Source organism: Aegilops tauschii, chromosome 6, assembly GCF_002575655.3.
Source record: "Aegilops tauschii subsp. strangulata cultivar AL8/78 chromosome 6, Aet v6.0, whole genome shotgun sequence".
Lineage (NCBI taxonomy): Eukaryota > Viridiplantae > Streptophyta > Magnoliopsida > Poales > Poaceae > Aegilops > Aegilops tauschii.
Window position 1 is genome coordinate 17,180,969 of NC_053040.3, and position 72,089 is coordinate 17,253,057.

The window sequence follows — 72,089 nt, forward strand, 5'->3', positions numbered from 1 at the left end:
CGTCAAGTTTAACCTGAGTATTTTGCGTGTGCAAAAACTGGCTTGCACCCGTTGTAGATGGACGTAGAGCTTATCACACTCGATCATCACGTGGTGTCTGGGCATGACGAACTTTGGCAACAGTGCATACTCAGGGAGAACACTTTTATCTTGAAATTTAGGGAGAGATCATCTTATAATGCTATCGTCAATCAAAGCAAGATAAGATGCAGAAAAGATAAACATCACATGCAATCAATATAAGTGATATGATATGGCCATCATCATCTTGTGCGTGTGATCTCCATCTCCGAAGCACCGTCATGATCACCATCATCACCGGCGCGACACCTTGATCTCCATCGTAGCATCGTTGTCGTCTCGCCAACTATTGCTTCTACGACTATCGCTACCGCTTAGTGATAAAGTAAAGCAATTACAGGGCGATTGCATTGCATACAATAAAGCGACAACCATATGGCTCCTGCCAGTTGCCGATAACTCGGTTACAAAACATGATCATCTCATACAATAAAATATAGCATCATGCCTTGACCACATCACATCACAACATGCCCTGCAAAAACAAGTTAGATGTCCTCTACTTTGTTGTTGCAAGTTTTACGTGGCTGCTACGGGCTGAGCAAGAACCATTCTTACCTACGCATCAAAACCACAACGATAGTTCGTCAAGTTAGTGCTGTTTTAACCTTCTCAAGGACCGGGCGTAGCCACACTCGGTTCAACTAAAGTTGGAGAAACTGACACCCGCCAGCCACCTATGTGCAAAGCACGTCAGTAGAACCAGTCTCGCGTAAGCGTACGCGTAATGTCGGTCCGGGCTGCTTCATCCAACAATACCGCCGAACCAAAGTATGACATGCTGGTAAGCAGTATGACTTGTATCGCCCACAACTCACTTGTGTTCTACTCGTGCATATAAAATCTACGCATAAAACCTGGCTCGGATACCACTGCTGGGGAACGTAGTAATTTCAAAAAAATTCCTACGCACACACAGGATCATGGTGATGCATAGCAACGAGAGGGGAGAGTGTGTCCACGTACCCTCGTAGGCTGAAAGCGGAAGCGTTAGCACAACGCGGTTGATGTAGTCGTACGTCTTCACGATCCGACCGATCCAAGTACCAAACGTACAACACCTCCCAGTTCAGCACACGTTCAGCTCGATGACGTCCCACGAACTCCGATCCAGCCGAGCTTCGAGGGAGAGTTCCGTCAGCACGACGGCGTGATGACAGTGATGATGTTGCTACCGACGCCGGGCTTCACCTAAGCACCGCTACGATATTATCGAGGTGGATTATGGTGGAGGGGGCACCGCATATGACTAAGAGATCAAGAGATCAATTGTTGTGTCTATGGGGTGCCCCGTTCCCCCGTATATAAAGGAGTGGAGGAGGGGGAGGGCCGGCCCTCTCTATGGCGCGCCCTGGAGGAGTCCTACTCCCACTGGGAGTAGGATTCCCCCTTTTCCAAGTAGTAGGAGTAGGAGTCAAGGAAAAGGAAAACAGAAGAGAAGGAAGGAGGGGGCGCCGCCCCTCCCCCTAGTCCAATTCGGACTAGGCCTTGGGGGGCGCGCAGCCTCCCCTCTCTCTTTCCCTTAAAGCCCAATAAGGCCCATATACTCCCCGGCGAGTTCTCGTAAGTCTCCGGTACTCTGATAAATACCCGAATCACTCAGAACCTTTAAGATGTCCGAATATAGTCGTCCAATATATCGATCTTTACGTCTCGACCATTTCGAGACTCCTCGTCATGTCCCCGATCTCATACGGGACTCCGAACTACCTTCGGTACATCAAAACACATAACTCATAATGTAAATCGTCACCGAACTTTAAGCATGCAGACCCTACGGGTTCGAGAACTATGTAGACATGACCGAGACACGTCTCCGGTCAATAACCAATAGCGGAACCTGGATGCTCATATTGGCTCCCACATATTCTACGAAGATCTTTATCGGTCAAACCGCATAACAACATACGTTGTTCCCTTTGTCATCGGTATGTTACTTGCCCGAGATTCGATCGTCGGTATCTCAATACCTAGTTCAATCTCATTACCGGCAAGTCTCTTTACTCGTTCTGTAATACATCATCCTGCAACTAACTCATTAGTTACAATGCTTGCAGGGCTTATAGTGATGTGCATTATTGAGTGGGCCGAGAGATACCTCTCCGACAATCGGAGTGACAAATCCTAATATCGAAATATGCCAACCCAACAAGTACCTTCGGAGACACCTGTAGAGCACCTTTATAATAACCCAGTTACGTTGTGACGTTTGGTAGCACATAAAGTGTTCCTCCGGTAAACGGGAGTTGCATAATCTCATAGTCATAGGAACATGTATAAGTCATGAAGAAAGCAATAGCAACATACTAAATGATCAAGTGCTAAGCTAACGGAATGGGTCAAGTCAATCACATCATTCTCCTAATGATGTGATCCCGTTAATCAAATGACAACTCTTTGTCTATGGCTAGGAAACATAACCATCTTTGATCAACGAGCTAGTCAAGTAGAGGCATACTAGTGACACTCTTTTTGTCTATGTATTCACACATGTATCGTGTTTCCGGTTAATACAATTCTAGCATGAATAATAAACATTTATCATGATATAAGGAAATAAATAATAACTTTATTATTGCCTCTAGGGCATATTTCCTTCAAGAGCGTGGGCATATCTTTTGTAGAAAGAATTAAACTCTCTTGCTTCACTTATATCTATTTAGAGAGATGACAGGAATTGGTCATTCACATGGTTAGTCATAAAATCCTACATAAACTTGTAGATCGCTGAATATGATATGTTTGATTCCTTGCAATAGTTTTGCGATATAAAGGTGGTGATATTAGAGTCATGCTAGTGGGTGACCGTGGATTAGTAGAAATACTTGTGTTGAGGTTTGTGATTCCCGTAGCATGCACGTATGGTGAACCGTTATGTAACGAAGTTGGAGCATTAGATATTTTTTGATTGTCATCCTTTGTGTGGAGGTCGGGGGCGCGCGATGGTTAACTCCTACCAACCTCCCCCCTAGGAGCATGCGTAGTAGTACTTTGCTTCGAGGGCTAATAAACTTTTGCAATAAGTATATGAGTTCTTTATGACTAATGTGAGTCCATGGATTATACGCACTCTAACCCTTCCATCATTGCTAGCCTCTTCGGTACCGTGCATTTCCCTTTCTCACCTCGAGAGTTGGTGCAAACATCGCAGGTGCATCCAAACCCCATGATACGGTATGATCTATCACACATAAGCCTCATATCTTCCTCAAAACAGCCACCATACCTACCTATCATGGCATTTCGATAGCCATCCCGAGATATATTGCCAGGCAACTTCCATCATCATCATATACATGACTTGAGCATTCATTGGCATATTGCTTTGCATGATCGTAAGATAGCTAGCATGATGTTTTCATGGCTTGTCCATTTTTTGATGTCATTGCTACGCTAGATCATTGCACATCCCGGTACACCGCCGGAGGCATTCATATAGAGTCATATCTTTGTTCTAGATATCGAGTTGTAATATTGAGTTGTAAGTAAATAAAAGTGTGATGATCATCATTATTAGAGCATTGCCCCAGTGAGGAAAGGACGATGGAGACTATGATTCCCCCACAAGTCGGGATGAGACTTCGGACTTTATGAAAAATAGAAGAGGCCAAAGAAGCCCAAATAAAAAAAAGAGGCCAAAGAAGCCCACCAAAAAAATAAAAAAAAGAAGAGAAAAAAATGAGAGAAAAAGAGAGAAGGGGCAATGTTACTATCCTTTTACCACACTTGTGCTTCAAAGTAGCACCATGTTCTTCATATAGAGAGTCTCTTGAGTTATCACTTTCATATACTAGTGGGAATTTCATTATAGAACTTGGCTTGTATATTCCAATGATGGGCTTCCTCAAATGCCCGAGGTCTTCATGAGCAAGCAAGTTGGATGCACACCCACTTAGTTTTCAGTTTGAGCTTTCATACACTTATAGCTCTAGTGCATCTGTTGCATGCAATCCCTACTCCTCGCATTAACATCAATTGATGGGCATCTCCATAGCCCGTTGATTAGCCGCGTCGATGTGAGACTTTCTCCTTTTTTGTCTTCTCCACATAACCCCACCATCATATTCTATTCCACCTATAGTGCTATATCGATGGCTCACACTCATGTATTGCATGAAGGTTGAAAAAGTTTGAGAATACTAAAGTATGAAACAATTGCTTGGCTAAAACCGGGGTTGTGCATGATTTGAATATTTTGTGTGATGAAGATGGAGCATAGCCAGACTATACGATTTTGTAGGGATAACTTTCTTTGGCCGTGTTGTTTTGAAAAGACATGATTGCTTTATTAGTACGCTCGAAGTATTATCGTTTTTAAGTCAAATGATAGACTATTGCTTTGAATCACCCGTGTCTTAATATTCATGCCATGATTAGATTACATGATCAAGATTATGCTAGGTAGCATTCCACATCAAAAATTATCTTTTTTATCATTTACCTACTCGAGGACAAGCAGGAATTAAGCTTGGGGATGTTGATACGTCTCCGTCGTATCTATAATTTTTGATTGTTCCGTGCCAATATTATTCAACTTTCATATACTTTTGGCAACTTTTTATACTATTTTTGGGACTAACATATTGATCTAGTGCCAGTTCCTGTTTGTTGCATGCTTTATGTTTCACAGAAACCCCATATCAAACGGAGTCCAAACGGGATAAAAACGGACGGAGAATATTTTTGGATTATTTATGATTTTTGGGAAGAAAAACCAACGCGAGACGGTGCCCGAGGGGGCCACGATGCAGGGGGGGCGCCCCTGACCCTCGTGTGCACCCTGTAGGGAGGTTGGTGCTCTTCTTTTTCCGCAAGAAAGCTAATTTTCGGAGAAAAATCTGGGCCAAGGTTTCAATCCAATCGGAGTTACGGATATCCGGATATATAAGAAACGGAACGCAGAAATAGAGAGAGACAGAGAGACAGATCCAATATCGGAGGGGCTCTCGCCCTCCCACGCCATGGAGACCATGGACCAGAGGGGAAACCCTTCTCCCATCTAGGGAGAAGGTCAAGGAAGAAGAAGAAGAAGGGGGGCTCTCTCCCCCTTGCTTCCGGTGGCGCCGGAACGCTGCCAGGGGCCATCATCATCACCACGATCTACACCAACACCTCCGCCATCTTCACCAACATCTCCATCACCTTCCCCCATCTATATTCAGCGGTCCACTCTCCCGCAACCCACTATACCCTCTACATGAACATGGTGCTTTATGCTTCATATTATTATCCAATGATGTGTTGCCATCCTATGATGTCTGAGTAGATTTTCGTTGTTCTACCAGTGATTGGTGAATTGCTATGATTGGTTTAATTTGCTTGTGGTTATGTTTCTGTCCTATTGTACCCTCCGTGTCGCGCAAGCGTGAGGGATTCCCGCTTAGTATGTTGCAATACGTTCATGATTCGCTTATAGTGGGTTGCTTGAGTGACGGAAGCATAAACCCGAGTAAGGGGGTTGTGGCGTATGGGATAAAGGGGACTTGATGCTTTAATGCTATGGTTGGGTTTTACCTTAATGATCTTTAGTAGTTGCGGATGCTTGCTAGAGTTCCAATCATAAGTACATATGATCCAAGAAGAGAAAGTATGTTAGCTTATGCCTCTCCCACATAAAACTTGCTATCGGTCTAGTAACGTAGTCAATTGCTTAGGGACAATTTCACAACTCCTACCACCACTTTTCCACACTCGCTATATTTACTTTATTGTGTCTTCTTCTAAACAGCCCCTACTTTTTATTTATGTGCTCTTTATATTCTTGCAAACCTATCCAACTACACCTACAAAGTCCTTCTAGTTTCATACTTGTTCTAGGTAAAGCGAACGTCAAGCGTGCGTAGAGTTGTATCGGTGGTCGATAGAACTTGAGGGAATATTTGTTCTACCTTTAGCTCCTCGTTGGGTTCGATACTCTGACTTATCGAAAGAGGCAACAATTGATCCCTGTAATTGTGGGTTATCAAGACCTTATTCTGGCGCCGTTGCCGGGGAGTCATAGCGTGGGGTGAATATTCTCGTGTGTGCTTGTTTGCTTTATCACTAAGTAATTTTTATTTGCTGTTCTGAGTTGTTCTCTATCTTTAGTTATGGATATGGAACACGAAATACCAAAAAAATTAGGTGTACTTGCTACTCATGGAGATGGGGAACCTCCTAAAACCCTCGATGATGGTTATGTGAAAAATATTATGTACTACTTTAATAATCCTGAGAAAACCCCATTCAATTATGTAATGGGAGACACGTTGGATCAACGTGAATACTTTAGGGATTACCGCTTGACTCAAAAAGGGAAACTATTATGGGATCAAATTCATATGTTGCATTGGTATGCTCGGGAACTATGCTTGAGATATGATTATACTTGTTGCTCTAGGATGAAGGCTCCACACCTTCCCTTTTCATGCAAATTCAATGATGATAAAACCTTGGCTTCTTATGCTAATGGTATATATGATTACTATGATGTGGAACAAATAGAAGAATTCGTTGCTTTTATGGGTGCTTATGAAATTAAATCTTTGTTTAAAGAGTGTGAAAATCTTGATGATGCTATTTACAGACCTGAAAATTTTGCTATACTTAAATATTGCTATGAGAATTATGAATTCAATTCTGATATTGATGAATTTATTGAGGAAGTCTCCGCTGTCAAAGAATAGACTAATATTTTGCAGGAGTCTATGGAAGAAGGAATTGATGAAACTGTTGGCTCATTGGATGAAAAAGATGATGAGGAGAGCGAAGAACAAAAGGAGGAAGAGCGGATTAGCTACCCGTGCCCACCTTCTAATGAGATTAACTCTTCAACTCATACATTGTTTAATTCCCCTTCGTGCTTACTGAAGGATGATTGCTATGATGATTGCTATGATCCCGTTGATTCTCTTGAAATATCCATTTTTGATGATGCTTGCTATGTTTGTGGCCAAGATGCCAATATGAATGATGCTTATGGAGATGAACTTGCTATAGTTCCTTATGTTAAACATGAAATTGTTGCTATTGCACCCACGCATTATAGTCCTATTATCTTTTTGAATTCTCCAAACTACACTATATCTACTGTATTCCAACTTCTCTATGGTTCATACCCTCCGATACTACTCATAGATTCATCAAAATAAGCAAACAACACATAGAAAACAGAATCTGTCAAAAAGAGAACAGTCGGTAGTAATCGGTAACTCTCTTCTGTAACTCCAAAAATTCTGAAATAAATTGTTGGACGTGAGGAATTTGTCTATTAATCTTCTGCAAAAAACATCAACTCAAAATCACTCTTCTGTAAAAAATGACAGCTAATCTCGTGAGCGCAAAGTTTCTGTTTTTTTACAGCAAGATCACATAAACTTTCACCCAAGTCTTCCCAAAGGTTCTACTTGGCACTTTATTGAAACAAAAGCTATAAAACATGATTACTACAGTATCTTAATCATGTGGACACACAAAAGCAGTAGGGGTAAATGTTGGGTCGCTACCAACAAGCGCTTTTCTTTAATGCCTTTTTAGCTAGGCATGGTGATTTCAATGTTGCTCATATAAAAGATAAGAATTGAAACACAAAGAGAGCATCATGAAGAATATGACTAGCAATTTTAAGTGCAACCCACTTCCTATGCATAGGGATTTTGTGAGCAAACAACTTATGGGAACAACAATCAACTATCATAGGAAAGCAAAACAAGCGTAACTTCAAGATTTTCAACACATAGAGAGGAAACTTGATATTATTGCAATTCCTACAAGCATATACTCCTCCCTCATAATAATTTTCAGTAGCATCATGAATGAATTCAACAATATAACTATCACATAAAGCATTCTTTTCATGATCTACAAGCATAGAAATTTTACTACTCTCCACATAACCAAATTTCTTGTCATGAATAGTAGTGGGAGCAAACTCAACAAAATAACTATCATGTGAGGCATAATCCAATTGAAAACTAAAATCATGATGACAAGTTTCATGGTTATCATTATTCCTTATAGCATACATGTCATCACAATAATCATCATAGATAGCAACTTTGTTCTCATAGTCAATTGGAACCTCTTCCGAAATAGTGGATTCATCACTAAATAAAGTCATGACCTCTCCAAATCCACTTTCATAATTATCACAATAAGATTCAACACCCTCCAAAATAGTGGCATCATTACTTCCTAAAGTTGACAATATTCCAAACCCACTTTCATCAATATAATCATCATAAATAGGAGGCATGCTATCATCAAAATAAATTTGCTCATCAAAACCTGGGGGACTAAAAGTTTCATCTTCATAAAACATAGCATCCCCAAGCTTGTGGCTTTTCATATCATTAGCATCATGGATATTCAAGGAATTCATACTAACAACATTGCAATCATGCTCATCATTCAAATATTGAGTGCCAAACATTTTAATGCATTCTTCTTCTAGCACTTGGGAACAATTTTCCTTTCCATCATTTTCACGAAAGATATTAAAAAGATGAAGCATATGAGGCACCCTCAATTCCATTTTTTTGTAGTTTTCTTTTATAAACTAAACTAGTGGTAAAACAAGAAACTAAAAGATTCGATTGCAGGATCTAAAGATATACCTTCAAGCACTAACGTCCCCGGCAACGGCGCCAGAAAAGAGCTTGATGTCTATTACGAAACCTTCTTATTGTAGACATTGTTGGGCCTCCAAGTGCAGAGGTTTGTAGGACAATAGCAAATTTCCCTCAAGTGGATGACCTAAGGTTTATCAATCCGTGGGAGGCGTAGGATGAAGATGGTCTCTCTCAAACAACCCTGCAACCAAATAACAAAGAGTCTGTTGTGTCCCCAACAAACCCAATAAAATGGTAAATTGTATAGGTGCACTACTTTGGCGAAGAGATGGTGATACAAGTGCAATATGGATGGTAGATATAGATTTTTGTAATCTGAAAATATAAAATCAGCAAGGTAACAAGTAACAAAAGTGAGCGTCAACGCTATTGCAATGCTTCGAAACAAGGCCTAGGGTTCATACTTTCACTAGTGCAAGTTCTCTCAACAATAATAACATAATTGGATCAAATAACTATCCCTCAACATGCAACAAAGAGTCACTCCAAAGTCACTAATAGCGGAGAACAAACAAAGAGATTATTGTAGGGTACGAAACCACCTCAAAGTTATTCTTTGCGATCAATCCATTGGGCTATTCCTATAAGTGTCACAAACAGCCCTAGAGTTCATAGTAAAATAACACCTTAAGACACACATCAACCAAAACCCTAATGTCACCTAGATACTCTAATGTCACCTCAAGTATCCGTGGGTATGATTATATGATATGCATCACACAATCTTAGATTCATCTATTCAAACCAACACAAAGAACTTCATAGAGTGCCCCAAAGTTTCTACCGGAGAGTCAAGACGAAAACGTGTGCCAACCCCTATGCATAGTTTCCCAAGGTCACGGAACCCGCAAGTTGATCACCAAAACATACATCAAGTGAATCAATAGAATACCCCATTGTCACCATGGGTATCCCACGCAAGACATACATCAAGTGCTCTCAAATCCTTAAAGAATCAATCCGATAAGATAACTTCAAAGGGAAAACTCAATCCATTACAAGAAAGTAGAGGGGGAGAAACATCATAAGATCCAACTATGATAGGAAAGCTCGCGGTACATCAAGATCATGCCACATCAAGAACACGAGAGGGAGAGATCAAACACAGAGCTACTGGTACATACCCTCAGCCCCGAGGGTGAACTACTCCCTCCTCGTCATGGAGAGCGCCGGAATGATGAAGATGGCCACCGGTGATGGACCCCCCCTCCGGCAGGGTGCCGGAACAGGGTCCCGATTGGTTTTTGGTGGCTACAGAGGTTTGCGGCGGCGGAACTCCCGAACTAGGTTATGTTCTGGAGGTTTGGGGATTTATAGGAGAGGTTGGCGTCAAGAACAAGTTAGGGGGCCCCACGGAGAGTCCACGAGGCACAGGGGCGTGCCCCACAGGGGTGGGGGCGCCCTCCACCCTCGTGGGGCCCACGGGACTCCCCTTCGGTAACTTTTTGTTCCAGTATTTTTTTATATTTTCCAAAAAAAATCTCCGTTGATTTTCAGCGCATTCTGAGAACTTTTATTTCTACACAAAAAACAACACCACGGTAGTTCTGCTGAAAACAGCGTCAGTCCGGGTTAGTTCTAACCAAATCATGTAAAAATATTATAAACATGGCATGAATACATCAAAAATTATAGATACGTTGGAGACGTATCACTTCCCCTAGGCCCAATTCATGGTGAAGTGTCATGTAGTCGACGTTCACAGAACACCACTAGAGGAAAGACAACATACGTCTCATCAAAATATAGAACGAATACCAAATTCACATGATTACTTATAATAAGACTTCTCCCATGTCCCCAAGAACAAACGTAACTACTCACAAAGCATGTTCATGTTCATAATCAGAGGAGTATTAATTATCATGAAGGATCTGAACATATGATCTTCCACCGAATAAACCAACTAGCATCAACTACAAGGAGTAATCAACACTACTAGCAACCCACAAGTACCAATCTGAGGTTTTGAGACAAAGATCGGATACAAGAGATGAACTAAGGTTTAAGAGGAGATGGTGCCGGTGAAGATGTTGATGGAGATTGACCCCCTATTGATGAGAGGATCGATGGTGATGATTTCCCCCTCCTGGAGGGATGTTTCCCCGGTAGAACAGCTCTGCCAGAGCCCTAGATTAGTTCTGCCCATGTTCCGCCTCAAGAAGGCGGCACTTCCTCTCGAAAGCTTCCTTCTGATTTTTTCCAGGTCAAAACACACCATATAGCAGAAGATGGGAATCGGGGACCTGCCAAGGGGCCCACAATACCGGAGGGCGCGCCTAGGGGGTAGGGCGCGCCCTCCACCCTTGTGGATGGCAGGTGGCCCCCCTCTGGTGCTTTCTTCCCCCAATATTTTTTATATATTCCAAAAATATTCTCCATGAAGTTTCAGGATTTTTGGAGTTGTGCAAAATAGGTCTCTAATATTTCTCCTTTTCCAGTCTAGAATTCCAGCTGCCGACATTCTCCCTCTTCATGTAAACCTTCTAAAATGAGAGAGAGTAGGCATAAGTATTGTGATATAACGTGTAATAACAGCCCATAATGCAATAAATATCAATATGAAAGCATGATGCAAAATGGACGTATCAACGAGGCACACCAGGCTCCGTTCTGTGGTTGCATGGGTTCCCCGGTAGTGGTGGTTACAGAAGCCGAGAGATAAAGAGGAAAGTGGAAGCGAGCGAAATGCAGAAGCTCAATGCAAGAATAGAAAAGCTAGAGGAACTTGTGAGCCAGTGAGCTACCGGCAAACCATCTCAGCGGCACGAAGATCCTTGCTTCAACGCTGCCCCAGAAGCTACCCCACCATCTTAGCAGAGAAGCAGCGTGGCTTCCACGGAGCTCGTTCAGCCTGATTTCATGGCTCCTCGCTACCCCGTGGATAGTATCACAGAGGCTGAAAATTGCGAGCTAATGACGAAATGCCAGAACCTGACGTTCAAGGCGGCGATCAGCTCTGTTATACCTCCACAAGCTGAGGGAACTTTTCATTGCCGTCCGATTCCACATGCCTATGCTATTGTGACGGTGGATTAAATAATGGAGGGTTTTGAGGAGCTGGAGCTTGACTTCCCTACAGGTGAAGGGGATATTCATCTGGGAGCTGCTTTAAGGAATACCTGTCTATGGAGGAAGGAGTACATCAAGCTTCCAAACTGGACGCCTCCTCCTCGTCCATTGATAACCCACAAGTGTAGGGGATCGCAACAGTTTTCTAGGGTAGAGTATTCAACCCAAATTTATTGGTTCGACATAAGGGGAGTCAAATAATATTCTCAAGTATTATTAACTGAGTTGTCAATTCAAATATATCTGCAGTGCAAAGTAGTATGGAAGTAACGTTTACGGTGGCAAAAGTAACAGTAGCAGTTTTGTAGCAATCGTAACCGTGGCAACGGAAAACCAACTTAGCAAAGATCGATTTGAAAAGAGCTCACACTATAGGAATCAGGAACTTTGCCGTCAGCCATGGCTGACGGCAAAGGCACACGACGGACGGCAAAGGCCTTTACCGTCAGCCGGCAGACGGGAACACGTCCGGCTGAACAGGCTACGGCAAAGGCTTCTTTGTCGTCTGCTGGCGGATGGCAAAGATGCAAAGGTCTTTGTCATCCACCAGCAGACGGCAAAGAGCCTGGACGACACACGTGTCAGCTTAGGTACATTAAGGGGTTAACAGCGTGCTTTGCCGTCCGCCAGCCGCGGACGGCAAAGACCTTTGCGTATTTGCTTGCTTTGCCGTCTGCCAGCGGACGGCATAGCGTGCCATGTGGCAGCACCTGGGGGCCTGGCGTATTTGGTTGCTTGGCCGTCCGCTGGCAGACGGCAAAGATGCAATGGTCTTTGCCGTCTGCCAGCAGACAGCAAAGCATCCAAATAGCCAGCTTACTGCCCCAGGTTTCATAGGTAGCTGACACGTGGCATATTTTCCGTCTGCTAGCTGATGGCAAAGCTCTTTGCCATCCGCCAGCAGACGGCAAAGAACCTGTATAGCCCCTGTTTTTTTGGTTTTTTCTTAAATTCATTCAATTTCACAGAATTTCACATATATATATACACACATGAAAATACTTTCGACAAGCATGCCAACACATATACATACCAAATCATATCCCTGCCATATGGATATGATCATCCAGCACATATACATAGCAAAGGGTTTCATCCAACACATATACATAGCCAACATATCGAACAACAAGCATACGATGGTTTCATCCATACATACATATATAGGTAGCAAGTTTGACATTGTTCATCCTACAAAATCAAAACAAGAAGGAAGCATAAAGAGAAGAGCAGACTCCATCAACGCAAGCTTCCTCATCTAAAGAAAATCTGCAAATTGGGAAAGAAGCAAGTTAGAATAATAATAATAATAATAATAATAATAATAATAATAAGACTAGCTAGAAAATAATAATAATAATAATAATAATAAGAATAAGAAGAAGAAGAAGAAGAAGAAGAAGAAGAAAAGGAAGAAGAATATTTTCTTCTCTTTCTTTTTCTCCTCTTCTCTTTTTTATCCGTTTCTTCTTCTAACTAAGGTAGGTAAAAATGCCATTTTATTGCTAAGCTAGGTAAAAATGCTAAGTGTAGGTCATTTTAGAGCTAAGCTAGGTAAATAGGTCATTTTGGAGCTTACTAAGGTTATTATGCCATTTTTAAGGAAAGTAAGGTAAGTCTATATCATTTTGGAGGTAACAAAGATTATCATGACATTTTTGAGGAAAGTAAGCTAAGTATAGCTCATTTAAGGAAAGTAAGGTAAGTCTATATCATTTTTGTCTAACTTAGGTAGTTATGCCATTTAGGAGGAAAGTAAGCTAATTATGCATTTGTTAAGCAAAACACTAGAGAAAACTTAACCTCATCACAAGAAATGCGATGAAGATCACAACTAAGGTAACAATTGATCGAACGGCATAATGATACCAAGCCTCATTATCAATGGCATATTTTCTTTCTTAATCTTCAAGCGCATTGTATCCATCTTCAAGCGCATTGCATTCATCTTCATCTTGTGATCATCGACCACATCGGCAACATACAACTCCAATTTCATCTTCTCTTCTTCAATTCTTTTAATTTTTTCTTTAAAATACTCATTTTCTTTTTGAACTAAATTTAACTTCTCGACAAGAGGGTCGGTTGCAAATCCCGGTTCACATATCTCCTAGATTAAAATATCTCTATGTCAACTTGATGGCCATAATTTTCATAAATGTGAAATGCAACAAATAGTTATAAAAGAGGATTTTCCATATCTGAATCATAAAGCATGCGAGGGCCGACGGGGACGGATATCAAGACCATGGCACTATGTGTAAAAAACAATCATACAAAGTAAGAAAATTATACAAGTAACTATATAGATCATACAATCATAGATGTAACTATATAAATCAAGTACAACATTAAAAAATTAATACCTAGTAATAATCTGGATTGTCGGGTTCAATAAATGCTTCGGAATCAATAAATGCATCATCATCATCAGTATCAGTAATGACGTGCTCATCATCATCATCATTAATAAAGGCATCATCATGTGGAAGGCCACCTCTACGTAATCAGTCAAGCATTGACAGGTCATCCGCAATAGTAACCTCTTCTAGTTCAGGCTCTTCTTGTTCTGACTGAGGGGTGAAGTCGGGTTCACTGTCGCTGTCTACTTCAATGTTCTGGGGTGAAGTAGAGCAGTTCTTGAAACGTTTTTTGGAAAGACGTGTTTCTTGGAAGAATTCTCCTTCATATGTGTCTGGGTTAATGTAAGGTTCATAATCATCTTTAATGGGGGGAGGTTGTCTAACATTTGGTTGCACTTCATAAACGACATCCCAACCATTGAGATTAGGATCACTTTGACAGGCCCACGGTAGATAGAAAACTTGGGTTGCTTGTTGAGCCATAATATAGACATCGGGAACATCCAAATGGGTGCTTTGTTTGATTTCCACTAGCCCTATATGTTCATGAGTCCTTCTAGTCTCCTTCGGTTGGAACCAATAAAATTTGAAGACTACGAGGTTTGGTGGGTTTGCACCATAGAATTGAAGTTCACAAATTGCTTCAACTCTTCCATAATACTCGGTATCTCCTTCGTCGATAGCAGAGATACAACAATTTGTAGACTTTCGGTCGGCCATAGATAGCTCTTTACCATAGGTATGAAAGCGATACCCGTTGATGTCGTATTTGTCACATGAACGGACCTTATAGTCAAACCATTAGCGACTTGTCTCAATTCGGCGGCCATAAGCTTCGAATTAGCCTACAAGTTTAATATGAAAGGGATTGTTGCATTAGCCACAAATTATACGAACAAATGAAATGGTCTAATGGAAATTACCATTTGTTTGAACCAATAGATGAAACCGGGATAGCCGCCTCCATGCTTTGCCAGAAGCTCATACTCTTCGACGGAATCCTTTTGGATCACTGCTCCATATGAGAATTTGGCGACATATCGACTGTATCAAATTTATCCGGGAATAAGAGCAGTTCAAAGGTATTAGAAGTTGCGAAACAATGTACCGAGAACTTACTCGATGTACGACCGCACTTCTATTAGGTTGTTGAAGATATACAACCAAATGGTCTGCCATTCTTTGAAATCCAATGTTAAGGATTTAGAAGCACTGGCTGGTGCCAGATCCCCTTTGAATAGGCTGAGGTTGGATCGACCCTTTTTAGGGTCGCCAGCATTGTACCGAGGCTTCGGATTATGCAAATGATGATTTTTGGCTTCGTAGTGTGCTGTCCCGAAGTTTGTCACCTCCTCAGTAATGAATGCCTCGGCCATCGATGCTTCAATTCTACATTTACTTTTACATTTTGCTCGAAGCGTGTTCTACATCCTCTCAGTTGCGTAGCACCAATGATTCTGCACAGGCCCCCCAATCTTGCCTCGGTTGGGAGATCCAAAATCAAGTGCTGCATTGGATTAAAGAAGCCCGGTGGAAATATCTTCATGTATATATTCATCAGTTAATGGAGTTTGTCACTTTTATTACATCCATGCAACCTAGACGCTAATAGGTAAAGATAGGTACTAATCCCACTCGAGTATGTGCAGATTGGGTTCGTTTTCCCATGCTCTGCTCCGGATCCGACGCAAAATTTCGGCAGAACCTCCCCGCTGTTCACCTGATATACGTCTCAGCAATAAGCAGAGAGGATGTGTACCCGGAGAACAACAGGAAGACTCTGACGAAATTATGCATCGGATCCGGAGGAGAGCATATGGGAAACGAACCCAATCTACACATACTAGGGCTGTCCATGGATAACGTTGGACAATTCAAAAGAATCACGCTTATAAATATGCAAATGCATGCATATTTATAGATGTAAACCTTTCGAACGGGAGATGCATAGTGGTCACGCATACTGATGATTGAAGACACCTATAGCTAGCAAGTTTCATCGGCACGAAGACCAGAACAGAGCAAATCAAGGGGAGAGGAGGAGATGTCATTTGTGCTAACCCACGAACGCAGGGGCGGAGCTCCTCGAACACTAGATCCTCGCAGCGATGAAAAAACTGCACATTTAAATCGAAAGATGAGTTTCATAGCAATATTGTTTTTTCCATCAACCTAACTAAATATTTACAACAGGACGCACGAATTAGGGGTTACTCGGCATCGATAGAACCCTAAATAGCAAGTATCATCGGTGCAAGATACATGAGGCGCTCGACGGTGAACACTAGATCCACGTCCCAGAACTGACGCCGGCGCCCGGTATCCCGCAACAATAGTTCTGTTGGCCGATGATGGTCGAACACCTTGGCAAATTTTTCTGGCAGTCTCTGCAATGAGGATTAAAGCCAAGTTTGAAAGTTCAAACAACCAAACCGACTTGAGTCAGTTTGGGTGTTTCAAGTTTCAACACTTGGCTTCTAATCATCATCTCAGAGGCTGCCAGACAAATTCGCAATGGTGTTCGACCGCCATCGACGCCGAGAACTGTTGCTGCGGGACGCAGGACGCCTGTGTCACTTGTGGGATGTGGATGTAGTGTTCGACACCGACAGCCACATGTATCTCGCACTGACAATACTTGCTATTTAGGGTTCCATCACCACCGAGGAACCCCCTAACCCGCTCGTCCCCGGGCGCCCTAAATTAGCATGCATTCAATAAGAAAAATTACATCATCTCTTGGGTCCGTACATCATCAAATATTATCAGTAATACATCTTGAATAGTATCATACATATAACATCGCTAATATAGCTAGAACCCTAGCAAACGACGGGCATCGCCGCGAGCGGTGGACACCCAAAGAGAAGGAACCATCACAGGATCATAGCTCCAGTGAGATCCCTGAAGAACCTGCCAGGTATTGTCGAACCTGCCCTCGAACGCAACCATGTAGTGACGGACATGCTCATCCTCCTCGCTGACACGGTGACGTACCACCTCCACGGTGTCCGAAAGCCTCGGCATCATACTGGCCCATGCGACCGCCACCAAAGAAGGTTTGGGTCAACGACGAGCTGGCTCCTCATTAAGCTGCGCCCCTCGGAAGGTAGCACCTCCCAGTACCAGCCCGGCGGAGCCCAGTCTCGGACATGGCCCCTCTGATCAAGCAGGACTCCTCCGCCGAGTCGACGACGAGGATGCGGGATAGGCATCGTCGATGTCGATGCGGGAATAAATGCTTTAACTAGAAAAATAACAACAAATTTGACATGTTCAAAATAAACCAGAACTTAACCTAAACTTTCTTCTTTCTTTTTTCTTCATTCTTCTTAACCTAAACTAAACCTAAACTAAACCTAAACTTAACCTAAACTAAACTAAATCTAAACCTAAACCTAAAAAACAGAAACAAAACCTAAACTAAAACTAAACTAAATTATACTAAACCTAATTAAACTAAATCTAAAAAACAGAAAAAAAGAAGAAGAAGAAGAGGGATAGATGTCTCACCTTCAGGCGGCCGGGGCGGTGAGGCGGGGCGGCCGTGGCGGGGCGGGGCGGCGCGTCCGGGCCGGCCCGGCATGTTGGGGCGGCGAGGCGGGCCGGGCCCGCGCGGCGGGGCGGTGGCGCGGGTAGTGATGAGGGGAGGGTGAGAGAGGGGAGAGAGAGCGGTAGGGCAAGGGAGTTTTGTTACATAGTGCACAGCTCTTTGCCGTCCGCTAGCAGACGACAAAGAGCCTAGGTAACAGACGTTAGTTTGACCACTTTCTTTACCGTCTGCTGGTGGACGGCAAAGTTTTTTTGGCATCAGCTAGCAGACGGCAAAGAAAGTGGTCGTTAGGTGGCTCTCGCTAGTGGGACACCCTCCCTCTTTTCCGTCGACTAGCCGACGACAAAGATTCTACGCCGTCAGCTAGTTGACGGCAAAGAAGCAGCTGACGGCAAACACTATCTTTGTCGTCAGCTCCTTCTTTGCCGTCAGTTTTCTGCAAGCTGATCGCAAAGAACTGGTTGACGGCGAAGATCCTGATTCCAGTCGTGTAATAGGCAATGGATCAATGATGGATAATTATGTCGGATGGCATTCATCATGCAACATTTATAACCTAGGGTGACACAGAACTAGCTCCAATTCATAAATATAATGTAGGCATGTATTCCAAATATAGTCATACGTGCTTATGGAACGTCTTTTGTCCTACCCTCCAGTGGAAGCGGAGTCCTATAGGAAACTAAGGGATATTAAGGCCTCCTTTTAATAGAGAACTGGACCAAAGCATTAGCACTTAGTGAATACATGAACTCCTCAAACTACAGTCATCACCAGGAAGTGTCCCGACTATTGTCACTCCGGGGTTGCCGGTTCATAACACATAGTAGCTAGGTGACTATAACTTCCAAGATAGAATCAAGAACTCACATATATTCTTGAAAACATAATAGGTTCAGATCTGAAATCATGGCACTCAGGCCCTAGTGACAAGAATTAAGCATAGCAAAGTCATAGCAACATCAATCTTAGAACATAATGGATACTAGGGATCGAACCCTAACAAAACTATCATGATTAGTCCAGCAAGCCTAGATGAAATTACTCACGCACGATGGTGAGCATCATGAAATTGGTGATGGAGGATGGTTGATGATGACGAGGACGGCGATTTCCCCACTCCGAAGCCCAATACGGACTCCAGATTTGCCCTCCCGAGGAAGAACAGGAGGCGGTAGCTCTGAATCGTAAAACGCGATGAATCCTTCTCTCTGATTGTTTTTCTCCCCGAACGTGAATATATGGATTTGGAGTTGAGGTCGGTGGAGCTTCATGGGACCCACAAGACCAGAGGACGCGCCCCAAGGGGGTGGGCGCGCCCTCCACCCTTATGGACAGGGTGTGGGTCCCCTCTGGTTGATTCTTTCGCCAATATTTTTTATTTATTCCAAAAATAATCTCCTTGAAGTTTCAGGTCATTCCGAGAACTTTTATTTCTGAAAAAATAACACCATGGCAATTCTGCTGAAAACAGCGTCAGTCTGGGTTAGTTCCATTCGAATCATGCAAATTAGAGTCCAAAACAAGGGCAAAAGAGTTTGGAAAAGTAGATACAATGGAGACGTATCAACTCCCCCAAGCTTAACCAATTGCTTGGCCTCAAGCAATTCAGTTGACAAACTAAAAGTGATACAGAAAAAAATTTGCAAACTCTGTTTGATCTTGTTGTTGCAAATATGTAAAGCCATCATTCAAGTTTTCAGCAAAGATTGTGAACTAGCCATATTCACAATAACATTTAGTTCTCACATTTACTCATATCAATGGCATAATCAACTAGCTAGTAATAATAATAAATCTCGGATGACAACACTTTCTCAAAACAATCATGATATGATATAACAAGATGGTATCTCGCTAGCCCTTTCTAAGACCGCAAAACATAAATGCAAAGCACCCCTGAAGATCAAGGACTGACTAGACATTGTAATTCATGGCAAAAGAGATCCAGTCAGAGTCATACTCAATATCAATTAATAACAACGCATGCAAATGACAATGGCGCTCTCTAACTGGTGCTTTTTATAAGAGGATGATAACTCAATATAAAAGTAAATAGATAGGCCCTTCGCAGAGGGAAGCAGGGATTTACAGAGGTGCCAGAGCTCGAGTTTTTGAAATAGAGATAAATAATATTTTGAGGGACATGCTTTCATTTTCAACATAACAACCAAGAGATCTCCGTATCATCCGTGCTACATACATTATAGGCGGTTCCCAAACAAAATAGTAAAGTTTATACTGCCCCACCACCAACAAGCACACTCCACGGCTGGTCTGAAACAACGGGTACCATCCAACTAACAACAATCCCAGGGGAGTTTTGTTTGCAATTATTTTGATTTGAATTGAGCATGAGGATAACCCACCTAGCATGGAAGATATAGACAACCCTAGTTGCTACACGAGCGATCTGAGCATAAAAAACAGAATTTCATTTGAAGGTTTAGAGTTTGGCACATGCAAATTTACTTGGAACGACAGGTAAATACCGCATATAGGTAGGTATGGTGGACTCATATGGAACAACTTTGAGTTTATGGAAGTGGATGCACAGGCAGTATTCCTGCTTAGTACAAGTGAAGGCTAGAAAAAGACTGGGGAGCGACCAACTAGAGAGCGACAGTAGTCATAAACATGCATTAAGATTAACCAACACTGAGTGCAAGCATGAGTAGGATATAAATGACCATGAACATATATATCGTGGAGGCTATGTTGATTTTGCTTCAACTACATGCGTAAACATGTGCCAAGTCAAGCCACTCGAATCATTCAAAGGAGGATACCATCCTATCATAATACATCACAACCATTTTAATAGCATGTTGCAAGGCAAACCATTATAAACTCCTAGATAACTAAGCATGGCATGAGTAACTATAATCTCTAATTGTCATTGCGAACATATTTCATTCATAATAGGCTGAATCAGGAACGATGAACTAATCATATTTACAAAAACAAGATAGGTCGAGTTCATACCAGCTTTTCCTCATCTCAATCATTTCATCATATATCGTCATTATTGCCTTTCACTTGCACGACCGAACGGTGTGGATAATAATAATAGTGCACGTGCATTGGACTAAGCTGGAATCTGCAAACATTTATTCAAAGGAGAAGAGACAAGGTAATATGGGCTCTTTGTTAGATTAACAATAAAGCATATGAGAGACACTGATCATTTTCATCGTGGTCTTCTCCTCTCGACCCCCAAAGAAAAGAAAAGAATTTCAAAGAAACACACTGAAATGTTTTTGGAGTTTTTGTTTTTCTGAAGGAAGTAAAACAAGACCAAGAAAAACTATCTACACGGGAAAGCTCCCAACAAGCAAAATAAGAACGAGAAATCTTTTTGGGTTTTCCTTTTAATACTACCACTAAGTGAACATGGAAAGTAAGCTAGCTAGAAGCAACAACTAATTATTTTTTGGTTTTTCTCAAAGTTTTTTTTTCAAACACATAAGAAGAAAGCGGGCAAAAGAAAATAAACTAGCACATGGATAATACAATGAAAAAGTATAAACACCGACAACTAGAATGACTGTGTGAACATGAATGTAATGTCGGTGAGAAATACGTACTCCCCCAAGCTTAGGCTTCCTCCTCAGTAGCATAGATAGGTGAAGTAGCAAACTTAGGATCATATTGCATTCTAGCATTCAAAGATCTTTCTTTCAACTTAGCTAACTGTTTCATAAGATCATCCCTATCATTGCAAGCAATAAAGTCTCTAGCAGTTTCTTCATCCATAATATAACCCTCAGGTACAACTCGCAATTCATATCTAAGGGGAGAATCATAGTCTTCAGGTTCAATAATATCATCAGTTTCAGTAATTTCATTCTCTCTAACCCTAGCAGGTTGTTCATCAAGAAATTCACCTACTTCACGGTATTATCAAGCAAAGAAGTAGTATCATCATAAGCATCATGCATAGCAGAAGTGGCATCATCAATAACATGTGACATATCAAAATCAATAGCAGGTGTAGGTGTCGCAAGTTTACTGAAAACAGAAGTTTACAGATTCCTCATAGTGATCAACAGATATAAATCCCAAGTGACTCGGAGAATAGAGCTATGCTCCCCAGCAACGGCGCCAGAAAAAGGTCTTGATAACCCACAAGTATAGGGTATCGCAGTAGTTTTCGAGGGTAGAGTATTCAACCCAAATTTATTGATTCAACACAAGGGGAGCCAAAGAATATTCTCAAGTATTAGCAGCTGAGTTGTCATTTCAACCACACCTGAAAGACTTAATATCTGCAGCAAAGTACTTAGTAGCAAAGTAGTATGGAAGTAACGGTGACAGTGGCAAAAGTAATAGTAGCAGTTTTTTAGCAATCGTAACAGTGGCAACGGAAAAGTAACTTAGCAAAGATCAATATGAAAAGAGCTCGTAGACAATGTTTCAATGATGGATAATTATGTCGGGTGGCATTCATCATGCAATAGTTATAACCTAGGGTGACACAGAACTAGCTCCAATTCATCAATATAATGTAGGCATGTATTCCGAATATAGTCATACGTGCTTATGGAAAAGAACTTGCATGCCATCTTTTGTCCTACCCTCCCGTGGCAGCGGGGTCCTATTGGAAACTAAGGGATATTAAGGCCTCCTTTTAATAGAGAACCAGACCAAAGCATTAGCACTTAGTGAATATATGAAATCCTCAAACTACGGTCATCACCGGGAAGTGTCCCGACTATTGTCACTCTGGGGTTGCTGGTTCATAACACGTAGTAGGTGACTATAACTTGCAAGATAGACTCAAGAACTCAAATATATTCATGAAAACATAATAGGTTCATATCTGAAATCATGGCACTCGGGCCCTAGTGATAAGCATTAAGCATAGCAAAGTCATAGCAACATCAATCTTAGAACGTAACGGATACTAGGGATCGAACCCTAACAAAACTAACTCGATTACATGGTAAATCTCATCCAACCCATCACCGTCCAGCAAGCCTACGATGGAATTACTCACGCACGGCGGCGAGCATCATGAAATTGGTGATGGAGGATGGTTGATGATGATGATGGCGATGATTTCCCCTCTCCGTAGCCCAAAACGGACTCCAGATCTGCCCTCCCGAGGAAGAACAGGAAGCGGCATCGGCTCCATATTGTAAAACATGATGAATCTTTCTCTCTGATTTTTTCCTCCTCAAACGTGAATATATGGAGTTGGAGTTGAGGTCGGTGGAGCTTCCTGGGACCCACAAGACCAAAGGGCATGCCCCAGGGGGTGGGCGCGCACTCCACCCTTCTGACAGGGTGTGGGTCCCCTCTGGTTGATTCTTTTGCCAGTATTTTTTTGTTTATTCCAAAAATAATATCCGTAAAGTTTCAGGTCATTCCGAGAACTTTTATTTTTGCACAAAAATAACACCCTGGCAATTCTGCTGAAAACAACATTAGTCCGGGTTAGTTCCATTCAAATCATGCAAATTAGAGTCCAAAACAAGGGCAAAAGAGTTTGGAAATGTAGATACAATGGAGACATATCACCCTCCTCCTCCGGCGAGTGATCAGGGCACTCCGCCTCCTCCGGCGCGTCGGAGCCCTCCACCTCCTCCTCCGCCTCCTCCGGCACGTTAGAGCACTCCGCCTCTGCTACTTCTTGAGCTTGTGTTGGGTTTTCCCTTGAAGAGGAAAGGGTGATGCAGCAAAGTAGAGATAAGTATTTCCCTCGGTTTGAAAACCAAGGTATCAATCCAATAGGAGACAATGCACAAATCACCAAATACCTGCACAAACAATCAAACAAACTTGCACCCAACGCGATAAAGGGGTTGTCAACCCCTTCACGATTACTTGCAAAAGTGAGATCTAATAGAGATAGATGAACGATAAAGTAAATATTTTTGGTATTTTTGGTTTATATATCGAAAAGTAAAAGATTGCAAGAATAGTAGATCGGAAACTAATATTGTAGATCAGAAACTTGTATGATGGAAATAGACCCGGGGGCCATAGGTTTCATTAGAGGCTTATCTCAACATACTAAATAATACGGTGGGTGAACAAATTACTGCCGAGCAATTGATAGAAAAGCGCAAAGCTATGACGATATCTAATGCAATGATCATGACTATAGGCATCACGTCCGTGTCAAGTAGACCGAAACGATTCTGCATCTACTACTATTACTCCACACATCGACCGCTATCCAGCATGCATCTAGAGTATTAAGTTCATAAAGAACGGAGTAATGCATCATGTAATATGACATGATGTAGAGGAATTAACTCAAGCAATATGATGAAAACCCCACCTTTTTATCCTCGATGGAAACAATACAATACGTGCCTTGCTGCCCCTACTGTCACTGGGAAAGGACACCGCAAGATTGAACCCAAGGCTAAAAACTTCGCCCATTGCAAGAAAAACCAATCTAGTTGGCCAAACCAAACCGATAGTTCGAAGAGAATTCCAAAGATATCAAATCATGCATATAAGAATTCAGAGAAGATTCAAATAATATTCATAGATAAGCTGATCATAAATCCACAATTCATCGGATCTCAGCAAACACACCGCAAAAAAAGTATTACATAAAATAGATCTCCAGGAACATCGAGAGAACATGGTATTGAGAATCAAAGAGAGAGAGAGAAGAAGCCATATAGCTACTACCCATGGACCCATAGGTCTGTGGTAAACTACTCATGCTTCATCGGAAGGGCAATAGAGTCGATATAGAACCCCTCCGTGATCGAACCCCCCTCCGGCAGGACACCGAAAAAGGCCCTAATACGTCTCCATCGTATCTACTTTTCCAAACACTTTTGCCCTTGTTTTGGACTCTAACTTGCATGATTTGAATGGAACTAACCCGGACTGATGCTGTTTTCAGCAGAACTGCCATGGTGTTATTTTTGTGCAGAAATAAAAGTTCTCGGAATGACCTGAAAATCCACGGAGCAACTTTTTGGAATTAATAAAAAAATACTAGTGAAAGAATCAAACCAGGGGGCCCACACCTTGTCCACGAGGGTGGGGCGCGCGCCCTACCCCCTGGTCACGCCCCCTACCTCTTGGGCCCCTGGTGCTCCACAGACCTCAACTCCAACTCCATATATTCATGTTCGGGGAGAAAAAATTCAGAGAAGGATTCATCGCGTTTTACGATACGGAGCCGCCGCCAAGCCCTAAACTCTCTCGGGAGGGCTGATCTGGGGAATCCGTCGCCGTCGTCATCATCAACCATCCTTCATCACCAACTTCATGATGCTCACTGCCGTGCGTGAGTAATTCCATCATAGGCTTGCTGGACGGTGATGGGTTGGATGAGATTTACGATGTAATCGAGTTAGTTTTGTTAGGGTTTGATCCCTAGTATCCACTATGTTCTGAGATTGATGTTGCTATGACTTTGCTATGCTGAATGCTTGTCCCTAGGGCCCGAGTGCCATGATTTCAGATCTAAACCTATTATGTTTTCATGAATATATGTGAGTTCTTGATCCTATCTTGCAAGTCTATAGTCACCTATTATGTGCTATGATCCGACAACCCCGAAGTGACAACAATCGGGACCACTCTCGGTGATGAGCATAGGTTGAGGAGTTCATGTATTCACCAAGTGTTAATGCTTTGGTCCGGTACTCTATTAAAAGGAGGCCTTAATATCCCTTAGTTTCCAATAGGACCCCGCTACCACGGGAGGGTAGGACAAAAGATGTCATGCAAGTTCTTTTCCATAAGCACGTATGACTATATTCGGAATACATGCCTACATTACATTGATGAACTGGAGCTAGTTCTGTGCCACCCTATGTTATAACTATTACATGAGGAATCGCATCTGACATAGTTATCCATCACTGATCCAATGCCTACGAGCTTTTCACATATTGCTCTTTGCTTCGTTACTGTACCGTTGCCATGGTTACAATTACTACACAACTTCTACTATTACTTTTGCTACTGTTACCGTTACTTCCATACTACTTTGCTACTAAATACTTTGCTGTAGATATTAAGTTATCCAGGTGTGGTTGAATTGACAACTCAACTGCTAATACTTGAGAATATTCTTTGGCTCCCCTTGTGTCGAATCAATAAATTTGGGTTGAATACTCTACCCTTGAAAACTGTTGTGATCCCCTATACTTGTGGGTTATCAAGACTATTTTCTGGCGCCGTTGCTGGGGAGCATAGCTCTATTCTTTGAGTCACTTGCGATTTATATCTGCTGATCACTATGAGGAACTTGAAAGACGAAAGAACTAAGATCTTTCCCTCAACTACGAGGGGAGGTAAGGAACTGCCATCCAGCTCTGCACTTAATTCTCCTTCTGTTTTGAGTAAACTTGCGACACCTAAACCCGCTTCTGCTATTAATTCTGATATGTCGCATGTTATTGATGATGCCACTTCTGCTATGCATGATGCTTATGATGAAACTACTTCTATCCTTGATACTACTGTGCCATTAGGTGAATTTCTTGATGAACAACTTGCTAGGGCTAGAGAAAATGAAATTATTGAAACTGATAATATTGATGAAAGTGATGATGAAGATTCTCCCCCTAGATATGAATTGCCTATTGTTCCTGAGGGTTATGTTATGGATGAAGAAACTGCTAGAGATTTTCTCGCTTGCAATGATAGATCTGATCTTAAGAAATTATTAGTTAAGCTAAAAGAAAAGTCTCTGAATGCTAGAATGAAATATGACCCTACTTTTGCTACTTCACCTATCTGTGTTACTGATAAGGATTATGATTTCTCTGTTGATCCTGAGATAATTACTTTGGTTGAATCTGATCCTTTTTATGGCTATGAATCTGAAACTGTTGTGGCACATCTTACTAAATTGAATGATATAGCCACCCTATTCACTAATGATGAGAAGACTCGTTACTATTATATCCTTAAGCTATTTCCGTTCTCATTAAAGGGTGATGCTAAAACTTGGTTTAATTCTCTTGATCCTGGTTGTGTGCGTAGTCCCCAGGATATGATTTACTACTTCTCTGCTAAATATTTCCCTGCTCATAAGAAACAAGCTACCTTAAGGGAAATATATACTTTTGTGCAAATTGAAGAAGAGAGTCCCCCACAAGCTTGGGGGAGGCTTGTCCAATTACTTAATGCTTTGCCTGATCATCTTCTCAAGAAAATGAAATACTTGATATCTTTTATAATGGACTTACCGATGCTTCCAGAGACCACTTGGATAGTTGTGCTGGTTGTGTTTTCAGGGAAAGAACAGTTGATCAAGCTGAATTGCTATTGAATAATATGTTGACTAATGAGAACAATTGGACACTTCCTGAACCAACTCCTAAGCCAACTCTGAAGAAAAGAGGTGTTCTATTTCTCAGTCCTGAAGATATGCAAGAGGCAAAGAAATCTATGAAAGAAAAAGGTATTAAAGCTGAAGATGTCAAGAATTTACCTCCTGTTGAAGAAATATATGGCCTTAATATACCACCTATTGAAGAAATACATGGTCTTGATAACCCGACAGAGGTAGTAAAGGTAAATTATCTCTATAGATATGATAAAGTTGAAATCCCGTCTACTAAGTTTGCTAGCCAATGCTTGGATGAGTTTGATGACTTTATGGCTAAACAAGAAAACTTCAACGCTGATGTTGGTAGACAATTGAAAAGTAATGCTTATATGATTGGACACTTGAGTGATTATATGGCTAGAGTTAAAGGTGAACTTAAACTTATTAGTAAACATGCTTCCATGGTTACCACTCAAGTAGAACAAGTGCTTAAGGCTCAAAATGATTTGCTCAATGAATTAAATAATAAGAAAAATGATAATGTTGTTAGAGTTATGACTAGAGGTGGTAAAATGACTCAGGAACCTTTGTATCCTGAGGGCCACCCTAAGAGAATTGAGCAAGATTCTCAGAGAAATAATGTTGATGCACCTAGTCCTCCTAAGAGGAAGAAAAAGAAAAATGATAGGACTTTGCATGCTTCTAGTGAACCTGTTGTAGACACACCTGACAATCCCAATGATATTTCTATTTCTGATGCTGAAACACAATCTGGTGATGAACATGAACCTAGTGATAATGTTAATGATGATGTTCATGTTGATGCTCAACCTAGCAATAATAATGATGTAGAGATTGAACCTATTGTTGATCTTGATAACACACAATCAAAGAATCAACGTTATGATAAGAGAGACTTCATTGCTAGGAAGCACGATAAAGAAAGAGAACCATGGGTTCAGAAACCCATGCCTTTTCCTCCTAAACCATCCAAGAAAAAGGATGATGAGGATTTTGAGCGCTTTGCTGAAATGATTAGACCTATCTTTTTGCGCATGCGTTTGACTGATATGCTTAAAATGAATCCTTATGCTAAGTACATGAAAGATATTGTTACAAATAAAAGGAAGATACCGGAAGCTGAAATTTCCACCATGCTTGCTAATTATACTTTTAAGGGTGGAATACCAAAGAAACTTGGTGACCCAGGAGTACCAACTATACCATGCTCCATTAAAAGAAACTATGTTAAAACTGCATTATGTGATCTTGGAGCCGGTGTTAGTGTCATGCCTCTCTCTTTATATCGTAGACTTGATTTGAATAAGTTGACACCTACTGAAATATCTTTGCAAATGGCCGATAAATCAACTGCTATACATGTCGGTATTTGTGAGGATGTGCCTGTTGTGGTTGCAAACGTTACTATCTTAATGGATTTTGTTATTCTTGATATTCCTGAGGACGATAGTATGTCGATTATCCTTGGTAGACCCTTTTTGAATACTGCAGGGGTGTTTATTGATTGCAACAAAGGCAATGTCACTTTTCATGTTAATGGTAATGAGCATATGGTACATTTTCCGAGGAAACAACCTCAAGTTCACAGTATAAATTCTATTGGAAGAATTCCAACTATTATTATTGGAGGTTTTGAATTCCCTCTTCCTACTATCAGGAAGAAACATGATATTCTTATTATTGGGAACTAGAAAAGTGGCCCGCTCGATGCGCGGGCTAGAATTTTATGAAGTTAAATGTTCAGAATATAATATTTGTTTTTTCCAAAGGAAAATTGAAACGAAATGTGGTGATAGATTTTATGCATGCCAAACAAACTTTAGTATTATGATCAATAAGATTCTTAAAATTATATTTGTATTTTTGTGCTGACATTTTTATCATGTTGCTTAGTTTTCCTGTTCATATAGTCATTGGTTAATTTTCTACCGGTAGGCCAGGTTGGCATATTTATTTAGTAATCTTGTACTGGTATTAATTTAGTTTATGTAGATAGTATATACATTTCCATAAAAACTTTGTTGGTAGGTATTTGGTTCCATAGACTTGGACCCGTCAGAACCAAGGGTGGCTATATGTTGACTTCAGTTTTTTGTCTGTTTTTTTACATAGTTTTCAGCAGTACCAAAGGAGGAGAGTGAGAGAGTAAACCTTTTTCTTACTACCAACTAACCCTTGATATATTTGGCATAATGTGTACTCAAGTTACCAAGGTGCATTTAGAAAACATCATTTGTTTGATGGATCCCATCAGTATGATTCTTTACTTTCCCATTATGTAGTCTATAGTTTGATTGCATTGTACATGTGGAATATGACAATGTATTGACCCTCTCAGTATTGGTTTGCATTAAATAATAATCTTGTAGAATCAAGAATCACATACTATAGATTGTTGATGTTTGGTAGTAATGATTTATTTCCACCAATTGATGCATGTTTGAAATACTTTGGCACGGTAGTACACCATATTCTACCTGCCATATCATGTGAGAATAGGAAAGTAAGATAGGAAGTGGCCTCCTTTAGTGAAAGAAACATCACGCTGAAATCATGTTATTCGTTCATTCCATTAGAATATTTTTGTATACACTATATTCTTGACCACATCATCCTCATCACTACTTTCATCATTTACCATTACCCATAGTCTATCCCTTTTTCTTACTCTTGAGAAAGCTACACATAACTATCCACGTCTAAGAACTTGTTCATGTAGAAATAGTCCTACAATGTTTAGAGATTGTCCCGTGCTTTTGTTGATAGTCATAGCAAAGCAAACTAATCTATGGTATTTTCTCCTTTTAGAACAAATGGCAATGTTGATTTAGTTGGTGAGATGACTATGCTTGCAATATATGACTTTCTACCACATGTGTTTCAGTTATTATCTGTGTGCTTCGATGAATCTTGTGCCAAGTTGACAATCGTCATCGTTGTACAATTGCATAACCCAGCACTTTGGTTGATATACAATACCTAAGTGCCACTGGGTGGAGGATGTTGCACCGAAGTGTTGTTTGCTAGAGGAAGATGACGTAGATCTGGTATTATAAAATCTTGCACAATTGAAACAGAGGATTTTTTTCACAATGGAGAGATATTTTGTTTGGAGAGATTGAAGCCCCATATATTATCAGTGTGAGTTTGGATTTTTTTTTTGAGAGAGATTGCATCTATATTTATCGGTGAGAATTTATATTTGTTTGGAGAGATAGGTGTAGAAGTCGTACACTAAGATATTGCATGATGGAAAGAGATGTTTTTAGGTGCCGAAGGGTTTTATACACATGTATGACACCGTGAGATTGGTCGTGTAGAGAGATAATCTATTTGGAGTGGTCGAATCTTTATAAATGAGTTCATCGCAAAAAAAGAATCTTTCTAATGAGAAACACTCAGTTCTTCTGGGGGGATAGCTGATCGCTCATTATTTTCGGTCATTTTTTGCGGTGGGGTCTCTCAGATTTATTTGGAGAGGTAGCATCAATGTACATGATAGTGTATTTATTTGGAAAGCACATGGAGACCTTCGTCATGTTTGCTTGCCGAGAGATTTTACCCTGTACGGGTAAGCTTTTTTATTTTGGATGGTCCAATTGCTTGTGGGATGGTACAACCTGTGCGACTATATTTTTATTTTTTTAGATGTCCTAAGCGCTTAGTTTTTTTTGGATATTCTGGTTGCTTATATTTTTTTGGGATGGTCTGATCGCCCATTTTTCTATTGCTAAGTCTTTACATGTACGCCTACGTTTTTTATTTTTGGAATGGCTTAGTCGCTCAGTTTCTTTTGAATAGTCTGGTCACTTATTTTTTTTAGAGGGGTCAGTTTTTTTGTGTTAGACTGATCGCTCTTTTTTTGTAGATGGTGGCCTGGTGGGATGGTCCAACCTTTTGTGAACATGAATATATATATATATATATATATATATATATATATATATATATATATATATATATATATATATATATATATATATACACCACTTGATAGAGGCGGGGGTGTTCCGATCTTTCGATGAGATGATAACTATCGATTTGGTGGAGACGACTTTGACGATCCGACTACAAACGTGCACGACGTTGCGCCTTAGCAATCGCTAAACCAACTCCGAGAGGTTATTGACCACGCCGGAGCACGATCAACCTGACCACGAAGGTGTTTTCCTGCAAGCAATCGAAGAACAAGTAAGAATATGATAAACAATCTGAATATTGCGAATATATATGAAGTATTGATAATGGTGGAGATCCGTAAGCGGTCTTGGTCTGGTCGTTGGACACAAACGAAGTACACGAAGTTGCAATGGCAAAGTTTTAACTAAACAAATCCCAAGGAAAAAGCTACTAGATGATCTACTTATATAGGAGTAAGGGGTGGCGGCTAAGGAGGCGGGACGACGTTCCAAGGCAGCCTAAAACCAACCCTAGGTCGTACAAGGCTCATGGGCCCAAGTGGAGGTGATGTAACACCTTTGGACTTGTTGTCTGACTCGGATTCTGCTCCAGCGTCAGATTGTTTCGTCCATATCTCAGTGCTCCGGACGAATTTGAAGGTGAGTCTAATTGGGTTGGAAAGAGCACGGAATCTACTTTCCAACAAAAAAAGAATCACCCAATTCGGAGTCCGTATGAAAAAGTTGTTGGCGTTTTGAGTCAGGTATGTCTGTGCAGTCCGAATCTGAATCCAGAACGTAAGAGACTTGGACTCTATCTTCTCTTGGCCCAAAAGTGACGTGAGAGGGCTTTTTGAACAGAACCTAAACTTCTCCTTTTCCCTTATCTTCATATGTGGATTGTACAAATGTCCCATACACCTGTAATTAGAAAAACACAAAAGCGTGTGAAGTATGTTTGTTCTGGATAACATAAATAGATTATTGAATAGTTTGCACTAGAAATCACCTGACAAATATGCATGTATGCAATATTTTTGGTCGTATCCAAGGTGGTCATGTCCTCATCATCCTCCCCTTCTTGAAAACAAAGCCGTCCTCGGCGTTGCTTACTCTGAAATGTGGCTAACAAAAGAGACAAGGTGTACATGTTGTATATGTATATGTCATCCATTTTTACTTCTGTTGATTTTTGCACATATGACACATGTATACATGAGTAAATTTCATAAATCATAAAATATAAAGTCAAAATATTATCATAAGTAGAAGGCATGAAAATATTACAACTCAGTTTGCACATATAAGTGAAGCTCTTATTCATATCAAAAGATTTATAATATTCATCATTAAACTATCCCAACATTGGTGAATAAACCTTACGTGCATCAAATTTACATGCTACAACATGCTTAAATAAGAAAACATGCAATAAATCATTTGACACAGAATCGTCACCAAGATTAGAGGTCATATCAAAATGATTAAACATAGGCACAATTATTTTAAAATGTATTTGATCCAAATCTGATTTATTTCCTGATTCACATGGTTCTTTGACATCAACAGTTAATTCAATGGACGCACTCAAAATTGATGGTATTTTTGTTGTTTGATCACATGATGCATTCATGATAGTAACATGATTCTCTAAAATAGGTGGCGTGCTCAAATCAACAGGTAACTCAACACATGATGTATTTAAGTTAATTAGGCATGCAACATTCTCATGTGAAGTTATATCATCAATACCCTTACTGTTACCTTGTCGTAAAGACGTAGCTGATGTAGGTATGGACAATGACAATGTATCATACACTTGAGATGATGTCGCACTCACGATCTGAGGTGTGGCTGCTCTAGTAGGTGCAACGGTGGAGGAATCAACCGATGGTAGTGAGCATGAATTGGAATAGTAGTTGTTGTAGTCAGCCAATGCATCCTCCTGTAGCTGTCTCTCAAAGGTACAAGCACGAACATGCATACCAGTAATGCAACGAGGAATATACTGAAATCTTTCCTGAATATCATGGTTCAAACCACCAAAAAATCTATTAATTGTATCATCCTCAGATTCTTCTATGTCACAATCATGCATATAAGATTTGAACTCTTGGTAGTAAGCATGAACAGTGTCGTTTCCTTGTTTAAATTGTTCAAATTTGTGAAGCAATTCATGACGATAGTAAGGAGGGAATTTTTTTTGTCTCATTACATCTTTAAAATCTTTCTAAGTTGTAGGTTGGTGATCAATGTTTTTCTTACAATGCACACTCCACCAAACAGAAGCAAAACCAGTAAATGCTCTGGTGGCAGTTCGTACTCACTCAAGTTCAGAAAAGTCATGGTGACTAAAAACTTGTTATACTTGAAGCTCCCAAGCTAGATAAATAGCAGGATTAAATCTACCCTCAAATGACGATAAGAGATAACCTGACCATGTGCTTGTTTGTGCTGTCCCAACTCTCGTGATGGTGAAGATGTGTCCGTCGTCCAAGAACTTCTATCTCTGGAACCTGTCATGATTAGTAGAAACAAGAAACAAAATTCGAGAATAATGTTCCGATGAACTACTAGGATGTGGTTGTAAAGTGCTCACAGTAAAGCAAATATCAATATCTTACAAGTTCTTACCATGCAGCAGGTGTTGATAGGCAACCAGCGGTATCAAATAACTCCGAAGATTGTGTAAAGCGATTGCCAGGGGAACGTACGTATACACGGTGTAGAAATATGTGGAGCTGGGTTGGCTATATATGGTAGCAAAATATTAGCAATAATCAATTCAGAGATGCAATGTTGAATAAACGCTCAACGACGTTACTGTGCTGCTCCTAGGCTAGACCGGACTAGAGACGCGAGCCTAGAACACTAATGAGGTCACGGCGTAGCACAACTAGCATCAATGAAGGATACCAAGTAGCTCTGGATAGCAAGATATAAGTGAAGATCACAACGGCAGTAAAGATAATGATGAAAAACAACTGCCAAGCAGGATATACAGCAACTTTCTCTCCAACTTTCCTCTGGAAAAGTTTGTGCCAATTTTTCTGATAATTTTCCTCAAGAAAGGTACTGACTCAAGCTTTCAAACGCAACAGGAATCACTCAATTCCAAGTTGATATGAGGAGTCAAAAAAATTCTAAAACTGACCTGAAAAACTAGAATAAGCTGTATTCGCGAACTTCGGAGGGCAAAATGACCTACTTAGAAGCTGATTTTGAGGTGCCAAATATTGAATTTGGTTCAGCTTTCATTTGAGTACTCACGGAGCCAAAACGGACTTCGTATGAGGAAGTTATGCCTGTTTTACTGAACAATGTGCAAAACATATTCCAATCCGAATTCAACTACGAGATTGAGTATAGATAGATCCGAATTTTGTTTTTTTCTTCTCTCTTTTTTTCCTCACACTTTTTTCTTTCCCTCTTTTTTTGCTTTGACTTCTTTTTTTCTCTCTTTTTTTTCTCTTTTTTTCTCTCTCCCTATTTCCAAAACAAACTAGATAAGAAGCAGATTGGATCAAGCGAAGATGTGAACACTCTCAACTATGATTATGACAATGAACTGTGGGTAGCACGTGGTGGAAATTGATGGATGGGTGGTGGACAGCGAAAGGGATAACGATGCAGCGGCGGCGTGACTAATGTGAACAGAACTCGAAACTCTAAGGGAAACTGGACGCTAAGACCAGCAACTTGACACGACGATGCAACTGCAAATTCAACAAAGCAAAATACTGAAAAGACTATGCAAAGGCTCAGACTGGTTCGGATATAATGAACTAACCCTAAATTTTTTTGGCTTTTTCGTGGACTATAGGTATGAAGAACAGAATCAATCTAACTGCGAGCTACTTCATATCCTTTATTGATTCTAGTTGTGCTACGACGTGACCTCAGTAGTGTTGGCTCGCGTCTCTAGTTCCGGTCTAGCCTAGGACCAGCACAGTACCGTCGTCGAGCGTTTATTCAACATTGCATCTCTGAATGGATTATTGCTAATATTTTGCTACCATATATAGCCAACCCAGCTCCATATATTTCTACACCGTGTATACGTACGTTTCCCTGGCAATCGCTTTACACAATCTCCGGAGTTATTTGACACCGCTGGTTGCCTGTCACCACCGGCCGCATGGTAAGAACTTGTAAGATATTGATATTTTCTTTACTGTGAGCACTTTACAACCAGATCCTAGTAGTTCATTGGAAAATTATTCTCGAATTTTGTTTCTTGTTTCTACTAATCATGATAGGTTCCGGAGATAGAAGTTCTTGGACGACGGACACATCTTCACCATCACGAGAGTTGGGACAACACACACAAGCACATGGTCAAGTTATCTCTTTACCGTCATTTGAGGGTAGATTTAATCATGCTATTTATCTTGCTTGGGAGCTTGAAGTAGAACAAGTTTTTAGTCACCATGACTTTTCTGAACTTGAGCGAGTACGAGCTGCCACTAGAGTATTTACTGGTTTTGCTTCTGTTTGGTGGACTGTGCATTGTAAGAAAAACATTGATAACCAACCCACAATTTGGAAAGATTTGAAAGATGTAATGAGACAACAATTTTTCCCTCCTTACTGTCGTCGTGAATTGCTTCACAAATTTGAACAATTTAAACAAGGCAACAACACTGTTCATGCTTACTACCAAGAGTTCAAATCTTATATGCATCATTGTGACATAGAAGAATCTGAGGATGATACAATGAATAGATTTTTTGGTGGTTTGAATCATGATATTCAGGCATGATTTCAGTATATTCCTCGTTGCATTACTGGGATGTATGTTCGTGCTTGTACCTTTGAGAGACAGTTACAGGAGGATGCATTGGGTGACTACAACAACTACTATGCCAATTCATGCTCACTACCATCGGTTGATTCCTCCACCGTTGCACCTACTAGAGCAGCCACACCTCAGATTGTGAGTGCGACATCATCTCAAGTGCATGGTACATTGTCATTATGCATACCTACATCAGCTACGTCTTTATGACAAGGTAACAGTAAAGGTATTGATGATATAACTTCACATGAGAATGATGCATGCCTAATTAACTTAAATACATCATGTGTTGAGTTACCTGTTGATTTGAGCACGCCACCTATTTTAGAGAATCATGTTACTATCATGAATGCATCATGTGATCAAACAACTGAAATACGTACAATTTTGAGTGCGCCCATTGAATTAACCATTGATGTCAAAGAACCATGTGAATCAGGAAATAAATCAGATTTGAATCTAATACATTTCAAAATAATTGTGCCAATGTTTAATCATTTTGATATGACCTCTAATCTTGGTAATCATTCTGTGTCAAATGACTTATTGTATGTTTTCTTATTTAAGCATGTTGTAGCAATTAAATTTGATGCACGTAAGGTTTATTCAGCAATGTTGGGATGGTTTAATGATGAGTATTGTAAATCTTTTGATATGAATAATAGCTTCACATATATGTGCAAACTGAGTTGCAATATTTTAATGCCTTCTACTTATGATAATATTTTGGCTTTATATTTTATGATCTATGAAAGTTACTCATGTATACATGTGTAATATGTGCAAAAATCAAGGGGAGTAAAAATGGATGACATATACATATACAACATGTACACCTTGTCTCTTTTGTTAGCCACATTTTAGATTAAGCAACGCCAAGGACGGCTTTGTTTTCAAGAAGGGGAGGATGATGAGGACATGAATACCTTGCATATTTGTCAGGTGATTTCTAGTTAAAACTATTCAATAATTTATTTATGTTATCCAGAACAAAAATACTTGACACACTTTTGTGTTTTGTCTAATTACAGGTGTATGGGCCATTTGTACAATCCACATATGAAGATAAGGAAAAAGGAGAAGTTTAGGTTCTGTTCAAAAAGTCCTCTCACGTCACTTTTGGGCCAAGAGAAGATAGAGTCCGAGTCTCTCACGTTGTGCATTCAGATTTGGACTTCACAGACATACCTGACTCAAAATGTCAACAACTTTTTCATACGGACTCCGAATTGGGTGATTATTTTTTTGTTGGAAAGTAGATTTCGTCCTCTTTCCAACCCAATTGGATTCACCTTTAAATTCGTCCAGAGCGTTGAGATATTGACGAAACAATCTGACGCTGCAGCAGAATCCGAGTCAAACAACAAGTCCAAAGGTGTTGCATCACCTCCACTTGGGCCCATAAGCCTTGTACGACCTAGGGTTAGTTTTAGGCTGCCTTGGGACGTCCTTCCACCTCCTTGGCCGCCACCCCTTGCTTCTATATAAGTAGATCCATCTAGTAGCTTTTTGCTTGGGATTTGTTTAGTTAAAAGTTAGCCATGGCAACTTTGTGTACTTCGTTTGTGTCCAACAACCAGACCAAGACCGCTTCCGGATCCCCACCTTTATCAATACTTCATATATATTCGCAATATGCAGATTGCTTTATCATATTCTTGCTTGTTCTTCGGTTGCTTGCAGGAATAGACCTTCGTGGTCAGGTTGATCGTGCTCCGGCATGGACAATAACCTCTCGAAGTTGATTTAGTGATTGCTAAGGCGCAACGTCGTGCATGTTTGTAGTCGGATCGTCAAAGTCATCTCCACCAAATCGATAGTTATCATCTCATGGAAAGATCGGGACACCCCGCCTCTATCCAAAAAATTGGCGCAAACTTTTCCAGAGGAAAGTTGGAGAGAAAGTTGTTGTATATCCTGTTTGGCAGTTGTTTTTCATCATTATCTTTACTGCCGTTGTGATCTTCACTTATATCTTGCTGTCCAGAGCTACTTAGTATCCTTCATTGATGCTAGTTGTGCTACGCCGTGATCTCTTTAGTGTTCTAGGCTCGCGTCTCTAGTCCGGTCTAGCCTAGGACCAGCATAGTACTGTCGTTGAGCGTTTATTCAACATGGCATCTCTGAATTGATTATTGCTAATCTTTTGCTACCATATATAGCCAACCCACCTCCACATATTTCTACACCGTGTATACATATGCTCCCTTGGCAATTGCTTTACACATTCTTCGGAGTTATTTGACACCGCTGGTTGCCTGTCACCACCTGCCGCATGATAAGAACTTGTAAGATATTGATATTTGCTTTACTGTGAGCACTTTACAACCACATCCTAGTAGTTCATAGGAACATTATTCTCGAATTTTGTTTCTTGTTTCTACTAATCATGACAGGTCCGGAGATAGAAGTTCTTGGACGACGGACACATCTTCACCATCACTAGAGTTGGGACAACACACACAAGCACATGGTCAGGTTATCTCTTTACCGTCATTTGAGGGTAGATTTATTCCTGATGTTTATCTAGCTTGGGAGCTTGAAGTAGAACAAGTTTTTAGTTACCATGACTTTTCTGAACTTGAGCGAGTACGAGCTGCCACTAGAGAATTTACTGGTTTTGCTTCTGTTTGGTGGAGTGTGCATTGTAAGAAAAACATTGATAACCAACCCACAACTTGGAAAGATTTGAAATATGTAATGAGACAACAATTTTTCCCTCCTTAATATCGTCGTGAATTGCTCCGCAAATTTGAACAATGTAAATAAGGCAACAACACTGTTCATGCTTACTACCAAGAGTTCAAATCTTATATGCATCATCGTGACATAGAAGAATCTGAGGATGAAACAATGAATAGATTTTTGGTGGTTTGAACCATGATATTCAGGCAAGATTTCAGTATATTCCTCGTTGCATTACTGGTATGTATGTTCGTGCTTGTACCCTTGAGAGACAGCTACAGGGGGATTCATTGGGTGACTACAACAACTACTATTCCAATTCATGCTCACTGCCATCGGTTGATTCCTCCACCGTTGCACCTACTAGAGCCGCCACACCTCAGATCGTGAGTGCGACATCATCTCAAGTGTATGGTACATTGTCATTGTCCATACCTACATCAGCTACATCTTTGCGACAAGGTAACAGTAAAGGTATTGATGATATAACTTCACATGAGAATTATGCATGCCTAGTTAACTTGAATGCATCATGTGTTGAGTTACCTATTGATTTGAGCACACCACCTATTTTAAAGAATCTTGTTACTATCATGAATGTGTCATGTGATCAAACAACTGAAATATCAACAATTTTGAGTGCACCCATTGAATTAACTGCTGACGCGAAAGAACCAATGTTTAATCATTTTGATATGACCTCTAATCTTGGTGATGATTCTGTGTCCAATGACTTATTGTATGTTTGCTTATTTAAGCATGTTGTAGCATATAAATTTGATGCAAGTAAGGTTTATTCACCAATGTTGGGATGGTTTAATGATGAACATTGTCAATCTTTTGAAATGAATAAGAGCTTCACTTATATGTGCAAACTGAGTTGCAATATTTTAATGCCTTCTACTTCTTGTGATAATTTTTTGGCTTTAGATTTTATGAACTATGAAAGTTACTCATGTATACATGTGTCATACATGCAAAAATCAAGGGAAGTAAAAATGGATGACATATACATATACAACATGTGCACCTTGTCTCTTTTGTTAGCCACATTTCAGATTAAGCAACGCCGAGGATGGCTTTGTTTTCAAGAAGGGGAGGATGATGAGGACATGACTACCTTGGATACGACCAAAAATATTGCATACATATATATTTGTGAGGTGATTTCTAATGCAAACTATGCAATAATTTACTTATGTCATCCAGGACAAAAATACTTCGCAGACTTTTGTGCCATGTCTAATTGCAGGTGTATGGGACATTTGTGCAATTCACATATGAAGATAAGGGAAAAAAGAAGTTTATGTGATGTTCACAAAGTTCTCCCACGTCACTTTTGGGCCAAGAGAACATAGAGTCCAAGTCTCTCACGTTCTGGATTCAGATTCGGACTGCACAGATATACCTGATTCAAAACGCCAATAACTCTTTCATACGGACTCCGAATTGGGTGATTCTTTTTTTTGGAAAGTAGATTTCATGCACTTTCCAACACAATTGGATTCACCTTCAAATTCGTCCGGAGCGTTGATTTATGGACAAACCAATCTGACTTGCACCAGAATCCGAATCAAACTACAAGTCCAAAGGTGTTGCATCACCTCCACTTGGGCCCATAAGCCTTGTACGACCTAGGGTAGGTTTTAGGCTGCCTTGGGACGTTCTCCCACCTCCTTGGCCGCCACCCCTTGCTCCTATATAAATAGATCCATCTAGTAGCTTTTCGCTTGGGATTTGTTTAGTTAAAAGTTAGCGATTGCAACTTCGTGTATTTCGTTTGTGTCCAACGACCAGACCAAGACCGCTTTCGGATCCCCACCTTTATCAATACTTCATATTTATTCACAATATTCAGATTGCTTTGTCATATTCTTGCTTGTTCTTTGATTGCTTGCAGGAATAGACCTTCGTGGTCAGGCTGATCGTGCTTCCAGCATCGTCAGTAACCTCGGGAGATTAGTTTAGCGATTGCTAAGGCGCAATGTCGTGCGCGTTTGTAGTCGGATCGTCAAAGTCGTCTCCACCAAATCGATAGTTATCATCTTATTGAAAGATCGGGACACCCTCGCCTCTATCAAGTGGTATCAGTTTTCAGGTTGCAAGGTGAGAATTTCCAGTTGTTCCTAGATTAGATTTATTTTCTTACCTATTGTCCAAGAAAAAGCCACAAAAAAAAAGTTAGATCTATTCATCCTTTGTCCAAGCCAGTCTAAGCCTTTGCAATATTCTTTTCATTGCTTGCATAGTTGAATTATCGGTTGCATCATCGTGTCGAGTTGCTGGTCTTAGTGTGTGTGTGTGTCTATATATATATATATATATATATATATATATATATATATATATATATATATATATATATATATATATATATATGTATATATAATATGGGCGGATTGTTTAGTCCATGTACGGGCGTCCAACTCATCCATTATATGGAGGTATACAGATTCTCGTCCATGTATGGATGAGCACCAAGGGAAAAGTTTATATCTCAAATCTAGCTCCTTAATGGTTGGATACATACATGATGCAAGTATGAAAAGTAGTGGCCTTAATGTGTGGATATAGACACTCAAGCTTGGTCGGCCGGCCGTGTATTTGTTTTTTCCAAGCATCCATACAAGAGAAGAATGCATATCCACGCACCTAAAAAAATATCGGCCCATGCCACGCTAGCATTTTCAAGGAGTCCTAGTCATGCAAGGAAAGAGTCGTAGTCTAGCAAGGAAAAACATAAACCCACGCCTCTCTATTTTTTTAGGAAAATCCTAGCTAGCTTCGTTTATCTAAGGATAGCTGCAGTTTTTTTTAGAGGTCTTAGATCTAATCCGTTAATTATGTGTTTTAAGTTACGGGTCCACCAAATCAACGACCAGATGTTTTTCATTTTTGTGGTAATTTCTAACTTATTTATCTTATTTCTGATTAACCCGTCAAGCACTTTTTATATATAATATGATATGATGTACATATCCCCGTTGAGGTAACCTAGTGTTATTCGAAATTTCTCCGGTTGCATGTTATTCGGAATGAGTTTGTTAACAAGACTTGATCAACCTTGTTAGTGGATTCCTTTTGATGAGCATGAGATGGATGAAGTTAGAAAGCACAACCTTCTGTACCCTCCTTTTACTTTCTGTTATTTAGATTAAATAAAGCAAAAAAGTATTTTCTGTCTGTTTTCTGATTTATCCATGCAATAAAAAATACCCTGAAAATAAAATTTCTCCAAATGCCCTGAAAATGCAATATGATTTTTTTCTAGAATATTTGAGAATATCTGGCACTGAGAACACACCAGAGGGGGCAAGGACCTGGCCACGAGGGTCCAGGGCACGCCCACCCCCCTGGGGCGCGCCCCCTTCCTCGTGGGCCCCTGGTGGCCCCCCTTCACTTATTCCTACACCCATACACTTCTTATTCCTCCCAAAAAAATCATCAACCAGCTCAAGCACGAGTTCTAGCTCATCTTGCTGCCATTTTCGATCTCCTTGCTCAAAGCTCCACTCACAGAACTGCTTTGGGGGATTGTTCTTTGGTATGTGACTCCTCCAATGGTCCAATTAGTTTTTGTTCTAGTGCTTTATTCATTGCAAATTTTTGCTGCTAAGGTGACCCTGTTCTTGATCCTGCATGTAAAATTTATTTGGTTCCAAGTAGTTCTAATGCATGATATAGTCTCTAGGCACTTATGGGAGTAGTTGCAATCAATTTTGTTGAGTTTGGTTCACTTTTATTTTGAGTTACCAGAAATTTCAGAAAATTTCAGAAAATGATGAAGAGATTTTTGAGGGGCTCTTCGAGCCGAAGCTCGAAGGATAAGGAAAGTGAAGAGAACAAAATGCCCAAATTTAATCTCCTCCTCACCACGGAGGTTCGGCCGTGTGAATGGCCTTGTGATGAGTTCTTGAGAGGAGCCGGGATTCATGATGATTTTTATCATTTGGCTGAGATTGCAGGCCTCACCGACTTCCTCCACGACCAGCTCGATCAGTATCTCCTACTCACTAATACTTTCGTGCAAAAAATTTACTTTCATGCTAAGAAATCACCACCTTCAGTGGAGTTTCATTTATATGATGAGGTTAAGGAGATGACAGTATGTGATTTTTGTACGGTTTGCAAGATACCCTTCGAGGGCAACATAGAGGAACCACATCATAGATGTGGACGGATTTATTAATATGATTGTTGTAGGGGAAACGAGGAAGGTTTCCGATGCAAGAATTACTAGCATACACTTTCCTGTTCTACGCTACTTTGCAATATTTACTAGTAGATGCTTAATTGGTCGCGGGAACTGTGGAAACCTTAGTGCCCCTGATATTGTTATTTTGTGCCATGCTTCATTTCGCGATAACATTGTTACTTTAGGCGCTATTATTGCTAAACGATTAAGTCTGAATCATACAAAGGGCCCCATCTTTGGAGGCATCTTTGCTTCACGCCTTGCTAAACACTTTAGGATACCTATTAGGCATTATGAGAAAGAGGAAAAGTTGCTGCCCCCTATTTTTCTGGATTATAAGAGTATGGTAGCACATGAATTTATTGTAAAAAATAATGAGATGATGCTTAAGTATAATTTGAGATTTAATAAAACTCAAAGTGAGACTATTATCTTGCCTGCACCCTCTTTGTTTGACATATCTGCAGGCACGTCCCTCATCTTGCCAGAGGCCATTCACGCATACCAGAGCCAGACACCAGCTCCAGAGCCTGAGCCGGAACCACCACTTGACCCTTATCGACAGTCCTTCTATTAGTGGGATTCGGAGGAGATCGCCAGCCAGTGGCACTCGGATGACACTCCTGAGTACACCGGAGAGAGTAGCTCTAATCCATGGGCATAGACCAACTTAGGCCAAAAGCGTAAGCTTGGGGGAGTACGTATTTCTCACCGACGTTACATTCATGTTCACACACTCATTCTAGTTGCCGGTGCTCATACTTTTTCATTGTACTATCCATGCTAGTTTATTTTCTTTTTCTCGCTTTCTTCTTGTGTGTTTGAATAACCTTAAGAAAAACAAAAAAAATTAGTTGTAGCTTTTAGCTAGTTTACTTTCCATTCCTGTAGTAGTAGTAACTAAAAGAAAACTCAAAAAGATTTCTCGTTCTTCTTTTGCTTGTTAGGAGCTTTCTCGTGTAAATAGTTTTATTTCTTTTCTTTTCTTTGGGGGTCGAGAGGAGAAGACCATGATGAAAATGTTGAGTGGCTCTCATATGCATTATTGTTGATTTAACCAAGAGCCCATATTACCTTGTCTTCTCCCTTGAATTGAATGCTTGCAGATTCCAGCTTAGTCCAATGCACGCGCACTATTATTATTATATACACCGTTTGGTCGTGCAAGTGAAAGGCAATAATGACGATATATGATGAAATGATTGAGATGAGAGAAGCTGGTATGAACTCGACCTATCCTGTTTTTGTAAATACGATTAGTTCATCGTTCCTGATTCAGCCTATTATGAATGAAACATGTTTGCAATGACAATTAGGGATTATAGTTGCTTATGCCATGCTTAATTAGCTAGGAGTTTATAATGGTTTACCTTGTGTACCAACATGCTATTAAAATGGTTGTGATGTGGTATGATAGGGTGGTATCCTCCTTTGAATGATTCGAGTGACTTGACTTGGCACATGTTCACGCATGTAGTTGAAACAAAATCAACATAGCCTCCACGATATTTATGTTCATGGTGGATTATATCCTACTCATGCTTTCACTCAATGTCTATTAATTTTAATGCATGTTCATGACTGTTGTCGTTCTCTAGTTGGTCGCTTCCCAGTCTCTTTCTAGCCTTCACTTGTACTAACGGGAATACTACTTGTGCATCCACTTCCATAAACCCCAAAGTTATTCCATATGAGTCCACCATACCTTCCTATATGCGGCATCTACCTGTTGTTCCAAGTAAATTTGTATGTGCCAAACTCTAAACCTTCAAATGAAATTCTGTTTTGTATGCTCGAACAGCTCATGTATCAACTAGGGTTGTCTATATCTTCCATGCTAGGTGGGTTATTCTCACGAGGAGTGGACTCCGCTCCTCACTCACGAGAAAATGGCCGGTAACAGGGATGCCCAGTCCCATGCTCAAATCAAATCAAAATAATTGCAAACAAAACTCCCCCAGGATTTCTGTTAGTTGGAGGCACCCGTTGTTTCGGGCAAGCCATTGGTTGATGATTGTTGGTGGTGGGGGAGTATAAACTTTACCATTCTGTTTGGGAACCGCCTATAATGTGTGTGGCATGGAAGATATCGAGATCTCTTGGTTGTTATGTTGACAATGAAAGTATACCGCTCAAAATATTATTTATCTCTATTTCAAAATTGAGCTCTCGCACCTCTACAAATCCCTGCTTCCCTCTACGAAGGGCCTATCTGTTTACTTTTATGTTGAGTCATTATCCTCTTATTAAAAAGCACCAGCTGGAGAGCACCACTGTCATTTGCATGCATTACTATTAACTTATATCGAGTATGACTATGACTGGATCTCTTTTACCATGAATTACAATGTTTAGTCAGTCCTTGATCTTCAGGGGTGCTCTGCATTTATGTTTTGCGGTCTCAGAAGGGGCTAGCGAGATACCATCTTGTCATATCATATTATGATTGTTTTGAGAAAGTGTTGTCATCCGAGATTTATTATTATTGCTCGCTAGTTGATTATGCCATTGATATGAGTAAACATGAGACCTAAGTGTTATTGTGAATATGGTTAGTTCATAATGTTTGCTGAAAACTTGAATGTTGGTTTTACATATTTACAACAACAAGAGCAAACAGAGTTTGTAAAAGGTTTTCTTTATCACTTTCAGTTTGTCAACTGAATTGCTTGAGGACAAGCAATGGTTTAAGCTTGGGGGAGTTGATACGTCTCCACCGTATCTACTTTTCCAAACACTTTTGCCCTTGTTTTGGACTCTAACTTGCATGATTTGAATGGAACTAACCCGGACTGACGTTGTTTTCAGTAGAACTGCCATGGTGTTATTTTTGTGCAGAAATAAAAGTTCTCGGAATGACCTGAAAATCCACGGAGCAACTTTTTGGAATTAATAAAAAAATACTAGCGAAAGAATCAAGACCAGGGGGCCCACACCCTGTCCACGAGGTTGGGGGCGCGCCCTACCCCCTGGGCGCGCCCCTGCCTCGTGGGCCCCCTGGTGCTCCACCGACCTCAACTCCAACTCCATATATTCACGTTCGGGGAGAAAAAAAATCAAAGAGAAGGATTCATCGCGTTTTACGATACGGAGCCGCAGCCCTAAACTCTCTCGGGAGGGCTGATCTGGAGTCCGTTTGGGGCTCCAGAGAGGGGAATCCGTCGCCGTCATCGTCATCAACCATCCTCCATCACCAATTTCATGATGCTCACTTCCATGCATGAGTAATTCGACGGTGATGGGTTGGATGAGATTTACCATGTAATCGAGTTAGTTTTGTTAGGGTTTGATCCCTAGTATCCATTATGTTCTAAGATTGATGTTGCTATGACTTTGCTATGCTTAATGCTTGTCACTAGGGCCCGAGTGCCATGATTTCATATCTGAACCTATTGTGTTTTCATGAATATATGTGAGTTCTAGATCCTATCTTGCAAGTCTATAGTCACCTATTATGTGTCATGATCCGGCAACCCCGAAGTGACAACAATCGGGACCACTCTCGGTGATGACCATAGTTTGAGGAGTTCATGTATTCACTAAGTGTTAATGCTTTGGTCCGGTACTCTATTAAAAGGAGGCCTTAATATCCCATAGTTTCCAATAGGACCCCGCTGCCACGGGAGGGTAGGACAAAAGATGTCATGCAAGTTCTTTTCCATAAGCAGGTATGACTATATGCTGAATACATGTCTACATTACATTGATGAACTGGAGCTAGTTCTGTGTCACCCTATGTTATAACTATTACATGAGGAATCACATCCGACATAATTATCCATCACTGATCCAATGCCTACGAGCTTTTCACATATTGCTCTTTGCTTAGTTACTTTACCGTTGCCATGGTTACAATTACTACACAACTTCTACTATTACTTTTGCTACTGTTACCGTTACTTCCATACTACTTTGCTACTAAATATTTTGCTGCAGATATTAAGTTATCCACGTGTGGTTGGATTGACAACTCAACTACTAATACTTGAGAATATTCTTTGGCGCCCCTTGTGTTGAATCAATAAATTTGGGTTGAATACTCTACCCTCAAAAACTGTTGTGATCCCCTATACTTGTGGGTTATCAGGCCCCTAGATGGGATGTCACGGGTACAGAAGGTTGCCCCGGTGGAAAAGTGTTTTCGTGGATGCCCCTGTTGGTTTGGGGATATATGGGAATATATAGGCGAAAGAATTAGGTTGGGAGGGTCACGGCGAGGGGGGGGGCACAAGGGTGGGGGCGCGCCCTACCCCCCTGGGTGCACCCTCCATCCTTGTGGTGGCCTCATGGCTCCTACGACTTCATCTCCAAGTCTCCTGGTTATCTTCTGGTCCAAGAAAAATAATCACGAAGGTTTCATTCCGTTTGGACTCCGTTTCTATTGCTTTTCTTCGAAACTCAAAAACAAGGAAAAAACAAGAACTGGCACTAGGCTCTAGGTTAATAGGTTAGTCCCAAAAATAATATAAAATAGCATATTAATGCATATAAAACATTCAAAACAGATAATATAATAGCATGGAACAATAAAAAATTATAGATACATTGGAGACGTATCAAGCATCCCCAAGGTTAATTCCTACTCGTTCTCAAGTGGGTAAATGGTAAAAACAGAATTTTTGATGTGGAATGCTACCTAACATATTTATCCATGTAATTTTATATAATGTGGCATGAATGTTCAGATCCGTAAGATTCAAAAAAAAGTTTAATATTGACATAAAAACAATAATACTTCAAGCATACTAACAAAGCAATTATGTCTTCTTCAAAATAACATGGCCAAAGAAAGCTTATTCCTACAAAATCATATAGTCTGGCTATGCTCCATCTTCATCACACAAAATATTTAAATCATGCACAACCCCGATGACAAGCCAATCAATAGTTTTATACTTTTGATGTTCTCAAACTTTTTCAACTTTCACGCAATACATGAGCGTGAGCCATGGAAATAGCACTATAGGTGGAACAGAATATGGTGTTTGTGGAGAAGACAAAAAGAGGGAGATAGTCTCACATCAACTAGGCGTATTAACGGGATATGGAGACGCCCATCAATAGATATCAATGTGAGTGAGTAGGGATTGCCATGCAACAGATGAACTAGAGCTATAAGTTTATGAAAGCTCAAAAGAAAACTAAGTAGGTGTGCATCCAACTCGCTTGCTCACGAAGACCTAGGGTAATTTGAGGAAGCCCATTGTTGGAATATACAAGCCAAGTTCTACAATGAAAAATTCCCACTAGCATATGAAAGTGATATCATAGGAGACTTTCTATCATGAAGATCATGGTGCTACTTTGAAGCACAAGTGTGGAAAAAGGACAGTAACATTGCCCCTTCTCTCTTCTTCTCTCATTTTTTTTGTTTGGGCCTTTCTCATTTTTTTGGACTTTTTTTTATTTTTCATCCGGAGTCTCATCCCGACTTGTGGGGGAATCATAGTCTCCATCATCCTTTCCTCACTAGGACAATGCTCTAATAATGAAGATCATCACACTTTTATTTACTTACAACTCAAGAATTACAACTCGATACTTAGAACAAAATATGACTCTATATGAATGCCTCCGGCAGTGTACCGGGATGTGCAATGAATCAAGAGTGACATGTATGAAATAATTATGAAAGGTGGCTTTCCCACAAATACGATGTCAACTACATGATCATGCAAAGCAATATGACAATGATGAAGCGTGTCATAATAAATGGAACGGTGGAAAGTTGCATGCAATATATCTCAGAATGGCTATGGAAATGACATAATAGGTAGGTATGGTGGCTGCTTTGAGGAAGGTATATGGTGGGTGTATGGTACCGGCGAAAGTTGCGCGGTACAAGAGAGGCTAGCAATGGTCGAAGGGTGAGAGTGCGTATAATCCATTGGACTCAACATTAGTCATAAATAACTCCCATACTTATTGCAAAACTCTATTAGTTATCAAAACGAAGTACTACGCGCATGCTCCTAGGGGGATAGATTGGTAGGAAAAGACCATCGCTCGTCCCCGACCGCCACTCATAAGGAAGACAATCAAAAAATAAATCATGCTCCGACTTCATCACATAACGGTTCACCATGCGTGCATGCTACGGGAATCACAAACTTTAACACAAGTATTTCGCAATTTCACAATTACTCACTAGCATGACTCTAATATCACCATCTTCATATCTCAAAACAATCATAAAGAATCAAACTTCTCATAGTATTCAATGCACTTTATATGAAAGATTTTATTATATCCCTCTTGGATGCCCATCATATTAGGACTAAATTTATAACCAAAGCAAATTACCATGTTGTGTACAGACTCTCAAAATAATACAAGTGAAGCATGAGAGTTCATCAATTTCTATAAAATAAAACCACTGTCGTGCTCTAGAAAGATATAGGTGAAGCACTAGAGCAAAATTGCCTAGCTCAAAAGATATAAGTGAAGCACATAGAGTATTCTAATAAATCACGATTCATGCGTGTCTCTCTCAATAGGTGTGTTCAACAAGGATGATTGTGGCAAACTAAAAAGCAAAGACTCGAATCATACAAGACGCTCCACCCAAAACACATATCATGTGGCGAATAAAAATATAGCCTCAAGTAAAGTTACCGATAGGCGAAGACGAAGAGGAAAGAGGGGATGCCTTCTGGGGCATCCCCAAGCTTAGGCTCTTGATTCTCCTTGAATATTACCTTGGGGTACCTTGGGCGTCCCCAACAAGCTTAGGCTCTTGCCACTCCTTATTCCATAGTCCATCAAATCCTTTCCCAAAACTTGAAAACTTCACAACACAAAACTCAACAGAAAATCTCATAAGTTCCGATAGTATAAGAAAATAAATCACCACTTTATGGTACTGTTGTGAACTCATTATTTATTTATATTGGTGTAATATATACTGTATTCCAACTTTTCCATGGTTCATACCCCCCGATACTACCCATAGGTTCATCAAAATAAGTTAACAACACAGAAAACAAAATCTGTCAAAAATAGAACAGTTCGTAGCAATATGTAACTCTTGAATACTTATGTAACTCCAAAAATTCTAAAAAAAAGGAAAACCTGGGAAATTTGTGTACCAATCCAGTGCAAAAAGAATCAGATCAAAAACGCTTTGTGAATTATGAAAATTATTTTCCTGGGTGCAAAAGTTTATGTTTCTCAGCAAGATTAAAACAACTATCACCTTAAGGTAACCCAAAGGTCTTACTTGGCACAAAAACTAATTAGAACACAAAGCCACATCTAACCAGAGGCTAGATTAATTAGTTATTTAAAAACAGCAACAAAAAACAAAGAACAAAAATAAAATTGGGTTGCCTCCCAACAAGCACTATTGTTTAACGCCCTTAGCTAGGCATTGATAATTTTAATGATGCTCACATGAAACATAACAATTGAAACACAAAGAGAGCATCATAAAACTTGTGACAAACAAGTTTAAGTCTAACATGCTTCCTATGCATAGGGATTTTATAATCAACCAAATTGTCAAGACAAGTAAAAACCACCATATGCAAGGAAGAAGAAAGAAAAAATAGCAATCTCAACATGAAGAGAGGTAATTTAGTAACATGCAAATTTCTATGACCATAATTTCCTCTATGATAATAATTACATGTAGGATCATAAGCAAATTCAACAATATAACTATCACAAAACATATTCTCAACACGATCCACATGCATGTAAAGTTCACACTCTTCCAAAATAGTGGGATTAACATTAACTAAAGTCATGACCTCTCCAAACCCACTTTTATCAAAAATTTCATAAGATTGAACATTCTCCAAATATGTGGGATCTAAAGTTGACACTCATCCAGACCCACTTTCCACATTATTGCAAACATTGTTATCAATCTCATATTCATCATGGGGCTTAAATAAATTTTCAAGATCATAAGAAGAATCACCCCAATCATGATCATTGCAACGAGTAGACATAGCAAAATTAGCATCCCCAAGCTTAGGGTTTTGCATATCATTAACACAATTAACATTAATGGAATTTATAATAACATCCACTACAAAAAAATACACTTCCGTGATGATACGTGTTTGTCACAGTAGATCGCGTTTTTTGTCATGCATGTACACCCATGACGATTTTATGACAGAATCAAGATAGTCATACCTGTGCTATCGTAGAAGTGTTCCATGACATTACCAAAATTATCATCACGGAAGTGTCCACTTCCATGACTATAAATCGCGCGTTACAGAAGTGCTTTCGTCAAGGGTGACCGACACGTGGCATCCACCATAACGGAACGCCGTTAAGCTATCGGGTCCGGTTTTGGATCCGATAACCCGTTAACAGCCCCGACCAATGGGGATTTTCCACGTGTAAAATCTTCATTGGCCGGAGGAAACACGTGTCGGCTCACCGTTGGGAAAGATGTCATCCACTCATTGCACACAAGGCGCCTATGGTACGTTGACACGTGGCACGGCCCAGAAGAGGCCCATTCCTGTGAAAAGGCCGGCCCATTTGACCTGGTCAAAAGGTGGCGGGCCGGCCCAATGAAAGCCTGTTAACGGCATGTTCGCATATAGCCTATTTACAGCCCACTATATCACGGCCCGTTCTGGCCTAACGGTATTAGGCCTAGTAGCGTCATCTGGGCCGTCTAATATGATTCCAGCCCATTGTAACTTCCGGCCCATGTATGGCCCATGACGTCTTTCGGTCCATACAAGTCCCTTTGTAACTCTTGGCCCATTAACGGCCCGTGGTGAAACTGGCCCGTAATGAACAGTGTATCGCTTTATACCCATTAGCGGCCCATTATTCCATTGGGTCGTTTCCAGCCCGTGTTACCTTTCGGCCTTCTCAGGGCCCATTTATTCTTGGGCTCATTTCCAGCATTCGGTTACTTACGGCCCGTTACTGGCCTTTTCTGCTTGTGGGCCAAATTCAGCCCGTGGATACAGTCGGCCCGTTTGTGGCCCGTTAATCTGTTGGGCCATTTTCATAGCTTCATCAAATACGACCTATTAATGGCCCATTATGGTCAGCCCATAAAACGTACGATTTCCACTCTAGCCCATTTACGGCCCATTAAAGGCTCATACAAGGCCCATAGATGAGTCGGCCCGTACAAGGCCCATGGATCCTACGGGACGTAGAAGGCCCATGGATCTGACGGCCCATTGAAGGCCCATGGATCCGACGGCCCATTGAAGGCCCATGGACCCGACGGCCCATAGAAGGCCCATGGATCCAACGGCCCATAGATGTCCCATGGATCGTATGGCCCGTGGATCCAACGGCCCAAATATAAGCTGAAAACGCAATGAAAAGAACTTGGCTTATTACATGGAGCTTATATTCACAGGTGCTTATTTTCTTAGGATAACTCGTAATAATTGTCCCTAAGAAACTTGGCCAATAGAACTGACATACAAATAACATGTCACGATGATTGCAATGGAGGAGTGACGTACCATAGCACACCTTATAGGCTCACCGCTGCCTCTCCTTTTTTTGCCATGTTCCATGAAATTGCCACATACATCTTGTACTTTTTCATTGTGTAACCCTATCTGCAAGTTGACACGGCTAATTTCAGACATCTCTACATGATACTACATTGCATATCCCTTGCGCATATTTAAACCACCAATTAACGATTGTGTGCGTAGCATAAACTAGCCATGACTCTATGTGCTGGACTAGCAGGCACTCAAAGGGAGCCTAATGTAGTGCACTGGAATTCCTACATGCCACCTACGATTTTGTGTAATGTACTGCCTCTGTTCCTGAATATATGTCTTTGTAGAGATTCCAGTATGTACCACATACAAATGTATATAGATGCATTTTTGAGTGTAGATTCACTCATTTTGCTCCGTATGTAGCCTATAGTGGAATCTCTAGAAAGACTTATATTTAGGAACGGAGGTACGAGGTAGTATCATGTATAACATCTACATATCTAATTTAGCAGCCAGTAGTAGAAATCATTGTCTGCACAAAGGGATTACTGGTCGAAAATCCTAGCAAAGCACGTTGGCAGGCACAGAACAATACAAGAGAGAGAGAGACGCACTTACAAGATCATAGCAATGCCTCAGTCCAGGATCTTGGTTAGCCAAGCTGTTAGATCCAGAAGAAACATCGTCCTTGTAGTTTTTGCCAGCTGCATAACAGGTAACGGCGACCTATTAGTATATTTGAAGTACATCGGGCAGGTGATGCTAGACGGGTTTAAAGGTGACAAGTACCTAGGCCGTGGCGGGTGTTTGGCATCTCTCCAGACAGTGGGAATCAGGTTAGAAATGTCATGGGTGATGACGTTGCGCTGGCTGTCGGGTCCGGTAAGGAAATCTAGAACCGTCAAGTAGGGTGTTTGTGGAGCGGCTCCGGTAGGGTGGACTACGGTGTGGGCGAAGCGGATCTGTGGCCGGGGACGAGGGTGTAGGTGAAGCTGCTTCGGTGGTTGGGTTAAGGATGGTGTCGAGGATGCGGATCTGTCGCCGTGGACGGGGCGTCAGAAGCTGCTCCGGTGGTTGGGTTAAGGATGCTGTCGACAATGCGGATCTGCGGCCATGGACGGGGAGTCAGAAGCTGCTCCGGAAGGTTGGATGAGGGTGCGAGGGAGCGGATCTGAGGCCATGGACTTGTGAGTTGGCAAAGCGGCCCCGGTAGGGTTGAGAATGGTATAGGCGAAGCTACTCCGGTAGGGTTGATGATGGTGTCAGCGAAGCGGCTCCGGTAGGGTTGAGGAAGGTGTCAGCAAAGAGGATCAGAAGCCGTCGATGGGGGTGTCGGTGGGGCGGCTCCGGGGTGTGTGGGCGAAGCGTCTCCAGTGGGGAGTACGAATGAGCCGCTGCAGATGCGCGGCGGTTGACGAGAGTACCGGCGAAGCAGATCCGGTGCCGTGGACAAGGCCGGCACTGAATGGGCTGTGGTACAGTGGTGGATGAGCAGTCTACTTGTTTCTAGGGAAGGTGGGAGGGGTAGATGCTGCCGCAGAAGCAGATCCGGTGAGGTGGACGCCGCTGGCAGTGAATGGGCTATGGTACGCCGGTGGATGAGCAGTCTAGGGTTTCGAGAGGGGAGGGGAGAAAGGCCGATGAAGTACGTATGGCGTGATGTAAGATGCTCTGGTGCTGTGAGTTAGTCGTTTTTGCGGGAGGGGGAGAGGAAATGGGGGTGCCGTGTAGTGGGGGGAACCGGAAGTTAGCAAAGCAGCCCCGACCTATTATGTAGATGAGGGCGGTATTGTAACTGTTGGTCTGCGTGCACCAAGGACAAAAGGGGAATTTCGCATGCTAAAGACTAAGGTGGCGGAAATTTTAGAAGGAGGCGGGAGATTTTGCCGCCTGCGGGATCGTTCGTATCGAGTTTCTACTAATTTTGGACCGTGCTAGCGGGAAGGTCATGCTAGATTGTGTACACGGGGCACGCGCCAGCAGTTAATAACTGGTGTGAAGTCCACCCCAGAAAAAAAAGACAATAACTCGGGATGATGCGCCGATAACTTGGACGTTCACACGGGTGCGGCCAATCGTACAGGGTGTAGTGGCGTGTTCACAAAAAAGGGATCAAACGCTCATCCTATGTATTTCTCGTGTAAGTAGATAATTTAGTGCCATTGGTTATTTACTTTAAACATAATGCATTGACGTGTTATTGTAGAGGCGCACAAAAAGAAATGGGTATTGTAGTGCGCTACTTAAAACCGTTACCTCATATGATTACATAGCCTCCATTTCAGAAATTGCGTACCCGTTGAATTCATATACGAATATTACATATATTACTTCAAAATAGAAACTTAAATCATCCAAGACTAATGAATTTGAATGCAAGAGTAAAAATGGTGCATGTACATGATAGCTACATTAGTTGTTTTAAGAAACATCACTGTAACTTTGGCATGCACAACTGAAAAGGTTTATTTAAATAGAAAAAAATGTGATATGTGAGTGTCCAATCTTTATAGCGTTGAATCGATATTGTACCTTTGGCCACGATACAAAGTAGATATTGATTTATGTTCAAGCGATGCACGTCCACGATCGCTAGATAGTGATACGTGAATGAATTGTGCAATCTCTCTCACACGCATACATATCTCATTTCCCTGTGGGCATCGGAATCACACACGCGCACTTCGTGTATTTCTCTCCCTCCGTCAAGGTTAAATTCGTCTTTCTACCCCGTCCTACAAGTCTCTCACACAGAAACACACACATTCTCTCTGTCTAACATGCCCACCCCTTTAATTCCGCCCACCCACAGCCACTAATGTCTCAAAGTATAATAATGTCTCTCACACATATCGTAAGGTTAACTCGAGTTCCGGAACCATATGAATACATACAATGGGATTCCAACAGAGCACCTTTTGTTTTGAGATTTTTCTCTCTCTCTCTCTCTCACACACACACACACACACACACACAAACAAGCGCGCGCGCACATTGTTTCTCGCTTCATTTTTCCGGCAATTGCATGCACACCGTTTGTTTATCTTCGTGGTGCTTTAAGTATGCCTCACACAAATGCTATCTACCTATCCCTTAATATAGCTAGATATGTATCACACAAACTCCTTCTCCCTAGTAGCAAGATGCCCATGCGTTGCACGGAACATCAAGATGCATTTGTATGAGTAGTTTATCTTGTGAGAGAAAAGGATGAACAAGGGAATGCCTTATTTGCAAATGCGGAGAGGGCTGTGGGTATCTTTTTGCAAAATTGCCATAGTTTCCTTCCTATCTGTCGGATATAAATTGGATGACCTATATTGCAAGATGGCAGGAACACCATCATCACGAACTCTGTTTTTTATAAGAGTAGAGATATGTGAGTGTCACTGCCCCCCCCCCCCACCACACACCCACACACCCACACTTCCCAACACCGAAGGAGTAGGGTGACACCTCGATCTTGATACTAATCTATCGACTGGCTTCTCTCTCAAACATACACACACACACTACCCGACACCGAAGGAGTAGGGTGGCACCTCGATCTTGATAGTTATCTATCTACTCCTCTTTCAAACACACACACATACACACACTCGCTAGTTATGCCTCTGTGCCTACCGCGCACACTCTTGATACGTCTTTCTCTCCCTCCCCCTCCCCCCCCCCCACCCCAACAATGACAGCTGAAGGGTGAAACCTCGATCTGATCATAATCTGTCAATTAGTTTCTGTCTCAAACATTGTGTCTCTGTGCCTCGCTCAGTAGCCCCCTCGATATGTTGACTTCTCGCGCGCGCATAGCTGTAGTGACGACGACGCTGAACCCAGTGTGCCTTGTTTTTACCAGCCTGATGTGGTAGTTTTCACCCTGTTTTCTGTTAATTAACAAGGCAACCTTTTCTTTGTTACTACTAGTGAATCTAAAATCATTCGGGGCAGAGATAAAATATATCACTTCAACCCAATTATCGCAGCAACTATTTTAAAAGAAACTAGCTAGTTGCCCGTGCGTTGCACGGAACATCAAGATGCATTTGTATGACTAGTTTATCTTTAAAGGTTGAACGAGGGAAGGCCTTATTTGCGAACGTGGAGAGGCATGTGGGTATATTTTTACAAAATTTCCATAGTTTCTTTCCTATCCGTTAGATATAAATCCGACGGCCTATATTGCAGGATGGCACGCACACCATCATCACCAACTCTGTTTTCTACTCCCTCCGTTCTTAAATACTCCCTCCGTCCGAAAATACTTGTCATCAAAATGGATAAAAAGAGATGTATATAAAACTAAAATACGTCTAGATACATTTCCTTTTATCCATTTTGATGACAAGTATTTCCGGACGGAGGGAGTATTTGCCTTTTTAGAGATTTCAACAAGTGACTACGACCGGACCTTACCAACATACTCAAAAAAGTAGTCCACAATTTTGATGTTACCCTCTTTTCTTGGCGGTGCAGTGCCATCTGGATACCTCATAGATAAATCAAGGAGAAATCTGACCCCTTCCTAAAAAGACATACAGAGCAATGAGTGAATCTACACTCTAAAATATATCTACATACACATCCGTATGTGGCTGTCCATTTGAAATCTGAAAAAGACAAATATTTAGGAACGAATGGAAGAGTAGACATGGAGATATATCTCCAGCATGGTCTACAACAAAAATGTGCTGGACTGGTTAGCGCCGGATGCTCGCAACGCGATGACATGAGTTCGAATTCTGTCTTTTAACTTTAGATTTGAGTACTTAGAATACAAGATTAAGGATGGACTTGTTTCTTTTTACCTTTCTGTACGAAGCTGTAGCCACCCTGAAAGTCACGTGTACACTGTACATGCAATTAAATTTTTATAGAGGGACAATCATACAGGCAATTAACTCAAATGGATTGGATGTCACTCTATTATTTCCAGCATAAGAGCATCTCCAACGGCAGCCGGCAAATTTCCTCCCCCTTCCTTCCGCGGAGGACGACATCAAAGGCCAACGGCATAGATTTTCACAATTCTAACCAACCAGATGACATTCGTGCAAACACGGACTGATTACATATAAGCATGAAGGATTTCGTATAAAAAAGCCGGATCTTCATATAAACATGATGGATTTCATTACATTTACATGAACTAAGCGGTGCCAATCCGGCTCTCTTGGTATAATTAATACTCCCTACGTCCGGAAATACTTGTCCTAGAAATGGATGTATCTAGACTTATTTTAGTTATAGATACATACAATTTATCCATTCTTAGAACAAATATTTCCCGCCAGCTCAAGAGGGAGTACATAATCTAAATGGCCGCCCGCGGATCCCTTTGTCTTCCTCATGTCCGTCAGACACTTGCGGGGTCGACGAAGGTCCTCGAAAGAGACGAAGCAGCAAAGAAACCACCTGAATGCGCAGTCATCGCCTCAGCGGTGGCCTTCATGGGTCCCAAGTGGTGGAGGCCTCCCGTGTTCTACTTCTCCTCGATGATGGCGGCGGACATGGAGAAGCTGGCCACCGACTCGTCGCTCTCCAAGCACCCGGCTTCTGTCTCTGCCTGCATGGCGCTGCCGCAGGCACGGGAGGCGCGCCCACAGACACGGGAGGCGCGGCCACCGCAGACACTGGTGGCGCGGTACGACGCGGCAGCGACGACGCCGTACCGGCGTGCTCGCCGCCGTGCCGGCGTGGAGCAACTCGCCACCCCTCATCGAGCTGAACTGGAGCGGCGAGTTGCTGAACCACACGCCTGCTTGGGGCGGCAACTGGCTCCGTCGGGCCAAGCGAGGTTCGTGAAGCACCGAGCGGCCTCGCCCGTATCCGGAGGGCTCGGCGGGCCACCCAGCCGGGGAATATGCCGGAGAACGGCTCCTCGGAAGCCATTGGAAGAGTGGAGAAAATGGTGAAGGAGGAGATGGGGAGCGGCGGACGGGTGCGATTCTTGCCCGCTGTCTGCCTGGCCTCGTCTAAATATAGGGCGGACGGTAGGATCTTGACAGGCGTCTGGCCTTGTTTAAACTGAGGGCAGACGGGAGAAGCTCGGCCGGTGTTGCGTTTAATTTCGGCCCGCTAATGAACGGACGTGTGGCCGGAGTAGGATTCTCGGTTTGCATGCGGGTTTAATGGAGGCGAGGAGGCGTGTTCAGCCGGGCGTGCAGCGGGCGGCGCAGTACTATTCGATTTGACAGCAGTAATGAGCCGTCAAATCACAAAGGCCCTCGCCTCTCGTGAAACCGACCAAGCTAGACTGCCCCGCCCTCTACCCTTTTAAAAAATGTATATACTCCACTTTTGTATAGTAGTAGTTTCGATGGATTGCGCCATGGAGCAAAACTTGAAATTAAAAAAAAGGTGGTACATATAGAGAGCGCTCGTCGCCAAATTATGCATATAGTACTATTAAAAAAGCTAGTACATGCTTAAATGGGGGCTTAGCATAACATAGTTAAAGTAACGAGAAGAAACATAACATAGTTCTGCTGGGGGCTTAGCATAACACACCCCTCAAATTAAACTAAGCACACCTGAAATTAAACTATGCAACTAATACGGTAGACACTGGATTAGAACCACCATGAGCAACGACACTGACACCTTACTCACTCGAAGTCCTCGTCCACGTCCTCGACTTCGTCCATGTCCCTCTTCCTCTTGGCCGATACTTCTTTGCTTGAACCGGACACTTGGCTCTTGCTCTTCATCCAACCCTTGTAGATATCGAAACAAAGGTAGCCATCCATTGCAGGGTAGTGGATGTGGTCTATATCTAGTACATTCCGCTGCCATGCATGACGATGAAACGTGTATTGAGGTTTCTCCAGTTTACCGTATGAAGGATGAACCATGGCTCCTTCCAGGGTCAGCATTGAAGGCTGGACATTGGAGGGCAGCAGCCGATTCTTCTAGAGGTCGAAGGGGTTGCCTACAACGAGGCCTATCCGACCCAGGACATCCTTGTCGTTCCTAAAGTCTACAGTAACGAATTTCACTAGGTTGCTCTTGAGGAAGTTCTTAAAATCCAGGCATTCAACGTCGGCATGGCAGATGTGGAACCAAGCATAAGTCATGCACGCAAACCTGGATCACGGTGGGCTTCTTCCTCTCTTCCTCCTTTAGATCCTTCTCTCGTCCCAGGACTGTGGTGTACTCAACATCTAGCCCAGCGACCCACTCATCATCTGAGTTTTCGAACATGCGTCTGAAGCGAGAAAGGCATCCTTTCACCGTCGCAGAAGAGCGGGTGTAGATGCCGTCGAACTCATCGCCGGTGATGGTTCTAACCTTGTACTCACCGCCGATCATGGAGATTTGGGACGCCTTGGATTTGGGAGGAGGGTTAGGATTAGTGGAACTGCCGTAATGTGAAAGGACGGGATGACTACGAGCGAACCGCCGTAATATTAAAGGACGTGCGGGGACGAGTAGGAGCGAACTGCCAGCATGCGAACGGCAGGGTAGTGGCTTTCCATTCTCCCATGATACGGGCTTCCGAGAGCCCTTGGATCTGAGATCGAACGATTGCATGGCGTGATTCTAGACCTATGGGTGAATATCCTATCCTGGAGGGTTATTCTGCAAATTTTCAGCAACTTAGCATGCGACCGTTCGATCTCAGATCCAAGGGCTGCCAGCAGCCTGTATCATGGTTGCACCTACCACGACCGTCGCGTCGCTCGTGCGGTCGAGCCCTTGGACATTTAACACGGTGCGTTAGGATATCTGATGTTGGCATGTCATCACTTAGTCACTCATACTACAACAAGGTTAGCTATAAGGTTGACTATAAGTGTATTTTTTTTACTTCTCTCTATCTCTTTCTTCGTACTCCCTCTGTCCCATAATATAAGAACGTTTTTGACACTAGTGTAGTGCCAAAAATGTTCTTATATTATGGGACAGAGGGAGTAGTATTTATTGCATTTGCCAATGAGTGACCTCTTCCAATGAAATGGTGCTTAGATGAGGTGCTAAGGGCATTAAATGGCTTAGCAATCAAGTCCCCAATGCATAGGTGCTTAGGGGGTGCTTGGATCCAAGGGACTTATTTTAGTCTGACTAAAAATAGTCTCTTTAAGAGGCTAAACTTCCAAGCACCCCTGACTAAACAGGGGCTAAAACTAGTCTTGAGACTAAAAATTTTTAGTCAGGGGTACCCCTACTAAAATGTGGATTAGTCCTCTCTCTCCTCATTTAACTCCTTTCCTTTAACACAGGTGAGTTCTGGATTGGAGGGTTTGGAGGATAATAAATGCTCATTAACTTGATTTTAGTCTCTTTAGTATTTGGATCCAAGCATGGGTGAGGCTAGCAAGTTTTAGTCCCACTACTTTTAGTCATGGGACTAAAACATATCCAAGCACCCTCTTATTAGTTTTTTGTTGCTAAGTTTGCTTCATTTAATTAGCTATAGACTCAAAATTGTCTTTTCACCTAGGTACACGCACTTAGCACCGTTTCTTCCTAGGGTCACCAAACTTGCCACATCAGACTTTATGCCTATGTGGCAAGCTTAGCACCTGTAGGAGCAAGTAAGTACTACAATAGTGGGCTATAAGCCCGCTTTACATGGCATTTTTACATATGTGGAGGAAAGAGGCAAGGAAAAAGTGGAGAAGTGGGCTCTCATGCAAGAGCCAGCCTCAACTACATGGTGGAGCATTGGGAGAGGCACCTATATGGAGGTGGTCAGGAATCGGGAGACTCACGCCGGTCGTAGCGCAGCAGTTAAAATGATAATGGCAAGTCAAATCATAGGGCCCCACCTGTCCAGCAGTAACTCGATGTCAAATCACACAACCCTACATTTGTAGCAGCCTACTCCCTCATCTTCTCGCGTCTCTGTCGAACCGACTAGGCGGAACTGCCCCGCCTACCGCGCAGGAAAAGCCCCGCAGTCGACCTTTAAATAGTACACTACAGTATAGTCCCTCCGTCTAGGTGACCAAGGTGGAGAGGAAAACGAGAGAACTTAATTTTTATTTGCTAAGGCTGGTTGTAATGGTAGTATCATAGCTAGTATCATGCATGCCAACTCGGCAATTTTGATGAGGTGTCATAGAATTAAATGAAGAAAGTGAGAGTTGAGTATCATATCATGATACCGTATCATAATAAATGCTATGCTACTATGTGTCATACATGGCAATAAATAAAGTACTACTACATGATACTAAGCATTATTAATATCATTGCGTGCAACGAACTGACCACTTCATGTCATGTTTGATAGTCTCAAGTCATTAAAAGCATACAAGCCCCACATCTCTTATTGGATGTATCCTCTATTTATGTCAAAAAATAAGAAACAATGTGAGAGTTAATGCACCGCACCTATGTGTTTACTAGTATTTGGTTTTCGTAAGATGACTTACTCACCTAGACGGAGGGAGTATTCGATTTGAAAGCGGGTGGTGCAGTTCCCGATACGGCTTTAATGCAGACGAGGGAGGGAGTGGCGGTTCCCGAAATGTTGAGCGGCCAATGCATCCTCCTTCAATTAATGCATGAGGGAAGTAATGGGAGGAGGTCCGGGAAAAGAGGCTGCACGATGTGAATGCAACGCAGTTTGCCCTCATATAAAGGCGCCCCTCCATTCCAATGCATCTACCACATCGTACGCACCTAAGCATTTGCCTAAGCACCTACACTAAGCGCAAAAGAGCTCACTCCACACCCATGGCGGCGATGCGCGCGAGCGGCCAGCGGCTGTGCCAGATGGTCCACGACGCCGGCCTGCGGCATGGCACCGAGGATCGTCTCCAGACGGTGTTGGAGACCGGCTGGTGGATGGCCGCCGTCGACGCCAACTACGAATCTTAGTTGGACCAGATGATCGTTGCCACCAGCAACAAGTTCACCGTCCTCAAGAAGCTCGCGGACGACATAGCCGTACTCCTCCAGCCCGCGCGCCCGGGCTCCTCATTGCCTGCCACCCTAATCGGCCTCCATGGACGGAACCTCTTTGAAGCACTGGTGGCCCTGCGACTGCCCACCGACGCCATGAAGAATGTCCACCTGGAGGTTGCGCTCGCCGCGAGGCGCCTCACCCTGCAAGAATTCATCGACCTACACATCCACGTGTATGAGCAAATCGTGTACATAGGTATCTACAAGGCCAGTGAGGACGCTACGACGTTGGCCTTCCTCAACCGGCTGGAAGCCTTGGATGCCTTTGCTGAGAAGCACCTCGACCTCGCCACAAAAGCCGCCGCTCCTTAGCCGCCGGTCGGTGGCCCGACGCACTAAATTTAGGAGGAGGAGGTCGTAGTCGTACGTTGATGGATCCATCTTTCTTCTTGCCTTCTGTAACCACCACTGCGATCGCATCATCGTGGCCTTAATTCTTATTGTGTTGTTGCATTCTCGTTCCAGTCAATACCGACATGTGCGATCCCTTTGCTTAATTATATGCATCACTGTAACTAGTACTCCATCCGTCAATTTATAAGTTGTGCTTACCTTTTCCATCAACTTCGTGCAACACGCGGGCATCTTGCTAGAAACACTAGAACATGTCGGACCGCGTGTGACCAAACCGACGATGCGCCAACCTAGTACTACGTACCCTGCTTATCTGGCGGCAATAGCCCCTCCCTAGCGTTTCCAATCGTTATTGTAGGGGAACGCAGCAGAAAACAAAAAATTTCCGACCTACGCACCAGCCCAGGACCACTATGGAGACTGCATACATGGTTTGATCTTTTTCGTTACCGACTCATAGCGCAGCGGGAAGTAGAGTCGATGACGATCGGCGGTGCAGATCCCCGCAGCTAGGATTTACAACCTCCCAACCGCGAGGATGTATACCCTCATCTGCTCCTCAGACAGCCCTCCGGGAGGCGGTCGAACAGACCCCGGATGGTGTCGCGACAGCCCTTCGGGAGGACCTTCGAAACTTGAACGGTCACTCGGACAGCCCTTCGGGAGGACCTTCGAAACTCGGACGGTCACACGGACAGCCCTTCGGGAGGCACTCACGAACTAAGACCGAAACTACGATCTCTCTACAGAGTTGCACACATACGGTGTCATCTATCCGGTAGGGCTTCGCCGTCCAGAACTAGTTCCTGCCGGAACCCAGACAGCCTTAAGGCTCTACGAAACTCTTTTCGTGGGAGGGAGAGAAGAAGCCAGATAATGCATGGCATGTGTGTGAGAGCAAGGGATGAGTGTGGAGGGCTGCCCCTCCACCTCTATTTATAGGAAATCCCAAGGGGGTAGGGTAGTTTCACAAAAAACCCAAAATGCACATGAATGAAGTCCTTCCACAAGGACCTAGGAGTGAAACCAAGGAACAAGAGGGTCCCCAAGGGGGATACCCCATGTGGCCGGCCACACCCCCATGAGGGGCCCAAAAAATGGCTCCTATCCATCCATGTCATCCCCAAGATCTTTTGGAGCAAAGCCCCAAAAGGTGGCTTTCCATAAAGTAACCATAAAGCTGATTTTCACTATGCACGACGACATTTTTCAGCGTCTGATCGAACTGAAAATATTTATGTGGGCTAAGAACATTTCCAGTACCCACTAAAATGATTTTCAACGCGTTCCGAAACAATTCCGGTTTTAGTGATTTTCATCTGCGAAACGCATCTGAAGTGGCTCCGGCAGCTCCGGAACATTTCCGGTTTTTATCTCAGAAAATTCCAAAAAGCTTCCAGAATGATTCTGGCATCCTCCAAGAATTATCAGGCATGTGCCGAAACCAATTTGACTTAATGGTGTATCCCGAAACAACTTTTCGGTATCATCAAAACTTTTCCGATGACCTCTCTCTGCGGTACGATTCCGCTGTCCGGAACTTTTTGGTGTCCGAAACTTTTTCGGTGATTTTCTCTCAGACTCCCTGTCTAGTATTCAGCAGATAGATGACCCTTAAGCGTGTGACCCTATAGGTTCGGTGAAGTATAGACATGACCCGGAACCCCTTCCGATCAATGATCAACATCGGAGCCGTGGACACCCATATTGACCCCTATACCCACACGAATAAATATTCGAGTGAACCTCCAGTTGCCGTGTGATATTCCTGTTGCTTCGCGATATGTTACAAATACCCGAGGTGAGACATGTTGGCATTCCCGTGGATCAACAACTTGTACACTCTGCTAGTTAGCTCGTTACCGGTATTGTTCTCTTTTCTCGTTATCGTGTTCCGGCATCCCCGTGATCAAATCACAAAGTGTCTGGCCAGACGATGATGGATACCGTAACACCGAGAGGGCCCAGAGATATCTCTCCATCGTCGGAGGAGCAAATCCCAATCTTGAGCTATCAAGTTACTTGACACACTTTTCCATGAACCCGTAAGCCGCCGTAATAGCCACCCATTTACGGATGACGTTTAACAAACCCCGAAGTTCATGAAGCAAGCATGAAGAAACTCGATACTCTCATGGTCTAAGGAATCAGGCAAACGTTAACCATCTCTGTGTTATGTACCAATAAACTTGTGACGAATGAATCTCATAGCATAACATCAATCCGGGTCGATTCAACACAAATGTTCTCTTAACATTGTGCCCTCAAGGTTGCTGACATAGACATGCCCATGATCAGGAAAACATAACCATCATGCAACACTTGAGCTAGTCTTAGAGGCCAGACTAGGAATACATTTTACCGTTTATTATTCCACACGTGCATATGAGTCTTCCTCCGAGCCTCGTGGTTATTGCAGACTCGAGAACCATAGTAGTTATAGCATGGAACATAAACATAATTATGAACTCGGAGATAAATAATATCATTTATTATTGCCTCTAGGGCATATCTCCTACAGACTCCCACTTGCACTAGAGTCAATAATCTAGCTTATGCTAATGCACTTCACACCTGTGGCACACCGGTGTAACTATGCTTCGCTTGTGGTATAGCTTGATGTCCAACGGATCTGATGACTTCAGTTCCGTGTGTATGTTTGCATGTCCTCGCGTTTTCACGTTTTCACAAAATTCATATTTTGTGTGGACTTGGCTTTGTATGTATGTGAATCACAGGTCGAACCTGGATTCCTCAGACTGAGTTATGGAGCAACTACCTGCAGTAGTGTCCCATTGTCAAAAGCCATCTTGGAACTATACTAAGTTCATGAATGAACTATATGATTCAACATCTTCTTTGTCGCTTCTAAAGCGTCAACATACTTAGCCCTTGTTATAGAATTCGCCACAGTAACTAGTTTGAACAAATTCCAACTAACTGTGCCACACATTGTGTGTTACACAAAACCCTTAATTTAAATCGAAAATCGCATGGAGAAAAGATGAAGACTGTATCGAGGTAACATTTTACAACGAACTCTTCATGATCTCTGCTTGTGAGAAAACCATGTCATCAGTACTTACTCTAGTACTCTGTGACATCTTTCACTGTTGTCCCATGATCAGTAATTTGATCACTTTGGTATCCATAATCACAACACCTTGGGAGTATCGGACATATCTGGTTGTTTTGCATACCATGGAATACATGATTAATCCAAACACAAAAGTGTGTGGAATCTACATCATGTATTTTACTCATCAGTGTTTTGGGACACCGAGTCTTGCAAAAACTCTTTCCATGTGACTTTGGCAAGAATCACTCCTTGGCGTTTTAAATGCTAAAAGGTTTTAGCATCTTGTCAATATGTATTCATTGCTTAGCCCCATAAGGTAAATCTATCTCCATAGATCATCATGCCTAATATTGAGGCTATTTAGCCTAAGCACTTCATCAAAAAACTATTTTCAAATGAAGTCCTAATTCGTGTCAAGAAATTTATTTCCAATTACCAATGTGCCAAGCACATAAGGTTTTTAGAAATATTATTACGCTCCCACTTACTTTCTTGAATTACAAGCATCTTCGTTACCCATTGATGAAGTCAAAACCCCTTTGACCATTTCATCAAAACACGAAGATTCCAACTCCATTTTGCTCTCTTCTGTCCATTGCTGGAACTCTGAAGTTTGCATACCTACTAGCATCCTCTGGATCGACAAATTACTTTGGACTGTATCATATACAAGTCCTAGCTTTCATTTCCATCAGATGGAAATCCTTTTATCATCCATGTTTCATATCTCATGATTGAAATATGTATTAATTGCTAGTTCCACCCGAACCGACTTCAAGCATCGCTACGATGAAAACAACCTCATCATAGTCAACTCTTGAACTTGTTATTTCAACAAGTCGAGCTTTATGGATAAAACATTTTATCCGTATCAGTTTTAAGTTCCATAAATATTCTTTAGACTCTAAGTCTTCCGAAAGGTGTATCAAGGTTTTAATCTTGAATCACTTATATGGAAACTAACTCGGGTTGTATTGGCATTTAGCCAATTCCGGAGTCAGGGCCCATCAACGCTTCCTTGTGTATCGTAGGTATAATGTTGTCTAACAACAATATCTCGTTTGCGCACCTAAGAGCTTTGCACGAGCCTTGCCTACGTGGTTCAGCTGCAAGTTCGACCGAAGTTCATATATTTTATTGTAGAGACTTCCGTATCAGTCGCGGTAGGAAACTCTGGAATTACTTCCAAGGTCTCTTTCCTTTGATCTGATGACGTAGATACTGTTTATCTCGTCGAGCTGCACTATTCTCCCACTCACCTTTTTGAAAGAACCATTCTCTTTAAAAGCACACCGTTTCGCGGCAAAACTATTTGCCTCGGTATAGTGAGGGAGGAATACCCAACATTTTGGTATAACCTACAAAGTAGCACTTGTCTGATTTGGAATAGGTTTGTAACCTTTTACACAAGCCCCATATTCCAAATGTTTAAGAAAAGATATAACATGGTTGGGCGTACCATACCATGGCTTCATTTCAACAGACCCGATGTAGCTCTTTTCAGTGTAAAAGCCGCAGTCTCTAAAGCATCACTTTAAAAGGATAAAGGCAAATTTATTTATGTCATCTTTGACCTTACCATGTCATAAATGGTTTGATTACATCTCCATAGACTTTCCACTTGCAGTGGTGTTCCGGGAGGTGCAAGTTTATGAAACCCCTTTCACAACTCATCAGACATTCGCTAAACATGTAACTCAAATATTCCTTTGTGCAATCAAATTGCAGAAACATAATTTTCTTGTTACAATAACTTCTACTTCATTTTTGAGAAACTTTCGAATGATTTCAAAAGATCCAGACTTACGTCTCATCAAGTAAATATCCATATATCTACTTGAGTCATTTCTGAAGATAAATAAATCCACCACTAACAACACTTATCGGACTACACACATCAAATGTATGATCACTAATAAGTTTGTTGTTCGTTCCTTAGGCCTGTGAACGGTATTTTAGTCAGTTCACTTTTCGGAGGAAAGTTGCAAGTGTCAGATGATTCAAAATCAAAAAGACTTCAAAATCCATCATAATGGAATTTTCCATGCGGGTTTCTCCAATGTGACCAAATGTAGTGCCACACTTGTGTGGTATTCTTTTAGTCTTGCGACATTTAGCGTCAGTGTTATGGATGTATCATATTACCCTCAATATTCATAACATACGTCCCATCGATGATGGAAGTATGGCCCTTATGTTATTCATAATACTTAACAACAATTGTTGTTTTTATGAACAACTCTTTTGCAACAAACATTGTGCAATGGGCTAGAGTGTATGAAACTCTAAAATGAATTATGAAAGTAAACCCAGAGGTATTGTATTATTATCAATATTCATAACATACATCTCATTCATAATGAAAGTATGGCCCTTGTGTTATTCATAACATCGAACATAAAAAGTTCTCTTATGAACAACCTTCTTGCAAGATACCTTATGCAATGGGATAGAGTTTGTAAAACCCTAAATGAATTCTGAAAATAAATACAGACGGCACTACACCGATGGAAGGTATAGTAACATTTACTATGTTCCCTGTGTATACCTTAACCTCATTTCTAGCTAGTCTTTCAGGCCATAGTAGTTCTTACATCGAGTTGCAACAGAATGCAATCGAGCGGGCAATTTTGTGATGAACTCACAATACCCAAGAATTAGTGATTAACATGTTTAACCATAATTCGCAAGAACTATATCTTTGACCAGCCTTCTATACATCAACAACTTGTATGACATTCATACATGAGCTGGGTATTCCAGTCTTCTTTCCTTTTGCCTTTATACTTCTAACAGTTTAACTTTTAGTATTTCTCCTACTCTCAGAAGAAGCACCCAACTTAAGAGTGGCATTAGCCCCGGACTTCCTAGGCGTGTAAGTCATACTAACACCCTTTGGACACTTCTTTTCTCTTTAAGTTGTTGTTTTATTCACCTTTCATTATATGACAGGCGTTCTTCTGGATCCCTTTCCCAACAGTCAAATGCATAGTAAACACTTTTACTAATACTTGCAAACAAACATTGCTTTGTTTGTATCTGAAAATAATTTTCAGTTCCATGAATATCATATAACTATCCCAACTTTCGAAGTTTGGGTTGCATGGAAGCAAACATATTCCACTTGACTGTAACAGAATTCTAGCTTGGATCGAAGGATGAGAGTCACATGATCCATAGCATTAGCGGGAGGATACGGAAAGCATGCGATAGGACAATGACCTTCTCGGCACTTTTGAGGACACTCCTCATATTACGTTACCAATCGTAAAGTTTTATCCAGATATTTAACAGCTATTCAATCTTAATAGGGAAGGTGGAAATGCGAGCCATTATTCTACAACTATTATGCAAGAAACACTTAGACAGTGTTCATAATTAATTGCACTGAGAATTAAACATGTTAATTCAGCAGTGCGCTCCCACTCAAATCAATATCTCTCACAATTAATTTTGAGTGATACAAGATCCAGACTTCAATTCATCGCCATAGAATCATCATCTCATAACGGGAATTTTAATCGGTAGGCCAACTTGCCGATCACATCTCTATGTGACTCTTGCTCATCTTTCGATGTGTGTGTTCCGAGCTCAGGACGATCCTGCCATGAACGTCAAGTCAACCAAGTGATCTTGCTGCGAGGTCTGACCTCACCCGCCTCACACTTCTCTAATCGTTCGTACCCATGCATCCATGGCGCACCCCGAAAAGATAGGTGCCGTGACGGTGCTACACTTGGGAGAACACTAACTACTTGATATTTTAAGTGAGAGATCACCCTAATAAAAGCGACTACCGCGCAATCAAGAAGGGTGCATCATAAGGGATAAACATCTCAGGCAATTCATAATAGCATGATATGGTATAGCCCTTTCTGACGGAGAAGTATTTCATTTCTTCGTCTTCGGCATTCGCGTCGGTGTTCACCTTCGCAAAGATTGCCACCACCTTGTCGATGCACCAGATAATATTGCTATCTCTATAGCTAACAAAATAATGCATTACAACAAGGTTGACACGCAGGTCATTAAAGTGCAATCATATGGCTCCAGCCATCATGCCGAATCATGACACGCAGGTCATGTTAATCAAATTACATCATATAGTCATCGCATACATAATCGAATTAGTATGAGCACTGCTATACCACATCACATGCGCATCCTGCAAAACCAAGTTAGACGCCTCTAACAGGTTTATGCAAAATTTTATTTTACGTGGGTTCTAAGGTTTTGACTTAAACCGCAGCTACCAACGTTTTATCATCAAGTATGATTATTCAAGTTGCTACATTAACATCTCGGGGTGTATGAAACACGACATAATTAAATCTCGAGCCCCATACTAAACTTCGTCATACGCATGACCCCCGTGCAGATAATATCTGCAATGCCCTTTCATCTACGAATTTCATCTTTCTTTTGACTACGGCAGAACCCAAAGAACTGATAGCACTTCCATGATCAATCAGGATCACGGATTGCCAGAACTTTGTCAAATTCCACCATGCTGTCTCGAGATTGAGCAAACGCAAATTCTAGGGAAGCAACAAGAACGTCGGGTAACAGATTTCATCTGTCACCCGCATAAATAATTTTCAGCAATAGATCTCATCTACTACCTAATTATATTATGCAATACCCATACATCTCCATGTATTCTAGATCGAAACCTGCATCTACGCATAGCACGGCTCTTGATGCCACTGTAGGGGAACGCAGCAGAAAACAAAAAATTTCCGACCTACGCACCAGCCCAGGACCACTATGGAGACTGCATACATGGTTTGATCTTTTTCGTTACCGACTCATAGCGCAGCGGGAAGTAGAGTCGATGACGATCGGCGGTGCAGATCCCCGCAGCTAGGATTTACAACCTCCCAACCGCGAGGATGTATACCCTCATCTGCTCCTCAGACAGCCCTCCGGGAGGCGGTCGAACAGACCCCGGATGGTGTCGCGACAGCCCTTCGGGAGGACCTTCGAAACTTGAACGGTCACTCGGACAGCCCTTCGGGAGGACCTTCGAAACTCGGACGGTCACACGGACAGCCCTTCGGGAGGCACTCACGAACTAAGACCGAAACTACGATCTCTCTACAGAGTTGCACACATACGGTGTCATCTATCCGGCAGGGCTTCGCCGTCCAGAACTAGTTCCTGCCGGAACCCAGACAGCCTTAAGGCTCTACGAAACTCTTTTCGTGGGAGGGAGAGAAGAAGCCAGATAATGCATGGCATGTGTATGAGAGCAAGGGATGAGTGTGGAGGGCTGCCCCTCCACCTCTATTTATAGGAAATCCCAAGGGGGTAGGGTAGTTTCACAAAAAACCCAAAATGCACATGAATGAAGTCCTTCCACAAGGACCTAGGAGTGAAACCAAGGAACAAGAGGGTCCCCAAGGGGGATACCCCATGTGGCCGGCCACACCCCCATGAGGGGCCCAAAAAATGGCTCCTATCCATCCATGTCATCCCCAAGATCTTTTGGAGCAAAGCCCCAAAAGGTGGCTTTCCATAAAGTAACCATAAAGCTGATTTTCACTATGCACGACGACATTTTTCAGCGTCTGATCGAACTGAAAATATTTATGTGGGCTAAGAACATTTCCAGTACCCACTAAAATGATTTTCAACGCGTTCCGAAACAATTCCGGTTTTAGTGATTTTCATCTGCGAAACGCATCTGAAGTGGCTCCGGCAGCTCCGGAACATTTCCGGTTTTTATCTCAGAAAATTCCAAAAAGCTTCCAGAATGATTCTGGCATCCTCCAAGAATTATCAGGCATGTGCCGAAACCAATTTGACTTAATGGTGTATCCCGAAACAACTTTTCGGTATCATCAAAACTTTTCCGATGACCTCTCTCTGCGGTACGATTCCGCTGTCCGAAACTTTTTGGTGTCCGAAACTTTTTCGGTGATTTTCTCTCAGACTCCCTGTCTAGTATTCAGCAGATAGATGACCCTTAAGCGTGTGACCCTATAGGTTCGGTGAAGTATAGACATGACCCGGAACCCCTTCCGATCAATGATCAACATCGGAGCCGTGGACACCCATATTGACCCCTATACCCACACGAATAAATATTCGAGTGAACCTCCAGTTGCCGTGTGATATTCCTGTTGCTTCGCGATATGTTACAAATACCCGAGGTGAGACATGTTGGCATTCCCGTGGATCAACAACTTGTACACTCTGCTAGTTAGCTTGTTACCGGTATTGTTCTCTTTTCTCGTTATCGTGTTCCGGCATCCCCGTGATCAAATCACAAAGTGTCTGGCCAGACGATGATGGATACCGTAACACCGAGAGGGCCCAGAGATATCTCTCCATCGTCGGAGGAGCAAATCCCAATCTTGAGCTATCAAGTTACTTGACACACTTTTCCATGAACCCGTAAGCCGCCGTAATAGCCACCCATTTACGGATGACGTTTAACAAACCCCGAAGTTCATGAAGCAAGCATGAAGAAACTCGATACTCTCATGGTCTAAGGAATCATGCAAACGTTAACCATCTCTGTGTTATGTACCAATAAACTTGTGACGAATGAATCTCATAGCATAACATCAATCCGGGTCGATTCAACACAAATGTTCTCTTAACATTGTGCCCTCAAGGTTGCTGACATAGACATGCCCATGATCAGGAAAACATAACCATCATGCAACACTTGAGCTAGTCTTAGAGGGCAGACTAGGAATACATTTTACCGTTTATTATTCCACACGTGCATATGAGTCTTCCTCCGAGCCTCGTG